At 46.1% G+C, this 53040-nt stretch overlaps 2 protein-coding genes across 6 annotated transcripts; one reads left to right on the top strand and one right to left on the bottom strand.

Moving 5' to 3' along the window:
• The first annotated feature begins 13436 nt into the window (after positions 1 to 13436).
• On the top strand, positions 13437 to 15129 carry LOC119462628 (uncharacterized). The gene is made up of 2 exons (XM_037723955.2): positions 13437 to 13607; positions 14650 to 15129. The coding sequence occupies exons 1-2, from the start codon at positions 13481 to 13483 to the stop codon at positions 15078 to 15080; spliced, it is 558 nt and encodes a 185-aa protein (XP_037579883.1). The 5' UTR covers positions 13437 to 13480; the 3' UTR covers positions 15081 to 15129.
• A 2669-nt stretch (positions 15130 to 17798) lies between these two features.
• Positions 17799 to 52557, bottom strand: LOC119462013 (sodium-dependent nutrient amino acid transporter 1-like). 5 transcript variants are annotated; one of them, XR_007468306.1, is made up of 16 exons: positions 49437 to 49541; positions 40060 to 40201; positions 35863 to 35994; positions 33491 to 33651; positions 32009 to 32067; positions 30318 to 30450; positions 28531 to 28665; positions 26891 to 26994; positions 25877 to 26010; positions 23933 to 24048; positions 22567 to 22695; positions 21273 to 21372; positions 20667 to 20767; positions 20141 to 20299; positions 18264 to 18543; positions 17799 to 18222 (listed from the first exon to the last, which is right to left on the bottom strand). XR_007468306.1 is itself a non-coding variant. In XM_049672209.1 (15 exons), exons 1-15 carry the CDS (start codon positions 52356 to 52358, stop codon positions 18382 to 18384), a joined length of 1770 nt encoding a protein of 589 aa, XP_049528166.1. In that variant the 5' UTR covers positions 52359 to 52557; the 3' UTR covers positions 18253 to 18381. The 5 variants fall into 5 exon arrangements, 4 of the variants coding, with proteins under 4 accessions (XP_049528166.1, XP_049528165.1, XP_049528167.1 ...); XM_049672209.1 differs by lacking the exons at positions 17799 to 18222; positions 49437 to 49541 and adding an exon at positions 52356 to 52557 and having other exon boundaries at positions 18253 to 18543; XM_049672208.1 differs by lacking the exon at positions 17799 to 18222 and having other exon boundaries at positions 18253 to 18543.
• Between the last annotated feature and the right edge of the window lie 483 nt (positions 52558 to 53040).

The raw sequence follows: 53040 nt of genomic DNA, 5'->3' as shown, positions 1-53040 counted from the left end.
TACTTTCCTTTCTCGTGATGTAGTGACAAAGAGAAATGCGTAACTTGTTCCTCGAGTGCGTTAGTTCTAGAGAAAGTGGGCGTATTGTTTGGGTTTCGAAGTGGTGAGCTTCTCGAAGAAAATGCGTTGGAGTTCTTTTAAACCGTATGGTTAGCCGATTATGTTCCAGAAGGCTGGTTATGGTTTATTCAAAATTCTACATGTTACACATAGGTTACATTAGCAGGAATATTCTACTAAATGTCTCCTAGAAAGCTTATACACAAAAAAGAAGTAAATAAAAATAATGCGTACTGTACCGCGCATAAAGAGCGCTCTAGGTCCCGTCCGTAACATCAATTGAAATAGGGCCAACATAGGACCAACGTGGGACTATAGTGGCCTTACGCATACTTAAATTGGATTTCCGTTGGCCTATATAGCTTCCAGTGCTACACGTCACTTTTTGTTACTCCGGAAGGCAAGTTGATCACGGAGACCACGCACGTAGGATATACGTGCTTCCATACATGGTGCTACAATGTTAAAACGCCGTAGGCGCAAATTGCATGCCCTGCATTTTTATTCAGGTCCAACATTGACAAGATCAAGAGTGAAGTAACAAATGGTGGTATACTTCAAGCTAGCTGATTCGCAGAGCAACACATGCAGCAAGTATTCGAAGTTACCACTCTGGCCGCCGGGCGGAGCTCATTTAAAAACACCTTTAAACTAATCAATCTTACGGTCCTGGGTTTATTCTAGAGGCGAGCGTGATAAAGTCAGTGTCCTGGGTCCGGTTGCATCTTAGGTAGCAGCTCTACTGCGTCAACGTCGGCGTCGAAGAAATCTTGTAGCTTCTTTAAGCAACCGCCGTGCCACCGAATGGCGCTGATACCGGGGGAGCACCCCAGAGTGTCTTTTCTTCGGAAGCTTTTCCAAGGATATTGTACACCCATTTTGCCCTGAATTCTTCGTACCTCCCTTACAACCTTATAGTGTTAGTGGAACAGCGCTGGTCATAAGTGCAATGAACCCGTAAAAATGACCGTTTTAATTGTTACCGTCAGTAATGCTTCTCACAGACCTGAAACCTTGGAAGTGAAATAACGATTTCACAGGGATAGTTGTTATTAGGACTTACCCCCTGTATTAGCGGTATCACACTTGCTGTCTCCCCTGTGGGCTCACTGCTCGCTCAACTTTGTCAGCGAATACATTTTCTCGCCGAATATTTGACATGTTGTACCTACGTACTTTGTCTCCTAAGGCGCAACATACCAAGTCATGCGCAAGTGTCAGAGGGAGTGCTGGAATTAAGAGCCTATTACGCAGTTGAGTAGAAAAGTGTAGCAGGAACTTTGCGTAAATATAGAACAGTTCAACAAGGTCGCTTCTTCATAGTTAAAGGAATCCTTGAAAAAGACTAGTGCTCGAAAGAAACAAACGACAGAGGCACACGTGTCGTATTCACGAAGTGGTGGTCAATTCGAATGATTATTTAGACTTACATCATCATGCAGACTTGCATCTTTAATAGGTAAAGCTAAGCACCCGCCATTTACATCTTCAATGGATAAAGGCTAAGCACTTGCCGTGGCTTCGTCGCGGCTTTGGCGTTTCGCTACTAATCACGAGGTCGCGGGATCAAATCCCAACTACGGCGGCCGCATTTTGATGCGGACGAAATGCGGAAAGGCCCGTATCCCGTGCACTGGTGGGCACGTTAAAGAACCCCAGGTGGAAAAAAATTCAAAAGCTTCCCACTACGGCGTGCCTCACGATCAGATCGTGGCTTTGGCACGTGGAACTCCAGAATTTAATTAATTTTGAATAAAGCTAAGCACAGCTGTCTTGAATGCTGGAGAATTGAAACTTGAGTAGAACAGAAGACGCTGCATTTCAGACATAACTGAGAACCTGTACGTACCTGAAACGATTCCAGTCTCTACGTGGATTGTCTCACGCACTTTAACATCCAGTGTCTCTTTTTTGCATTCTGCTCCCAGAACCCTCGCTGGGAGAACAGGGAGGTGTAGTGCTAATGTCTAGGGGGCAGCGAGAGAGCTGGGGTTATTGCATTTACTGTAAGATGAATGCGCCGTACTCTCTGCATTTCTTTATAATCCTGACCCCACTTTCAACCTAAATATTTACGCACGTTAATAAAGCTTCTAACGTTCATATCCAGCAATCTTAGGTATACGTACTTCCAACGCGTTTCTGCATTAAGCGCGAGACACACGGTCCGATTCGGTGTCCGATCCGGCGTCCGACGCGCCCGAACGGCAGCCGAACCGAGGCGTTTTGCCGTGCCGAAGCGCCGGATCGGATGCCCGGCGTGCGACAAACTGGACAGATTTTCACCGTCCGACGCGTCCGACAATCGCACCGTCGTTTGGCCGGAGCCAATGAAAGCGCGCCTGGCATGTGACGTTCTCTGACGCTCCCTCCAGAGAGGCGGGGCCGGCGGGCCGGTTTCTCATCGCTTTTTTTTTTTTTTTTTTTTTTTTTTTTTTCATGCCGGCTGCAACAGCATTGCTACAATTCGTCTCTGACATGAAATAGTTACCAGTTCGGTAAAATTATCTCGACCCTGTTCCTGTTCTGCAAAACAGCGTCTAGTACTAGCACCCAGCTAGTTGCGAGATCGGCCGGGAGCCGCGATGCGACAGCATTTCGCAGGTAGTCAGCACACACCGACTGTCTGAGCGAGGCTACTCGCTTAGCTGCACGCTTGCCCTTCGCATCGACGGCATCAAGTAATCTGAGTGTATTTAATTACGGGTAACCAACGCGTACAGTCTTAATCGTGTTGGCAAAAATAAGCGCACTTCGACGAGCTCGGACTGGATCGCAAGAGCCGTCGGCCGTGGCGTCCGCCGAGCTAGGCCTACCGGCCCTATCGCTGGCTGTCGGCGGAGCCGTCAGTGGAGAACACACCGCTGCGAAGTGTTTTGTCGTTCGCAAAGACGTAATTTTAGTGACAGTGTTCGCGTAAAGCGAAGCCGCATTGCGCAAAGTTGTTTATTTTGTATTTCTCGACGAGGATACGAAGTCTTCCGAGTGTACAAGCTGGGGCGCAAGATCTGGGCGGAGGCGCCGCTTGCTCGTTCGGATGCCCGTCCCGTGTGCCCCAAATCGTCGTATGCCGCATGCCGGAGCATGCGGCGTCGCACATCGGATCGGACGTCGAATCGTACCGTGTGTCTCCTGCTTTACGATGCTCCCTGGCTTTCCGCCGAAAGCAGGGCTCGAATTTCGATACGCGCATTTGTTTGCTCGTTCAGAAATGAACTTTTTGAGGTACGTGCGCTCGCCAAGAGTCAAGGGTTACAGAAAAGAAAAGAGAAACTAAAGGAAGTGCCAAACGGTACTTAATAGAACTGCTGCATGCACTGGATAGAAACGGCGGGTGTTTGTCATTTGTTGAATTTCCGTTTTTCTGTTTTTATATTCTATTTTTATTCATCGGCGAAGGCAGAGAAATGGGAAATCTATAAGATAGGAATTGTCTGGCTTCATGGCAAACGGACATAACAATACTGAAGAGCCGGGGTTTTGAAATAATAGCTCGAAAATGGAGAAGAATGCGGGATAGGAGCACAGCAACATGATAAAAAAGTAATGAATTGCCCCTACGCATGTTGTTTCTTTTTGTTTACGTCCACGATCATGAATTTAATGACAATTTAAAAGAGAAAGAACGTGATCGTGTTTTGATAAATTTCGTGTTACATTTAGAGTCGTTGCCATTAGAGCTTCGATACTAGCCTTCGTATATGAGTGGATATTGAAAGAGAGCATTGAATGCAGTGGGAGAGGTAAGGAGGTTATGTGGAAGAGAGCATCCGGTTTGCTACCCTCGGAGGAGGGGAGACAGAAGCTTTGCGTAATGATGACGGGCAAACATCGAATATTTTTTTTATTTTTTTATTTAATTATATTATTTAATAATATTTATTTATTTATTTATTTATTTATTTATTTATTTATTTATTTATTTATTTATTTATTTGGCTGTGAAGAAATTGATGTCGGACTAAGCCAATGAAATAATTAGAACTAACGGTATAGACTTGCTTCAAAAGAAAGACTTGAACAAAATTTAGGCTGGCATTTCTTTCCATTATTCTAAATAGGTAATTGTCATAAGGCCATTCTTTATACCTACACATATGGGCACGTAGCGTAGACACATACTCTATAAACTGTACAAGAGTAAACGGAATGAATTGAGCGACAATCTGTTTATTGAACCTGCCGTGGTTGCTTAGTGGCTAAAGTGTTGGGCTGCTGAGCACGAGGTCGCGGGATCAAATCCCGGCCACGGCTACCGCATTTCGATGGGGGCGAAATGCAAAAGCACCCGTGTGCTTAGATTTAGGTGCAAGTTAAAGAACCCCAGGTAGTCCAAATTATTCCGGAGCCCCTCACTACGGTGGGCCTCATAATCAGACCATGGTTCTGCCACGTTAAATTCTATAATTGAATCTGTTTATTGATTGAAAACATGACTGTATCGTTTATTGCGAAATATCACTCTGCGATTATGTATTTTAGCTGTTGTTTTGCCCTTCCTGCTTAGAACTACAGTGTACACAGTTTCCTACAAAATAAAAAGAAGTGCATAAAAACTTATTTTACGGTGTCAAGTCAGATACATGTCGTCACTTACTAGAATATGAGCGTGGAACTTTCGGTTGCATTGGTTAGCAGGAAAGAGAAAGATCGGGTCGAGAAAATCATAGTTTTCACTGTATTCTCAGAAGGGTTAAATGTTTTTCCCAAAGACCTAAACGCTCTAAAGTAGTGTGTTTCAGTGCCCACTATGTTGGGTTCGACTACGCAAACTTCCTTTTTTTGTTTTTTTTTTTTTTTTTTTTTTTGTTTTTTTTTTGTTACCTAAATCTTGTAGTGCCCAGTGTGGAGGAATGGCAACAGAGTGTGGGAAAGGCAACTTCTGATTTCTGACTCCAGCAGCCGCCCTAACCTGACCGCATTATGTAACACGTGGGAATGGGTCAGTCCATATGCCACCCTTCCGCGTGCAGGTGGGTAGACTCAACGTACCCGATTCGACGAGGCTCACCTCGACCCTCTAGTGTCAGACAAGAAAGCACAGTTTGCTGTCGACGAAGCCCTTAGATTCAATCGTCCGAAGCCCCCTTCTACGTAATGCATAATACTGGCTCTTCGTGTCACTGTTTCAATACATCGCACGAAGTAATGCCTTAACATCTGAATGGCTGAAAAGAACCACAAGGTCGGAGCACTTTCATCCGGACGCATAGTTTAACTACTCCACCGAATCAGGATTATAAGAATTGTAACGAGGTTCTGTTTGGAAAAAAAGGCCAGTTTCGCTCGAAGGGCGACGCATTGACAGCGATAGTAATGTTTAACGATGCGTTCGAGCTCGTTGGCCAATGTAGCGATACGCGGTGTGACATGTGTGCGCGACGTGTCACCCGAGATAACAGCTGTTTCGCAGAAGTAACAAGCTGCTTCTACCCGGCGTCTCACAATGCTTTGGTGATTAGAGCCATATACAATAACTCTATATAGTGTTGATGAGGCGTGACGTCAACGGCGCTGGAGGCAATCATGGTGCAAGAGATGCACTCGACGGACGAACACCGTCGGCGTTCGTAGCATCAACTTCCGTGTCCATTCGAACCAATGCAAGCATCAGGGCATGGTACGCACTTAACTCCAAAGCAGGAACGCTATACAGGGTGTTCATTTTTAAGTTTTACGGAATTTTCAAAAAATCGCCTGTGGCAGTAGCATAATTCTTTTCGTTGAGATGGGTTATTCGATGAGGCGGAAATTAGTAGCACGAGAAATCGAAACACATATTCAACTAATTAACAAAAATTCATTAATTAACTTCTTAGTTAATTACTTTACGACACCATGCAATTTACGAATTGTAGCCGGTGAGTTTGCAAGACGCATCCACTTGAAATGAATTACCAGGATGACACCACTTTCGAAATATTATTTCCCCAAAGTGTGGGACGAAGTACATGGGCGTTCCAGTTAGTTTTGTGCTTCAATATAGAAAACAGTATTTTGGTAAAAAAAAGTAAGTGGAACAACAGTGCATTGTTACGGCGAGTTTGACGGCGCATATCTCCAAACTGGGGTCATTCTGGAAATTCATTCCAAGTGGATACGCCTGACGAGCTCACCGGCTACAATTCGTAAATTGCAATATGTGTCGTAAAGTAATTAACTAAGAAGTTAATTAGTAATTTTTTGTTAATTAGTTGAATATGCGTTTCGATTTCTCGTGCTACTAATTTCCGCCTCATCGAATAACCCAGCTCAATGATAGGAATCATGCTACCTGTCACAGGAGATTTCTAAATATTCCGTAAAACTTAAAAAATGGAGGACGCTTAAGCATTCGTCTTTAAGGTGGATTAAAGTGGATTAATGTGGATTAAGGTTGGTGCAAATTAATCCAAGGTGGATTAAAGTGGATTAAGGTGGAGTTTTAATTTAAGATGATGTGCTGACGCGCGTTCCGAGGGACCGTAATAAAGTTTTATCATACCGTACCATACCAACTTAGACAAGTCCTAATGCTTTCGCATTCAAATCACGCAAGGATACCTAAGTGACGGTCAATATTTTACAGTGAAACGTATTGCGCCTCTCTTGCGTCGCTGAAGATTTTTTGAATTGCTTTGACGACTCCACGACCACCGACCCCAGCAGCACGACGGCGGTGGCGCCGACGGCGCGAACGCACCTCAAGTATTCACAAAATCGCGGTGCATTTGGTACGGCCATAAAAATTGATTACTTCACAGGCGATTAAAATACAGTAACAATTAAACTTTCTGCGGAAAATGCGGAGTTGATAAAAGAGTTCGTATTCGCCGCTTTCAAATGCCGTCAGGTATCTCGTCAGGTATCCCGTATGATCGTTACTCAGTTTCCTTCTGAAACTTCTGTACAAACATTTCTTTCAACAAATATGAGGATCCCGGAAGGGTTTGTGGCAGTAGAAAGTATTTCTGTGTCAGCAAGCGCATAGTAACCAATTTTTCAAATTCGGGTTCCCGAGGGCTACGTAATCAGCATTCGAAACGAGAATTACCAAAGTTGGCATGCTGGTTATGACAAGCGGGTGTTAATCGATGCACCTTTACCAAGGAATGCTTCACATTTGAAAATCCTTCTATTTCTTTCATTGGCTGTACGAGACGAAAATTATGTTCTAATGTTCTTCCTTTTTTCGTATGCCCTTGTTAAAGTGAAGCTTTCTAGCTGAGCCCTCACGTACTTAGCTGACCCTGAAGGTGGCGGCGGCTGCACATTTATTTTCTACAACGTATCGTAAAATGCGCTGTTACTGGTGCAATAGCGATTGCTCAACCTACATGTGAATATCTAGTCGCGCAAGAAATCAAACGAAACGCACTGGATTGTCCTGGCCTTCATGGGCATTATCAATGAAGGCGTCTTGCCGATTAGCACACACACGTCAGAACTCGTATAACGAATCGGCTCATAAATAATTCCATCTGTACTGCCCCTACATATGTGCCGGCTGCCGGCTCTACAGGAACACGCTGTCAAATAACAAACGGCACCTAAATATTCTCAGTGGAACAAATGTAAGCTTTCTAGCACACATTTTCTTCATTAAAGCAAATGTTTCTATGCTTTCTTTCTCGGGGTTTGGTGCGTTCGTTCGGTCGGCATCTTGTCGAGTAAGGTGGGCTCGGTCTGGAAATAGTGCACTAGTAAACTGGGAAGATCCCCGAGATGGCGGGATGGAAAGTGGACAGATCCTGGAGGCAATGTATTCCGCGGTTGCGTGGATCACGTGGGTCGTGTACGTGGCGGGTGCTTCCGCGTCTTCCTGATTGGCCAGGCAGGCAGGCAGGCAGGCAATCGCTATGTTCCAAAACTAGTTGCAGAAGACGAATTCCAAAGCGTTCATAACATCTTGATATCTATTTTTTTTCTTTACTGTGATATTTCGTCTATATACACAGCATATAAGCATCAGTTTAAGTTCACGATTTCTATTGATATTGTTTAAATTTATTTTCCTCAACTCTCTCTCTCTCTTTTGCTTGAAACCTCCGCCGCTGGACTACGGCCCATCCCCCAGAGTGGGTTGCATCATTTCACTAAGCAAGAACCAGCCAACCAAATTGAAACGATGAATGAAAATTGTTAAAGTGGGACCCCCTCCATGCTCCCCCCAGTGCACTAAAAGGAAAGCCAAATCAAACCAAACCAAAGCAAACTACGACCCATTTCTCGAGGGAACAGCGGGTTCCCGCGCAGATCGTTTATTCCAATCAACAGCGTGATGGATGTGACGATGCCTGTGTGTTTGGCGGCTGTGGGACGCTGTTTGCACAACCCGCTGCATCACGTTACAGCGAAGCCAAGCGTAAACGCAAACGGCAGCGCCTTGACACCCTGGCAGTGCTCCCGGGCTACGACACAGATGCGAGGATCGACGAGGCGGAATGGCGCAAAATCGGAAGGAAAAAAGAAACAGAAAGACCGGTGCGCTTGACTGGCCTCACCGCGGGAAACTGCCGCGCGTGGCGTCCCATAAATTGCAGCCGAGGACGATGACGTTGCGTCACAGCGTGCATAAAGATGTGCGCGCGGGGTCCTTGTCAAGTGCCCGTTGCCGTTGTGGAGGTGAATGGCCGTAGGGGAGATCCTTGACATATGAACCTAGAGTTACTGTATATATGCTCCCTACGGGAGCTACCTTTGGTAGCATATACAGTAACTCTAGGGATGGCCAACAGTGCGGCGTGCAATTTGTGCGGGTGCGACGAGACTCTCGAGCACCTTCTGTGTCACTGTCCATCTTTTGACACTCAACGACGTATTCTCCAAGATAAACTCAACCTGTTAGATGACAGAACGCTCTCGGAAGAAAAGATTCTTGGGCCATGGCCTATGCATTCTTGCATGCAAAAGGCCACAAAAGCCCTTCTGCAGTTCGTGAAGAGTACTGGATTGTACGAACGCTTGTGACAGCGGAGATTCTTCTTTGACTGTCTCTGCGAATGACTGACTCCGATTCCACCCCCCCCCCTTTTTCTCTCCTTATCTATTCTTCCCCTTTCCCCTTCCCCAAGTGTAGGGTAGCCAACCGGGCACGTCCTTGGTTAACCTCGCTACCTTTCCCTCTTCGTTTATCTCTCTCTCTCTCTCTCTCTCTATGAACCTATAGATAGCTGCCCTCTGGTGACGATCAGTGACTTAGCTTGGTCAATGGAACGTCGTCACTTAATTATCCGCCATCCGCTATATCCGAAAAATGTATCTTTTACGCAGACGATGCGAACATATTTGTAACAGCTATATAGACCCGAACATGAATTGTGCGACAAAGCCACAACAAAGCTAGAGAAACGGGTGGGAAAGGCAGGGCGGTTAACCCGAAAAGATTCTGGTTTGCTACCTTGCACTGGGGGAAGGGGAAATGAAAGGCGGAAATAATAGCGGAGAGAAAAATCAAAGTCACGAAAGAAAGAGAGGAGGTTGGAAACGTCCGTGAGAACTTATAGTCTGTCAGATAGTCCACACGAACGCAAAAGCTTCAAGAGTGCCTTGACTGACTTATTGTTTGACGATTGTATAGGCCGGCGTTCCAGGACTGTCTGCTCCGAAAGCGGTCGGTCGTCAAGACGCGCCAGCGCAGTCGCGAGTGCGCTGTATCGGGGACAACGGCAAAGAACGCGTTCGATAGTTTCCGCGCTGCCGCAGTGGTCACACGCAGCACTATCTTCCATTTTGATGCGAAAAGCAATGTTACGAGAAAGCTACAAAAAAAGCCATTAACGATCTGGCTACACGCAAATAAACCTTTTGCTACCGCAGCTAGAAGTAACTGCGTTATCTTCCCCCTGAGAACACTTATTTATCGTCTACTAACTCTCTTGTAATGAATAGCATACCATTAGAAGGAGTTCGCCATGCAAAATTTCTCGGTATGTATTTCGATGCACAGCTTTCGTGGCGTCACACATGTGCATAAAACAACACTTAAGATTCACTGTAAAATATCTTTTTCTTCTGCAGGTCATGCTACTTTTTCCCATTAAAGGAACAGTTAACGTTATGCTACAATTTCATACATTCTCGCATTACATATGCCCTAGCAATTTACGGTTTCACCTACCAAACAACGTTGAAACCTACGCTGCCTGTCCTCCCCTTCGGCCGACTTGCCGTCAAGCCCGTCTGGAGAGAAAGCACTGACGAATCAGGCACTGGAGCCTACCAATGAAACTCTTCCCACGACACGAACAAGGCAGGTAGATTGACACCACCATCCCGAGACACGATTCACGTTGGTCTCTCGCACATCTACCACCTTATCCTGTCCTTCGTGCGGTGAAGCAGCAGAATCGGCTCCCACCGCTCCGAGCACGTGCCATTACCGAGCGCCGTCCGACGACGCCTTTCTCGCCGCCTCAAGCGCCACTCGCGCCCAACGCCGTTAACCGTAGTACGACTACGACCGAAGCTCCGGCCGGCCCCCAACAACAGATCCGTGCACTTGTGCTTACTCGGGATTCGTGCTTACTTGGGAGCATCCCCATTCGTTTCTATGGCTGTTAAGGTAGCACGACGTCATGAACGGAAGTGCACAGGTCTGGTTCTTTCTAGGAGGCGTTGGCAGAGCGGGAGAAAGGGTACACCTGCTGCGGTGACAGCGCGCCAGGTGTTGCGTGAGGGGAGAGGGAATCGCCGCGTCGGTGGCATGCGGCGTTGGCACCGCAGGCTGCTGCTGCTGCTTGCTGGCTCGGGCAGTACCTACCACTATGGTACATTGCTCCCAGCGCAAAACTCAAAGGACCGCTCAGCGCCGTTCAATTGGACATTGATGCGTTCGCATTCACAACTCGTAAGAGGTGCTTAGGTGTCGTCGAATTTTCTTAAACCTCCTTGGCACGCATCGACAGACTGAGGAAGACGAAGTTGCGCTCCGCATGTTTCCCGCGCTCGAGCCAGGTGGCATGCGAGGAGAACATTCGCGGAAAGGAGATTCGGGCACCTGGCCATCAACGTACCTGCTCGTGGTCGCCTACATTCGAGCGACGACTCAAAGTTGTGGGAAACAGATCATCTCACGCCTTCCCACAATGATTACGATGATGATGATATATCAGTTTTTTTTTAATGGCTCAATGGGCATTACGATGACAACCGGTGACAAAAAGTTGAAAGACTATTCAACCTGTTAATGACGTAGAGGAAACATCGTTCCAGCGGGGCTGTCACAAAAGTTGACAGTCGTTTAAGTATTCTTACGTGATTTTAATGTCAAAGCATTATGGCTTCTCTATAATTAATTGTTTACGTACATGATACGTGACGTCATACATTGTCACGTGTCCTTCACAACTCTACCTTCATCATCATCATCATCATCATCATGGGTCTACACTTATGTCCACTGCAGGACGAAGACCTCTCCCTGCGATATCCTACCTTAATCTCTACCTACCTCTAACTCTCCCTTAATCCACTTTAATCCACCTTGATCCACCTTGGTCCACCTCGATCCACCTTATTATAATTTTCACCAACCTTTATCCACCATGCTTTAATTTGTACCAACCTTAATCAATGCTGATGATTTTTGGTAGCACTCGTTCAGGACAACGCCGGCTTTTCTCCGTCATGGGACATATAATGCTTTCGCATTAGTAAATTATGTGGTTCATACATCCCGTTCTCACCCGCAACTCACCAAGGAAGACTCTTATCGACTTCAACAAGACGTTGAATCGCCTTCCAATTTGTTCGTTGAATTTCGTGCCCAGGCCACGATGATTGCGGCGTAAGTGAGGAGTCATGAATTGCACAATATTTTCGCATATTAAGGCATTTGCTCAGTAATATAGTCTTCAGAAATTCACATTTGAGTCATTGCTTGCTTTCTAAGACAGCGTAATTATCTTTTATTATTATTATTATTAGTGATAAACTGGTTTACTATCTGCATGGAGGCACTACCAGATGCTATAACGTCGCATGCGTCATAGCTAGGGAGCGGGTGCGAGCACGTAAGGTTGGCGCGGGTGCCAGCCTTATACAGCGAGGCTGGTAGCCTCTAGTAGGTCGGGATTTTTCGTGGCGTGCTCACGTAACAGCTTCTGCGCAACAGAATTATGTTTTCTCCTACATTCGAATTACAATCCGATGCTGTCATGACTGCAGGTTGTGTGTAAGTCATACTTTACCAATTTTTTTACGTATAATACTTTGAGGAATTCAATTAGTGCAATAACGCGCTTGCGCCAGGTGGAAGGCCTACAAGAATGAGCATGTATACTGCTGTGCTAACGTTACCGCCACCTGTAGTGGCCACGGCTACTCAGATAGACCTCGAACGGCAACTGAGAAAGAGCTTTGTCTTTTAGTTTCCGCGTAACAGATTTATGTTTTCTCGTATATTCAAATTACAATCCGAAGCTATAATAGCTGCAGCTTGTGTATAAGTCGTACTTAACGCATTTTCCGACGCAATTTACTTTTAAACATTAATCTAGTTCGATAAGGCACTTACGCTTGGCGGGCGGCCTAGAAGAATGAGGATGCATGCGCGCGACGTGCAGGGCCCGCCACTTTTAGGGTGAACACATCAGTATTCAAGAGCCTATAGCAGTTGATGTTGAGCCCAAAATAAAGAAAACGATTATTACCTTTATCGGTATCATTAAGGGATGTATTCCGCACATTTCCCCCGTGAAGAAGGAGGCATGTTGAAGTTATACCAGCTTAAGTACTAATGAGGCGTTTACTCTTACACTGCACGACCCTGTACGTCGCTTGTGTAACGTCGTCTAAAGTCAGTTGGAGTGGTGTGTACAGGTGGTACTTGTCTAACGTCCGCACCAGCTTCGTTGTATATCCACTTTCACAGGGTGGAATGGAGGCGATTTTTTTTTTTTTTTTGCTTCTTTTGCATCTTTTCAGCTTTACCAAGCCTCATGGTCAGCCTCAAGACAGTCCTGTTTGCAATTTCAGAAGTGTAGTGTAGCAGTCTAAACTACGTTACTGCTTCTCTTAAGCACCATTTATATTACAGATATGTTCGTTTAATTTTTAAATCAGGTAGTCCGCAATTTCTTCTGTTGTCTTATTTTTGGCCGATTCCCCACAATGACTCCACCAATAATTATCATCTGATGAGAACAGAACAAGAAGTACAAATTCAATTTGCAACTTCGAAGTTACCGTTGTTGTTGTCGTTGCGGCTCTACATGTTTTTAACACTTTTCTTCACGTTATGGTGCTAGTTGGTTTTATGTTCCCTCCTGCCGACCAATACTCAGCGGTCAGCGTATAGCAGATACGTGTTATTGGCGAGTATCATCATCCTAAAAGAGGAGACAGAAGAAGAAGTAGGAAGTGCGTGGCTCGGCCGTTGGTTCAGCTGTGTGCTCAGCATCAACATTGTCCCGAGCGTCCCACCAGGCAGACACGGTCCATGGCCGAACCGGTTACATCGCGCTATCAGGCGACACGCACACAGCCACCAGGTTCTCGGCTATGGCGAAGGGTCCTTGGTACCGTCGTGGGCCTTGTCATCGGCTCCTTCCTGCTGGTACTCATAGGTGCGTAGGCCACACGAACAGCGTGTCACTTCGATTAGCCTCGGGCGAATGAATGACGGCGCGACATAGGAGCACGTTTTCATACGCTGCTCATGGCGGGATTAAACATCATGACCGCGATATTACGGGTTACTCATTTCAGTTAAACATCGAAACATGTGTAATAGGGGAGTTGATATTTTTCCGGCAGCCAGCAAAGTAGGCATTGAAAACTGTTTTTGAACAGATTAAAATATTATCGCAGTTGCTGTGATGGCATGACGTCTTTCTTTTCTTTTTTTTTTTTAATAAAATGCCGTGGGTAGCACGGTATGACACAGGAACAAATACAGAATAATGTGCGCGATTACTTGCGTAAAATTGTAAAAGCATGCGCGGAATCAAGCCACTGTCCTACCTTCGTGACGCAGGCCGATACCACACTGTACGGCAAATGCCGAACAGCTGACTTTTCATTATCTTGTTGCGTATGAGTGTGCAGGACGAAGTGGCTTGCACAATGTCATCAGGGCTACTTTGACAGCTGTCCGCAAAATGTCCCTAAGAGTCCTTTAAAAGATATTAAACCATCCTTAATTCCACGATTATATTTACATACTTCCGCATCAAATATGTGGTGTGTCAAAGAAAACGATAAAGACGAGGTCCACGGCTGTCCGCTTCAAGTTTGTTTTAAAGTGACGTATCCTGTGTTCGCAGTTCTTGACCTTGGTTCTTGCTTCGTGACAACACGTTCCGTTTGTTTATTGCTCTTCTTCTGCCTGCTCCATCACGTCCGTGGCTTTATTGAGGAAACTGAAAGGAAGCTGTGCGCCTCTGGAAGTTGAGGATGAGTTAGCGACGTTTTGATCTTGTCATGTCTTCACACTACGAGTGTGTGAAGACGCGACCCGGTTACAAATGTAATTTTCCTCATCGATGCTGTACTCTCCAGAGCATTCGTGACCATTGTTTTATTGTGCGATAAGCTATCACAGAGATCAAAACGCCACCGTCCTCTACGTGCTTCACTTTCTGCCAGCTCTCTGTATCTCGCCCGCAGGCATGATCGCCAGCATGGACGTCTTCATGCCTAGCAACGGCGTCTACCGCAACGTCAGCCACACCAACATGGGCGTCCTCGAGACCGTGATCTCGGTCGCGGTGAAGAACATCGCCGATCGCTACTGGAGTTCCGACAAACGTGGCGGAGCCCTCGCTACCCACACCACCGACAGCAAGGACTCCTCCCCGTTGCTCACCCAGAACCGGTCGCTGGCATTCCACGAGGAACTGCGCGGACAGCTGTCCATGGGCGCGCACCCTGCCGACGTTGGCAACGGCACGGCTTACGGCTCGACAGAGTTAACTGTTCGGGCCGCTGACGTGCCTGGCGTCAGACTGGCGGCTAGTGAGGGCTTCGGGAGGCGCGATCCTTCGTTAACAGTGGCACGAAATTTCCGGAGGAAACGTCGGAACCGATTACGTCGGTAGATCGCCGACTTGTTGAGAATGGCGCGGTGCTGCATATGGTACGAGTAAATACGTCAAAAAAAAAGACTGGAAAAGCGGAAGTTTCTTTTTTTTTTTTTTCGTTTCTCGCCTGTGTGTCACAACGTGTGTCCCAACGTAGGTGGTCACGTGAGAGCAGAACATTGTGACGCTTCGGCACTCGCTTCGGGCTCGTTTGGTCCTCTGCAGTGCTGCTACACCGCGTTCCGAAACAAGCAAGCGGGACTGCGCAAGTGCCAAAATATCCTGCTCCGACGTGACCATTTTTCTATGTCACATTGTGATTACACGCACACACACACCTTCTGAGAAACGAAACCAAAACTGGTTCGTATATAGAAGCCATATATGGAGAACTCGATTTCAACGATCATTTGTTCCAACGGTTGGTGAAAGTAGGTATGTAGCAGACACATGATTAAGGGTGAATCCGGAGAGGACAGGACGGACCGGGACATATATGCCCCGAAACTATTTTTAATAGATGATGCTATAAATAAAATCTGTATATTGAATCAGTCTGAGCACGTTGAATTTAATTCTGGGGTTTTACGTGCCAAAATCACGATTTCATTATGAGGCACGCTGTACTGGGGGACTCCGGATTAATTTTGACCTCCTGGGAATCTTTAACGTGCCCTCAATGCACGGGACACGGGCGTTTTTTGCATTTCCCTCCTATCGAAATGGGGCCGCCGCGGCAGGGATTTGATCCCGCGACCTCGTCTTTAGCAGCGTAATACCATAGCCGCTAAGCCACCACGGCGGGTTCTCAGCATTTAATAGGTAGCTTGGGATACTGTTGCACCGGTGTGGACTATACCTACAATGAATTCCATGCAGATCTGATAAATCGGAGCTGGCAGCCATAACCGATCACACAGTTGAGCGCGGAATTAGTGTTGACGCCAACGTCACACCCTTGCCTCACAGTCAAATGTGTCTTTCACAAGCGTGCTTTACAACCACTTTGCCGATTTCTACATTCCTTCGCAGCCCACTCAAGGTTCATCAGGAAAACAGAAATGTATTTGACTCTAAGCCGGGCCTTTTCGGGCTCCCAATAATTCTGTCTTTCGCCACATTTCTTGCACCTTCATAATCATGAAACGCGTAAAGCTGCATAACGCGTTGAAACTTTTCAATTCCTAGGCGAGTTTTGTCAGATTTACAGGTTGCAGAACCCATGGGATGACCCTCCAGCAGAGCTATAACTATTTTAAGTCTAGCATACTTGGAAAGCATCCATCCAGCGACTTGAAAAATACGCCTGGTGAAAAACATTCGGAAAAACAAAGAAGAGAACCCGCGACATGACGACATACCTACTGAAACCGAGTGCAAATACCCAGCTTTTTATCTTCCAACTCATTTTGCTAAAATCCTTCACATGTCTTATTTAAAGTTTCAGCAGGTACAACAATCAGAAGTAGTTTAAGATGCATGCGACAAGTTTTAAATGTTGTTAAGGTGAAAGCCTTAGATGGCTCATGGGTCGAAAATTTGACCACCCGGAAAAATTCAATGGCACCTAAATTCAATGGTACCAATATTGGGGGTCGAACTCTCGACCCTTGGTGTTAATTACGGCAAAGTTAGTTAAAACACAGTTAATTAAGATAGAGTTAAGGCACTCGAACCCATGACCTTTCGTGGGAACCGAACCGACGACCTTTGGTGTTAAGACAGAATTAACATAGCGTAAAATGGACACTAAAGGCAAACATTAAGTCGATGTGGACTGTTTAAATACCATTCCAGAAACCTCGTAACGCTCGTTTCGTGCCAAAAAAAAAAAAAAACTACTTATTTTACGACAAAATTGCATCTGAAGGGTCCAAATACCTTTATGGCAATTCAAAGCTCCCGCCACCCAACCGGGGAGTGGTGACGTTGCATACGCCATCACCGCCACTTGCTGCCGTCGGTGAGTAAAACGGCGCCCGACAGGCGGCGGTACGGTTTTCTTTTCTTTTCTTTCTTCTTTTTTTTTTTTTTTTTTTGCAGAAAACGCATACGCGCGGTCATGGAGAAAGTGGCGTGGACCGTTCGGGTATCCTGCGACATCATATGGAAGTGGAATTCTCTGCTACTTGCAGTTTGTGAGAGTTTCGCGAGCCAGCAAAACCAGCGCAGCATAACAAAACTACTGAAACGTGAAAGCGCAGGCGGCGCAGAGTCGAGTGAAAACAAAACCTTTCGACCGCCCGCATGGTTGCCAAGCGCACGCTGGCCAATGGTAATGTCAATGAGTGCGTTTTTTTCTTTTTTTTATGAAATATAACTGGACAAGTGGCACTTTCTTTCGTCTTACAATGCAATACAATGATGCTTTTATAACAAGTGGTTGAGTACTAGTGACAAAATTTAAATGAGGAGTGCCTTCGTCATCTGGCAAATACCTAACGTCCCGGGGGAGTCTCTAATCGTGTCCTGCATTTACCTCAATTTCTCGATTACTAAGGCTCTCATTGCGATAATATTGACACCTTAGCGATTCTCGAGCACTAATCCCTTAACCTTGACTTAATATTTGCCGTTAGTGTCCCTTTAATTCACGCACTCGAACCGACGACCTTTTGTGTTAATTAAGGCGAAGTGAATAAAGGCACAGTTAATTAAGTGGAGTTAACTAAATCACTCGAGCCCACGACCTTTGGTGGGAGAAAACAAGTATTAGGAAGTAACAACGCATTCGAATGAGAATGTTAAGTAATTTAATGAATGTCTCGTGAGCGCGCATGCTTTCGCCTTCATCCTCATTAGCTAAACTGACTGTCCACTTTTTTTCATAATTGCTATTGTTTTTTATGCGCAATATTGGCCCTGCGCAATGCTGCACACAGCGCCTGAAGGGGCTAAACAAAACAGAGATCATGGTGAGTAATGATCCGCTTTCATGAAATTAAACAAATACTAACAATTTTAATAAACTACCCCTCCCTCCCACATTCTCAGGTTAAATTGTAGTCCGACCACGTTCGTATATAGGTGCGGTAATATTGACGATGACATCACTTGGAGCAAACTTCCGTCGTTGAAACCGTAATCTTCCAAAGTATACAAAGTCGAATCCATCCCTGTGACAAGGCGGGTGGCACGTGGTAGCTGCCTGTGGCAACACCTCCTAGAAAGCTGTCTAGGAGGTGCTGCCTGTGGGCGAACCTAAGTTATACGGCGGCGATCCCGTGCGCAATTTGTTTCTCTATACACCACCTATAGTCCGTCAGTTCAGCTAAAGGTGCTGTCGCAGCGTTGACTGATGCTTCACAACCAGTGCGCCTTAGTCGAGTGTAAACGCATGGTTCACGTGCTCGCTAGCAGTCTTAGCAGTGGGATAGAGCGAGGACTTTTGCGTGCTCGCCTTCCAGGACAACCACTCTCCTTTCACGTCAGGATCCCTGGGTCCAAACTTTTCTGACGCTGTGAACGTGGTCTTGAATTTCTGAAAGGAAGAGCAAGAAAAAAAAAAAAAAAAACAAGAAAAACAGGCAGACTGAACTCCAATTGACATCTACCTAAATTGAAGCATTCTTGGTATGATTGGACAAGAACCATGTGTGTGTGTATAAAGGAAGTGTGGTTTTCGAGATATAAATATCAGTAGTTAAAGAGTAGCATGCTTGTTTATTACGCTTCATCTGCCTTAATGGGCCTAAATTTCAAAGGCCATTTATAGTTTCCTAAATGCAGACGGCAATACGACTCGGCGAGCACACATAATCGCTACTGTTTGCAGTAGTAATGTCCTGTCGAGGTGGTCAAATCGAAACGCGCCAAGCGTCTCAACGCGCTGGCTTGCCCGCGAAGAAGGGCTTGTGATAAGGCATGCGTCCGTGGCATAATGGTCTCAATATCAGGCTTGTGTGCTATAGAGGTACAGTGCCTAGAATATATTTGCACTGTAATAGAGGCCCTGTGTGCAAGCCCTGCCGTCGGACAATTTTATTAATGTTTATTTAAATATTCTTAACGCCGTAATGATGAGTTTGCAAAGTCACAAAGCCGTTTGAAGCCAAAAGAACAAAGTTTAGGCAAGTCCATGTACTAACCATCATTTCCCATGCTAGCTGAATCGCCCCGCTTGCAGCTACCGTAGACGCTAGTGCCACAGTTCCTTCTAGTAATTATTATTTTTTCAAAGCTCTCTCTTGGAACGGTCAGCGCAGCACCTAAAAAGTTGCCCACGGCGCGACATGAGATTCTGCCGCCACCTGTTGAGCGCATACGAAAACTAACTGAAACTCTTGTAGCATTTAAGCGCCAGATGGCGGCAGTTGTCATCGCTCGAGAGCAGTACAAAAGAAAAGGAGTAGCGACGGATTTACATTGTTGTGCGAATAAATGTTATCTTGCGCGCGTAAAGAAATCTCAATTTTATCAAAGGTCAATGTTTTTTTTGTTTTTTTAAATCTAGACCTAGCTAAAATATGCTATCATCCCCAGTGAAAATCCGTCCCCTGCATCCCCAGTGGAACTCCGTCCCATGCCGCCAGCGTAAGGTGCCGTGGCGCCATCTGTTGAGTAAAACTTAAAACACTTTCTCGGCTCTCGGTGGCGTCTCAGGCCTAACAGCGTCAAAACAAAACAACCGATCTCAATAATAACGACAAGAGAGCGCCGATACTTAGTCTTCAGCTAGCGATGAGGTGAAGCGATGACTGATTGTACTATTTATTTTTTGCTGTCACAGCAGAGAGCAAGTTGCAAGAGCTAATTCAGATCGAAGCGGGCAGACTGATTGCTGCCATGCTGTTGTGCAATCGCTGTCCCCAGCGGATGTCGTCGCGCTGACTTCCGGGCGACAAGCGATATTTTCTGGCTGGCCAGAAACCGGCGACACGACCAGCGACAGCGACGGATAGCCCTCCGCGACGGCAAAACCTGTCGCTCGTCGCCGTCGCTTGTCGCTGTCGCTCGAAAATCGCGTGCATGCGGTTGGGCCTTAAATTCTGACCCAAGCGGCGGTCTTAAATGATCAACTCTCAAAATTGTGTTCAGTTTATGTCACCCGGCAGGACAATGTCCCGTCTGTATATTACCTCGAACACGTCCGAGCCTGGCGCCTTCACGAAAGCCACGACCATCCATAGTACGATCTGACCAACCGCCAAGGAGGCCAGGATCCAGCCTATGGCCTGGCCAATCGGAGGCAGTGTGGACGAAGACTTCTCTGTTACGGTTCCATATATGAAGATGGCCTTGAAAGATGAGAGAGAATCAGTAATAGTTTCTTCTCTTGCGCAGATGTTATGACATATGGCAAAAGAAAACAAGTGTCAAACTATTATTATTATTTTACGATGTTCCATGGGTGCTTTTATAAAAGGTTGCAGATAACGTACCAGCGGAGGAGAAAGACATGATATGTGAGTCACCAGCACTCAGCATTATCATCATACAGTCTCCTGCGGCTTTCCTTGTCCTAGTATCTCTTTAGTCATTACGAGTTAGCTGCTTTGAAATGACTCTTGCCTTGTATGTGTATTTTTCGAGTGTCTTTTACAAAACCTGAAGCAACTACTAATTCTAATAAAACATTAGCAGTTACTCACAGAATATACTCACAATTAGCGAGACCGGCGTAAGGATGCCCCATGTTATCTTCCAGTACCAAGATACTGGTTTGCCGAGCATGTAGCCGATGTCGCCGCAGATGTTCTTCCAGCCTGAGTGACAGAAGAAGGAAAGGAATGAACGACTTAAAACTAGGCACATATAAATGATCCGATGCTTCGGCCGGTATACTCCGGTAGACATGGCACCATGCACGAAAGCAAAGCAAACTACTCTCAGCGATTGATCAGCAAGGTAGCATGAACACCGCATTCCTTAGGCACAAAGCGGGGGGAGGCTAATCGACGATTTCCGCTCACCGAGAGTCATTACCCCTGGAAGACCGGCACCATAGGTCTACCGACTAAGCTAACAGAGGCTAGCATACGGCAGTACGTGGCTGCATAATACTGCAACTGGTGACATTTGAAGCATCTGTCGATGGTATCGTAATGATATAAAGGTTATAGGAGTCTGCTGGGGCTTCGAAAGAAATTTAGCACCCTCATATAGTATGCATTTCGGTTCACGATAATGCCCTCGTGCCGTGAAACCCCGAAAATGCATATTTTTTTCACTCGCCACTTTCGAAACGCAACTCAACTGCATAGGACTCACCGTACACCCAAACAAGGCCGACCACTTCGAAGATGGCGTACAGGAACAGAGCTCTCCCAATGCCGTAATTGTCGAACAATAGCCGCATCTTGTTTCCGTTCTGCAAACAATTGTAAAGATTGACAAATAGAACAGTGAGCGTTGAGCGTCGCGATGAAGCGCAGACGAGCTGCATACGCAGGAAGTTTTCAACAAGTGACGTGACAATAAAAAATGACGTGGCATTACAGAAATGCATTGGACGTCTAAAATTCGAACACCCAACCTTTGATTCCAGTCCGGCCCGTAGCCAGGAGAGGGGGGGGGGCAAAACTGCCGAAACCAGTTCTGGAGGGCTCGGGTTTAATTTTAACAACCTGGGGTTCACACTCGGGCTTTTTTGCGTTTCGCCTCCATCGAAATGCGGCAGCCGCGGCCGGGATTCAATCCCGCGACCTCGTGCTCAACAGCACAACGCCTTAGCTGACTGAGCCACCGCGGCGGGTAGTGCAAGACTGAGCAGATCTTACCGTGACCATGTCCTACTGCACTGATGTCCTACGGGGCGAGCCCGGGAGACAGCAAGAGCCGCAGGAGCCCTGGACTGAGGGCGCCTCCCAGCACCTGCTTGTTCTTTTTTTTTTTCAATAAATTTTTTTCCTCGTCCTCCTACGCCAGACGCCGGGTTAAGCTCTTCTTGAGTGTGCCTCAATAAAACGAATATTTCCACTTTTCGTCTCTTAATTTTTGGCTCTGAGTAACGCTGTTTTATTTGTATTAATGAAATCTAATGAGACGAATCGTCCGTATAAAAATATTATACTATTAGGAAGATTCATCTGAAAACTAAAAACATAAAACTATTAATAAAGTAGTATTTAAAAAGTCACGTAATTTACATACTGCGATTTTCACCGAAAATAATTACTGAAAAATAGGTGCTTTCCTCAAATAGTCAAGGCCTTCAGCAAGTGCCCCCCCCCTGAAAAAATTCCTGGCTACGGGTATGATTCCAGTAACATGAGCAAGGGCACTGTAGCGAACTCAAAACGTCCAAACGCTCTTTTACTTTATTTAGTCAGTCCCCCCCCCAATTTTCTGCTCAGCATTGCAAGCAATAACGTTCTAAAAAAAAAAAACGTATTCTTGAGGTGGCCATATCACGCAAAACCCCATAAAGAAGAACAAACTCTTTAATGGCTAAATCAGTTAAAATGAACGTGTTAAGCACATTTTGTAACAAGTATTTTAACGTTTGGAACACACAATTATATTTCGTGGGTGTTATCTTAATTTCAAAACACGGTCCACTTACATCAGTGCACAAGAGGAGACCCGTACCGAAGCACAAGAGGCATATTGCAAAAACTGTGCAGCCTTTCAGGTCCTGCAGCCTTGGGTATTGATCTTCTAGAACCGCCACCATGAGCTGAATGTTTGAAACCTGTAGAATAAAACAGTGGAAATTGTAGGCGAGCTGATAATTACCTTTAATTAATTCATTAATAATTAACTATTACAAATACGAAAAGAAAAGTAGACTAGAGTTTATATCAAACTTAATTAATTATAGGCTACCCTTAGACACCGCAACATACGTATCCCCCTTGATAAGCAGACCCACTCGACACCACTACTCTCATTCGCTAACACCAGTTTTCGCAAGGACTGACACTTTTCGGTACTCTTTTTTTTTTCACAAACAATAGCTGACTGGAATAAACTAACCGAAGCATTCCCCCAGCACCCGTGATCTGTATACCATTTGTGCAATTAATGGTGTTATTTCGTGTTAGAGTTTTATTGTAACCAAGTTGATTAAATTTTCTTAATCGTCCACCTTATCACGACACACATTGTGTGAAAAGCTTGCTACAAACTTGTTTCATCCTGTACCTTTGTGTAAATAATCTTGTGTATCCTGCCCACCCTGCTTGGACTTCTTGTCCGCAGTATTTTTTAAATAAATTAAAGATAATACAGGATCGAATACCTTATACTAAGACAACAGTCTTGGTTATCGCCGGACTCGGTTCCAACAAACCTGCTAAACGTGAACGATTATTTTTCATTTATTCCAGGCGCTCCCTACAGTCGGCAAGTACGACTGACGTACGGTTAAAGTATAAAGCATAAGACTTCAGTAGGCCTAACTTGTTTGCCTAATTGCACGATAACCACGTGACCTTAACAAATAATGGCTTTTTATTTACCTCAGTGAATGATCTTACAGTGCCTGCTCCAACGCCCAAACGCTGCTTTCAGCTTTTCGCCTGATTTCCTCGTGCAATGTACATCCACGCATTATGCGAAGTAACATTTAAAATTAGCTAAGATAACCCGATAAGTACTAAAATGACAAACTATAAGGAGTCCTTTAATGGCGGCGGTAAATCGCAATTCACCAACAAAATTTAACATGAATTTGCACGCGTCATGGTGATCAGCTTAATGAGAAATTACTCATACTATAGCACCTTTCTGTTTATGAAGTCAAACGAGTGCATCAAAACCAAACCGTAGGCATTCTGATAAGTAATTTGCAAGTAAAGCGTAACACAATCTTTTTCGCAGCATGGCATGGGCCTGCATTTTTGCTCCCAAGACGGGCGTATTCTCGAGTGTTTCACAAAACTCTTAAGCGTGAAAAGCAAATGATCTTCCAAGTTAATTTCACTTACGCCGCTTCCAAGTCCAAGAAGAAACAGCATGAAGAAGAATAACACCGACCACAATTGAGGCAGGAATGAGATTCTACTCAGGGCTTCCGGGTAAGTGACGAAGGCCAATCCCAAATCTGAAGAAAAGGACTAAGTGATGTTATAAGATACAGTGCGCCTAAAATATATTGTAGGCGCAGTTCAAGGAAGCTAGCCATTCCATGCCATCTGTTTTTTTCCCGGCACTATAACCTCCAGCTGGAACACGTAAAATGATGAATAGAGAAGAAGCTTGCAGTTCCTTCTTGTTTTGTATGCCTGCCTTTATGCCGCTGCGAATGCAGCATCAAGAATTGGGTGTGACAGTAAGTGTTACCCTTCTGAGTAAACCGCGCAGTGCTTCGAAACACACTTATAGGTATATGGCCTCCGTGGCAATGAACCAAAGACACAGCGCTAGATGGCTTGAAGCACTTCGCGTGGATTGGCTTAGTGTGTCAACGAAAATACAGGAAAATAAAATGCAGAAAGGTTGAGTACATTGACTAGAGATGCTCCCATTATGTTATCCTGCACGCGACAAGGTAATGGGTTGGCATAAAGGTGATCAGTTTGATAGATGTACGAAGGTTGAAGAACGCATGTAAGGGAAGGCTACCGCCTGGCACAGTCGCACGGCATATCACGCCTGCCCAAGAACCACAACGTGAAACGGTATGTTCGTACTACTGCCACGCATCTGATCATCGTCATAGAGCCTTCTGCTTCGGTGCTGCGCGTTTAAGAAACCTTTTCTTTTCATTTTTTTTTAAGTATGCATTTACTAGCCCAATTCCTATTTCTATTATAACTATGGGCGTTCAAACGACGCTACAACAACATTCGCAATACTATAACTTGTAGAGATAATAAGGCGATTTACGATCTAGCTGCACTCGCACATGTCACAACCAAATTTGTCTGCCATTATTCGTTATAAAGAAATGGCGGCGCATTCATCTTTACGAGAAGAACGGTGATGTTAATGTAATGGGGACTGGTCTTCGTTATTGGATTTTGAGTTTGCGTTATTCACGCTACCAGATATTGTATAAAATCGTTTCTTTTTTCTCTGTTTCTGTTTAACGTTTGGATCATTTTTGATTATGTCCAATGTATCCCTTCATCATTTGTATTGTACACATTGCACTTACGCTAGACCTTTTCTATCCTACTCTATGTAATGACCTAACGGGTCCTTAGGGTACTCAAATAAATAAATACATTAGTTAATTAATTAGTCTGTAATGTGATGGGTGCGTATTCGGTGACGATAAGCTTTATACGTTATTATGTTTATTATGAAGACTGGCACATACCCAGCGGCACAAACAATAACCCAAGCTGGCGCGAAAGGAAAATGGATAGATACGGACATAGATACCAGAACTCTGCGTAAGGTATCCCAAGAATACTAATCCCATTGAAACTCTTACGCCCCGAACACCTTACATACAATAATCTGTTTTATTGATATATAAGCTAGATCCTGTATAAATACCCGCATGTTTCCATATTTCGTATGACATTATTGAATATGGTAGGTTATGAAGCCTATGATTTTAATATGATTAGCGTTCTACGGCTCGCGCACTTTCCTGTATCTGTCTATATATCTATGTTCGTATCTAACTGCTCTCCTTTCACGCCAACCTGTGTCACTGGGCATGAATACCGCTGGGTATGTGCCGCGCTTAATAACAATCATCATAACATAATACAACATGTCATCACGAATTACACACCCATCATAATATGGATTCCTAATCTCCATCTCCAAAAGATCGATGCGTCACCAAATTTTTGTACATACAATCGTAAAGAAATATGAAGTTTTAAACATAGCACGTTTTCTTCATTTTGCGATAGTCCCTGGAGCTGCTGCACCGACCACGTCCTTGCGAAGTGCGCTATACACTTACTTACCCGAAGTTCCTTTCAAGACCTGGGAGATATCTTGCACTCCGAGTTGGTGCGCTAGTGAGCCCAGTGTGGAGAAAACAACCGATCCAGCTAAGAGGCTTGTAGCTGTATCTGCCATTGAAATGAAGAAGGCGTCCCTAGAATGCAGACATTCAGAGACGTCCTGCATTAAAAATGAATGTTGAGAATATCTTAGCTCCGCAAATCATGCGGTGTAACGGGCGGCCATTAATAGCCATAAGTTCCATAACCACAAGCCATTAAGCAAGGTCTTAAGCAACGCCATAAGCAAGGCCATAACCATAAGCAAGTTATTAAAGCTTAAGAAAAACATGATGGTACATAGTTCACATTAAGTTTGTTCGTAAGACAAAATTACTGCCAGAGACCTCATTCGCTAATAAAAAAAATGCTACTTGAGCAACCAGTTCAGCGTTGCAAGGTCAGTATATGGCTGCCGCATATTTTACATTGGACGTAATTTTTGGAGAACACAGAGAATAACGAAGCGCATATGTGCCAGGTTGCAATTTCTTATCCTGTGGTAATCAACAAGCATGTATAAAAATGTTCCGAAGACGTCACAAAACATACGCTAGCTCAATATGCAAGCACAATGTATTTGCCCCAAGAAACTACCAAGAGTCGCTATTCGAAAGCTAAAATAGAGGAATACGTCTGAACGGGATGTAACTCTCCGAGCTTGCGGTTATCTTATAATAGATAAGACGGTGTGCGTTTCTCTTTCTCTCTCTCTCTCTCTCAAAGAAATCAGCCTAATTGTTTACAGGCATCCTCTTGGTAGAGCTCTATGAGAACAAATGCTTTTTACGCTGTTCGGCCAATATTATGGCATCCACTGGGGTTTTTTCTGCCGTCAAGATACACTGAACAATGAGACCCTAATTCTCCCTTATTCAATAACGGTGTAAATCTACATTTGTACAAAAGTATTTATTATCCTTACTGCACAAGTCGCAGGTTGCTCTTTTAAAGAGGATCTAAATGTCACAGTACCTTGAAATGTTATGCTTGAAGTCATTGTAACTGGAGTACATCGTCAATACTCCCATGCCGATGCCAAGAGAAAAGAAGGACTGCTCGCACGCGTTGAACCATACCTGAGGAAAGAGCGGCGATTATGAAGGAAGGCTGCCAGCTCAACGTTTTCATTCTCCGAGCCAGTGGCGTGTAGCATTCGTCGTATAATATGCCGCGAAACTGCATTAGAAAACTTAGCTATTCGATTGATGTGGCGTCCGTACAAATTAGTTATTTCGCATGCATGACCACGCTTGTCTTTTTTTTTGTCTCTATCTCTCTCTCTTAGCTATTCGATTGATGTGGCGTCCGTAAATTAGTTATTTCGCATGCATGACCACGCTTGTCTTTTTTTTTTGTCTCTATCTCTCTCTCTTTTAATTAAGAAGCTTTACAAAAGAGTTTCTTTGATTTAAGAGCTCCATGATGTATATGTGCAGAATCTTTGCTTGCAGTAGTTAAATTTATTTCCAGAGCGTATAAACTGCTATGTAAAGTTAGGCCTTATAACATATTTATTATTATTATTATTATTCGCTTGAGTTGCAACGCGGCATAATGTGGGAATTAAATTACGCGGAGGACCGTTTCATACAGATAATGCAACAGCGACTTATTAGATGTGTTGTCCGTCAGCCGTCGCTCATAGTCTTCCGGTGGGTCAGTGCTTGACTTCACATCCTTAAATACGTTTCGCGGAGTGTCCTTGACCCAAAGCGCGTCTAACGTTGGTGACGGACATCCGCTACAGACGCAGGGACGGAGCACTTTGAATACTGGACACTGTCTTCATATGGTTGAAGCTATATGTGCAAGTGATGGCTGGTGTATAAACACCGCTCCGGCCCAACATCTCCGGAGAGAGACTTCCTCCACACTGGAAAAAAATTTACTCCCTTAAAAGTGAATAAGGGTGTAAATGTGTCTGTAACTGACTCGTACACCCAGAAGGGTGTAAGAGAGGAGCTATACACATATTTACACCCTTATTCACTAATTACACTCTAATCCACCTTTATACAATAAGTGTGTAATTCTAATTCCCACTCCTGGGTGTAAGAGTGGGAGCTGTAGACACATTTACACCCTTATTCACCAATGACACCCTAATTCACCCTTATTCAATAACGGTGTAAATCTGTGTATAACTCACTTTCTTGGGTGTAAGAGCGGGAGCTTTTCACTTTTAAGGGTGTACATTATCTTACAGCGCACTCGAGACCGATTATGGGGAAGGGAGCCTAAGGATAACTTTTCGGGCAATGAGAACAGGGTGGGGGTCAGGGGGAGTGGAAATCAAACGAGTTTCAGGCGGTGAGAAAGATTGAGCATTAACAGTTAGCGAGGTCATTCTTGTGTCAACTTGCTTGACGCCCACCAAGCCCACACCTATACTGACAGCCTGAACGCAGTTAGGCATCTCAAAAAGAAGTGACAAACACATTGCGTATTTATGAACAGATTGATCGAATTCGCAATTCTTAACGGGTAAAACAACATCTCCGTCCACTGGGTGCAGGCGCGTGGCCACGACCACAACAATGTCAATTTTTAGCATCCATGTCATTGAAATTTTCCTGGTCGTATGTGGCGTTATTTTATCGTGGCTTGCTTACTTGTATTTCGAGTATCTTGCTCCACTGGGGTACAAAAAGGGCGGCGAGGCCGTTTGCAGCTCCTTCCTGGAGCAGCGTGACAACCAGAAGCGTGAGAAGCACCACGTACGGGAACGTCGATGTCACGTACGCAACCTGGGAGATGAGACAAGGTCACTCTTAACGGTGGAGATACAGCGTGTAGTTGTATACGCAGATAATGGAGCCACGTCTCACTGCACAGAGACGGCCAAATATTATACAATCCGGCTGAACGGAACGATACAGGCGTGCGCGCACATTGTCCGCGAGGAATCAAATCAAATAATACGTTCCAGTAAATCTCGAACATCTGCGACAAGATCCTTTCGCGTGTTAAAGCCAACCAAAGGCCGTAGATTTACAGCATATGTCAGTGTGCAATGCGCATGACTGGCTGCGCCACTCGCGTATTTCTCGCTTTGCGTATTCGACTGCTTGATTTTTAAGAATGTGAACTACTTCGTACATGCACATGCACGCCTTAAGATTTGCAACCGGGATTCAACAGCCACAGAGCTTCCGTAGAAGCTACCGTGCTTTCTATTTCAGCGATAGTACGTAGAGCGAATTCTGATCCAAATTGGCACGTAGGAACACCGGATATTCTCATACAACATACAAAGCCTTAAAATCAATGCAAGGAACAAGCACTGTTGCGTAAAACTACTGAACCAATGGTCTCAACGACCAACGGTACGTGGCAGACTTCATTGAAGAAGCGCTGAAGAACTCCGCCAATGAGGCCCTGAACTGAGAGCTTTTACACTACTGCAACCTTACTTTCCAATTAAGTGCTTTTTTTTCTCTCTCTCCTCCCCCCTTCAGCAGCAAAAAAAAACGAAAAAAAGTTGAGATATTCTCCTTGAGAGATACAGTTACGTTGACACCACTACGAGATATTCCCCTCCACACCATGAGCAAGCACCTAAATGTTTAGTTTCAAGATATGCACATTTCGCCGGTCAGTTGGCGGCATTACATCTTCACGGGCTTTTTCTGTGGGGTTTTTGAAGGCTTGCATACACAAGAAGCATAAGTACAATATTAGACTTCACTTTATTGCTGCTGCTACACCTAACCTTTACTAATACCCACATTATTTAAGACACATATAGAGCTCAGGCCGCACATTTAAATACAAGATATTTAAAATGACCGGAACGTGTACGGTCAACCACAAACGTTTACGGGCGACGGGATCTCAGAAAACGTTCAATTCCCGAGCAGCCTGCGGCGGCAGCCAATAAGACTCTATACGACAGTGTTGTTAACATATTCTATACTCGCGACCCGAAATGCAAATACCAGGCTGCGTTGTGAGGGTGCGGAGACATTCAGCTTTTTCTCAGATTTCATGGTCCGTAATATTTTGTGGTTCACTGTACATTCAGCACATTTTCTGGCACTTTGATTAACACGTTCGGTGCCACACGCTTCATTCCGTAGTCATTCGTCCACATGTTTACGCACAAGAGCCCACGTATGCAGGCTCTTTCTTCTAAGACTGACGAAATATCGGAACTTGCATGCCTATAGCTCAGTAAATTCAATATTTGCAGCCTAAGAACCACCAGATCGTTTGATGCACCACAGCTTCTATTTTATTTTATTTCTATCTATTTTATATTATTATTTATTTTATTTTATTTTATCAGTGTCCTACACGTGGATGATTCGTTCAAAAAACCAGCTGCATAAGCGCCTTGGTGATGCAAGGCAAGACAAGCCAATGTTTTGTAGCGTTGTTCCGTGAGGCATACACGTACCTTGCCAATTGAGTGAACACCCTTGATAGTGGACACTGCTTGCACAAGCCACGAGAGCAACAGACACAGTGCCATTCTCCAGTCGAAGGCCGTGGGAAGCTTGAATTCTCCGGAGTCTTTCAACGCGTATTTCCTTCGTGAACAAGAAAGGAGGGAATAGAAAATTTTCTGTAAAAAATGAAACTCGTCAGTTTTTTTTTTTTCCAAATGCGATTGCTTTGACCAGACGCGGGCGCTCTCGTCTTAAACTTCAAGATTTAAGACGAAGCTTATGCTCGGGGCGAACTTCAAGTTCCCTATTCAAAATACATGTAAAACACACAAGGGTTTTTTGTGAGACACCCACTCGACCGATTTGGATAAAGTTTGTCGGACTTAAGAAAGTTATATTCTCGAAACTATAGAAAGCAGAATTTTGGTCTAAACATCAACACTGAAAGTGAACAGTTACCCCAGCCTCGGCAGCGTTGGCTGCTATGCATGAAACATGAAACAGAGTATAGAGGCTTACCCTAACGCGTCAACCTTAACACTTGAACTTGTCGCCCTTGCTTCCACAGCACATAACGGCGCATGCACGGCCTGCGCATGCGTCGTCGGTACAGAGGCAGAACGGCGGAGGCGCGGACTCGCATTGAGTGTCCGTACCAAATTGGGCAGCCCTGGTTGTTTCATTGCTTAATCCCGCAGCGAACATAACAACAGCACCAACAGCGGTAATATAGGTGACTATAAAAAACTTGGAGAGACGCTTAAGCTTCGCCTTTAAGAGTGGAACGCGATAGCATTCAAAGGTCCCTGACTGCTTCTCACGCTTCCCGGTAACTGCAGCTTACGCAACCGTAGTCTTTACCGGGAAACACTTGCGGTGAACGATATGCACGAAAGCGAGCTTACTGTTTTTTTATTTCCCCCGCACGGACGGCGCCGCCGCTGCCGCAGATGCGCGGAGGCGAGCGCCATCTGGTGGTGTTGCAAGGAACCGAGCGATGCGCGCCGCTCTGTGACTGGTGGAAAATTTTCGCTCACGGTCAATGCCGGATTTTCTGCGAACGGGGACCTTAAAGCTATCGCATTAATATAATTTGATTCGTCTTGTGTGCGCTGCCTCCAGCAACGCAAGTACCCACGTGGAAGGCGACAGCCATCCTCCTCCGCTGCAGCCGGAGGCCTCTCCCGCAGCCGCCACTGGGAAAAAGGGCGCCGGGAGGAGAGGAGGGCTGTCCTTCTGAAGTGCTCCACCACAGCATCTAAGCCTTCAGACGTCCCAAAGCTTTCGAGCGACAGCAAGTGCCTCTCGAAGGTTGGCATTCGGCGATGACCGCCCTCCACAACTTCGTTACTCGAAACCACGTGCCAATTGAACTAGCGCCTTTATATCAGCCGATGAGAGTCCCACCACCATCAACCACCGATCATCCCAAAAAGGGACGAAAGAGCTGAAAAACGCTACTCGTTTTAAAACAAACGGTCTGTGTTATCGGCCGAGATAATGATCACGGTGTACGGCGAGGGCCAGACAGAATCATCTGCTGTGATTTTCTCTGCCGCAGGGAAACTTGAATCAAGCTTGTTTTGAACATTAACAAGGACACTTTCTTGCCTTCGGTGGTTATCTTCTACTCGCATTTAATAAGACGAAAAACTCATGTTGTCAATGTTTGATTTGCTATTATCTTCGTTTATCTTACCTGAAGAACTGTTCTGACGAGGAGGTGGCGTTCTCCGTGATGTTGGCGGTTGTGTTCAACTGTTTTGTTAAGACAAATGGACACAAAAGTAAAGCACTTAAGGATATTGACGAGGGTAGCTAGCTACGTCTAAATAAAACAGGAAAAAATAGCTAGCTGCGTCAAAATAAATCAGGGAAAAATATATTGCTAGCGAAACAGCAAAGTAGACGTCATTTATCATTGCTCGAAGATTCGTGCGACTTGTCCTTTTCAAAGAGCACGGCACCAAGCAGCGCCAGAACTTGATGCAACGTTGGAAAATCGGCAGGTCAAGCTATTTGGATCCAACCACAAGAAACACGTTTCCATTGGATTTTCGGCGTCAGGCGGCGTCGGCCGGCGTGGCCAAGATCAATGCTACGCTGGCGGTCGGGGGGGGGGGGGGGGGGGGAGGGCGACGTTCGCTCGGCGCCAAAGTCTGCCTATGCAGACCACGACCCACAGCGAAGACGCCCGAAGTGGCTCGCAAAACCATGAAACCGACAGACGTCGACCACCGCCGCGTGACGCCGGCCCGCGCCGACGGCGAAAATCTGTCGGCAAATTGGTCCTTGTGGTTGGACCTTAAGAGAACCTTTGTTCATGCCTCCGGTTATTTCTCCTACTGTGAAAGAAAGAGAAAAAAGTGCAAGGCTATTACATACTGAAACTCGTCAGCTGAGGTCACCTTGAATAACGTGAAGGACGCAACATCAATAAGAAAGAAATGGCCGACGATTACGATACTCTTTAATGCGAAATTTGAGCGCCGCTGAATGCGTGTTTTCATTTGGCGATATATTGAGGCAAAGAATTTGAGACCGAAATCACTGCACCGACTGGCAGTGAGCCAGTGGCGTCAGCGGCTTCGCGGTATCGGAGGCGGCATCGGAGCCAGCTGTAAGACGACGACGAACGCGCGAGCAGTGGCACGCGCGCGAGGGGCAGTATGGGAAAGCTGGCATGATGAGCGGCATTGTAACCAGCTGTGGAAGAAGACGACGACGACGATGAACGCGCGAGCAGTGGCACGAGCGCGTTCGTGCGGTTACGCCGAGGTACATCGACGCTCAACCCAGGAAAGGGCGCCTAGGAGCTGCGCACAAAAGAAAAGAAAATGGAACTTCGTTCTTTCTGAGATCGCCGAGACTGGGCGTTTAAAGTCCGACCTCAGCCTTTTAAACTTAGTGGATTGCCTTGCAGCGCTTACGCACCATGCGCACCCTTAGGGAAAGAAAACTTTGCAAATAATCATTAAAACTTCAAAGCCCTGCGGCTGTGCGCTGAAAGAGGAATAGCCAAATAACAAGGCATGGTGGCAGAAACTTGTCAAAACCTGAAACCTTATCTACAGAAACGAGACACAGCTCACAAAAGAAGCTATCTTGCCAGACTGATTGCCGACCATAGTTTCTTTTTTTTTTTGCGAGTTTTTTTTTTTTTTTGCGAGTAAATACTTACCAAGTTGTGGAAGCAGTTTTCGTCGCTCCATTGAGGGTCGCAGTGGGTCCAAGGAAGAGGGCTTTGCATGGACGCGAACAAGTAGAACAGGCAGAGGGCCATGATGTAGTTGTAAGCGACCAGGATGTAGAAGCTGGTCACGAACTGAGCGACGCTTATACCTGCGAGAGTGGACCCGCCAACAATCACTGACATTATTGTTAACTTAAATGTGCACAGTGGGCTCTTCCCGAAAGGCTCGATATATACGCTTTGTCAACTTTTAAAAAAAATGTTAAAAACTTTGTCACTGTGTCATACTTTGTCATACTTTGTCATACCATCTGCTGGTATGAATTTTATACATTACTCAGCTTCATAAAAGCGAGTAACTTTTGTACATTATGGCGAAACAACGAAGACGATGGGACGTGTGAAAAGCGGACAGGACAATGCGCTGGCTATCAACTGATTCTTTATTGGAAGCAACACAGTAATATAAAGCAGAGGATCGACACAAAGGGCACAACGCTACCTGTAAGTGATTAGCCCGGCCGCCACGCAAAAGTTTAGCATCAAGGCATACTTGATGCTAAACACGGCTTGACAGGCTTGACAGCACTAAAAGTCATCGATGAATTGAAACCAACAATCCGAGCTAGGAACCCTCGTACAGCTGTGGTTTTACCGGGACTATATAAATGCAACTGCGATGAGCTGAGTCAATGCTATACGAACTATCTTTTCTGGCACACGCCTCTCTCCCTCAGTAAGAGCAAGAAATGTCGCGAAATACATTATACTGATGTAAAACCGTCTTATTTCACGACCCCTATCTTTCGCGAATTGGGGACTTTGGGGATATTCGCGCCTACTACACGATTTTGGGCTTGCGCCGCACGGCTCACTTGGGCCCCAAAGGCTTATTCGCGTTTTTGTTTTCGTTTTTCCCATTTCTAATTTTTAGAAATGCTGCAGTCCATTCAGGGGTCTACGTGGCACTTCAATGGCCCGTATTCTCGATGCATGACTTCTCCTGCATCACTTTACGACCGAGGGATGCATAGGCTTGCTGCCTCATCGAACCGGGGCACCACCTCTGGGCGAAGGTGGAGATTATCCGGGCCTGAGCATTTGAGAGGACTGGCATAGCGCTAGCTGGAGCCGCAAAGTAAATCGAATGCGCCACGTTCCAGGGGGTAGAGCCAGTAGAAAATGCCAAGGAAAATATATTTTCAGTTTTCGGCACAGTGTCTATATTTGTTTCCTGGAAATGTAGCTCGTCCTTATATTTCACGACATGCACCAATAGCGAAATTCACGTAAAATAAGAGCGCACAAAAAAAGTGTTTTACGGCATATAACGAAATGCTGCTGACAGGCGTTCCAGCTCGAAGATTACACTGGTGCGCGTGGATGGGCTCTAAAGTAAATAAACACGACTATTGTAAGGATAGGAGAAAGTGGCTTACATTGTGGCGCTATAAAGAAGTAACAAGACAAAGAAATCGGGGTAGCTTGCACTAGTGGCGCAAGGCTAAAGACACAGCGGACCTGATCGGTTCCTAGCTGGTCCTGGCTATACGAAGTGATGCTAAGTTATACAAAGTGTAGAAGCATTTCCTCGTGGTCCGTGGCGGCATCGGGGAACGCCTCGCGAAGCACTTGCAGTCCGAGCACACGTAGGGGAAGTGGGACGAAAGCAATGCACAGTGTACGGGCGGCGCGCAGCAGACGACACGCCGAGATGACGTCACCGCGCATGCGCAGTAGCGCGCAGCTCGGCCGGCCAAGCCGCCGCCAGAGGCGCCTGCTTTAGTCACGGACACTGCGAGCGTTCGGCGCTAATGCGGGGAAACAGAGAGAGAGAGAGAGAAAACATTTATTGAGCTCAAATGACGGCGTCTTCTCAGACGTCGGACGGGGTGGTTCCCTGGTTTCGGGACCCATATACGGCCAGGAATTCCTGGCCCCTAGCCGCCAGAGCGAGCTGGATCGACAGGGCGGGGCTCGACCGCAAGGTCTCCCATCGCTCCTGGGGTGGGGTAGTGGGGGACGGAGGTAGGATTGAGGAAACGGAGGAGCGCGGATGGCGCCGGCAGCTCCTCTGCGCTTTGCCTCGTTGGTGCTGCTACAATTTGTTTCTCTCTCTCTCTCTCTCTTGCTCTCATTTTCTTTCTCTCTCCCGAGCATAGTGCACGAAGCGCGCACTCTCGCTCTCATTTTCTCTTTCTCTCTCCCGAGCATAGCGCGCGACGCTCCGCGAGGTGGTTGCTAGGCAACGCAGTGGCAGGCGGCACACATTACAGCCGGCTTAAACAGCTCCGCTGTTTAAAGGCGAATCCCTTATTGGGTTTTCTATGGCGGCGTTTCTGGAGTGGGGAAGTGCATACCTTTAAAACCTGGCACGCACTCCCACGTTTGGACCACGCCTCTTCCGGAAAACTGACCAATGGCGAGCTCCAGAAAGTACACCGGCTTGCCAACAATGAACAGAAGAATGAAGTACGGTATGAGAAACGCCCCTGGAATGACAGAGAAATTTTCTAGATATAAAACATACATGGGAAAGGCACACTCCAATAACAACGAGTACTTATTTATTTATTTATTTATTTATTTATTTATTTATTTATTTATTTATTTATTTATTTATTTATTTATTTATTTATTTATTTATTTATTTATTTATTTATTTATTTATTTATTTATTTATTTATTTTCAAGGCCGAAGCATTAAAGAGAGGAGTAGGTAGATTACGCTAAACAACATTAGTAAAAATGAAATAATGTTACAATGGAGCATTGTTACAAAGAAGGCTCTTGCTATCGATGCGGTATGCCACTACAGGAAAAATTCACGCCGAAACTCCCCTGGAGTTGTCTAAGTATGCGTAAGCATTGTGCCAATCGCTCATGTCGGCGCAGCCCAGTGGCATTATCAAGCTTATCAAATTTGATCCGACCAGTATAAACACTTATCAACCCTCATCGGTCGTTATCGACCTTATCGAACTGCATACGACCCTTATCAAACATATCCCAATCGATACGATCCTTATGAATCTTGATCTGTTCTTATCAACCTTATTTGTCATGATCCCACCCTTATCAACTCTTATCGGTCCTTATCAATTTTATCAGAATTTATCCGACCATTTTAAACCCTTATCGCTCTTTCGCACCTTATCCATCCGCGCCGAACCATTATTAACCGTGAAGAGACCCATATAACCCTTCATCACTCCTTGTCATCTTTATTAACTCATTGACTGCTTATCTGTATTGCGCGACGCGAAGCGCATGAGCTCTCAAAGATCGGTTGCATTTCGGTCGTTGAACGCCCCAATGGAAGGCGCATCACGCGACCACCGAAATGCATCGGGGATGTGGCGTGTTTGGCATTCAATTTTCGCAAATCGGAATTTTCCTGATGTCTACAATGCTCCAAGGCGGCTCTACATGTGGTCTTAGAGATGGCTTTTACTCCACCATCACCAAATCTATCTTTCATAGAAACTGCTCTTTTTTGACAAAACACCCCCGGTACAACACATTCATGTGGTTCAGATATATTCACATTCTGCAAGCATGGGTGTTTAGCCATTTTTCACTTTGCTCTTAGCCCAAAAAGCCGAGAAGCTCCGCCTGACTGGACGCACTCTTTGGACGCATGTGCGTGTTTGCCCAAGTTTTGTATGTGTATAGCGACGTTCGCTCTGTAATATATTTTCAGTTTTGTTTTTCATGTAATAAAGAACAAAAAAGTGCAGGTTTACCACAGTGGGTAAGACACTGGGCTATCTGAGCGCGGGTTCGTAGGTTCAAAATTCACCACCGTCAACGTTATTCCTTTCGAATTTATTTTTTACACATTAATTACTTTCTAGCGATTCGTCCTACGCGACGGGCGGGGAGGCTTCCTCGTTGTGCAGGCGTAATAATGCTTACGCATTTAATATTCATGGGCAACGGCTGTCTTGAAAGCATTGAGGCGACGGAGGCGGGTAGGTGGTTCCATTCTGAACTTGTTCTAGGGACAAACGATTCAGCATGCAAAGTAGGGAGGCAACTGGTAGCACTAACAAATATTACTGCGGGTGAACTGCGTGTCCCACGTAGAACTCCATTTTTTTTTTTTAGAATTCGCATATTCTTCCATGAGGTACGTTCACCCCATGTAGCGGCATCATCATCAGCCGCACCGCCGAAGAAGAGGAAGACAAACACGCAAACGGCCATCGCGAGTGGTCGTTCGACCATCACCTGGCTGGCCGCAGCCGTTGCCCCTCCACGCATCCTCACATCTGCGCTCTTAATAAGTGTCGCCGCGGTCGCATTCACGACGACCTCCACATTTGTGGTGTCCCGGACGTGATTGACTTCCTCTTCGTCCACGGTGCGGCTGATGACAATGCCGCTGCAGAGGCTACAGTGGCATGATGCAGATGCTGACTGAACGTACGTTATCTGGGAGTATGATAACTCTCGAAAATGAGAGTCAAATACTGGGAAAATAGTCACTTATCTATTTCTGACGAAATCATTGCCGTAGTGCATGAGAGAGCGCGAGAACCCAAGGAAATGAATTTAGGTATTAGATAGGCACTTAGCAACGCGAAAGCAGTATACTAGATCTTCGTTTCGTGTTATATTGCTACATCAGTGAGCAAACTCTGCACATCATAGCTTATTGGAATAACGAATGCGAAAAAAAGAAAAGAATACATTATCCGTGCCTCCAGATTCTCACGTGTGCTTCGTACGTTGTCCGTCGCAAATGATAAATGATCCGCTGAAAACATATTATGATGAACGTTTTCTTCCCTGCAGAGTATAGTGAACTCTCCCTTGAGTGAACTTTAAGGGACCCAAGGAAATAGTTCCCTTAACTGAAAGTTCAATAAACTGATTATTCACTAGAATATGTAGCAGCATAAGGGCATAGCAGGCATCGAGTCAAAAGTGCGAAATGCAATTTATGGAGTTATCGTTTATGGAGCGTAATATCATAAGAAGCCAACAAACAATGACACCAAGGACAACATAGGGGCAACTACTTGTACCACGGCCGCTGGATAAAAAAAAGCACCTTTTTTTTATCCAGCGGCCGTGCTTGTACTTACTAATTGAAATAAAGAAATGATAAATTAATGGAAATGAAAACGGATGAAAAAACAACTGTCCGCAGGTGGGGAACGAACCCACGTCTTCGCATTATGCGTGCAATGCTCTTACCATTGAGCTACCGCGGAGCCGTTTTCCCATCCACTTTCTGGGGTATTTATGTTTTACAACTAGAGCTAACCCTGGGAGTGTTAGCCAGCGCCACCACTCACAAACCTAGGGGCGGATGTGGAACATCCTTTCTGTCGCAGCCGTCAGGAGCAGGTGATCTTTTTGGGTGATGGCAATTGATCAATAAACCCACATATGCTACCTGAAGGCATCAATGTTGCCCGATTCGAGCCCTCGTTATGTAATGAACGAGAAGAAAGGGAACCGAGGGGCCCGAGTTTTATTATCACATCACAAGAAGCCAACAATCATAAGAAGTGGATGGGAAAATGGCACCAGTGCAAATGAAAATTTTATATATATATATATATATATATATATATATATATATATATATATATATATATATATAATTTTCATTTGCACTGGTGCTTTTAAAGCGCAAGTAAAACAACTGTGCAGAGAATCTATGTTTTTATGCCCAGCTTGTTGCTGAGACACGAAGTCTCGCAACATTGCAAGGCATCCTAGAGCCTCCGCTAGAGTTACAGGATTTTAATGTTCGTCGGCCATTGCATCTTACTCGTGGCACTCATCTTCTTCGGGACGAACACTGGAAACTATTTCCAGATCTGACAGTTCAGCACAGGTAACGAGCTCACTGTCACACTGCACATAGTCTGCACACTGCACATAGCTGGTGACACACCTCTGCCACCAGCTGGATGTTGTTCGTTCAACTGAAATATTCGCTATTTAGAAATTAGTTTAACTGAAAGATTTTTGCATAAAATGCATAGGAAAATCGCCGGAGATATTCAAAAATTTGTGATTCTGAAATATTCGTTAAACCGACTTTCGTACAACTGAGAGTTTACTGTAGCATGTAGGCGCGAATACGCTGGCTAATCACTGAGCCCCTTTCATAAAGAGCTTTCTCTCTCTCTCTCTCTCAACGTTCTATGCTAAAAGTAGAAGAAACTGGCAAAGTTACGACCAATGACAGGTCTGTTTCGAAGAAAAGCAACAGGCCGGTAGACGTATGGGGCCGTTCGTGCATCGTTAAAATGTTAAAATAGCGCGAATCACACACGCCTGAAGGAATAGAACCGTACAAATGAGCGCAAACTTACGGCTGACCATAGCGCGTGGTATTTTATTCTATGTACGTGGACAGCGTTGGGAGAGATTCTGGCGAGCTTTGCGCATACGCCACGGTCCACGGGAATTGAAGTTTCTGTTGTATTTGTGTATTTGGTTCTATTCTTTCAATTCATTGTGTTGCGCGCAAGTCTCGCTTTTTCACCACCGTCAACTCATTTTAGCCGCCTAAACTCGTCTCGCGTACGTACCTCCTCCATTCTGGTAGGCTAGTGTGGGGAATCGCCACACATTTCCCAGTCCAATGGAGATGGACAGGCAGGATAGAAAGAACTGCAACCCCTTGTTCCACTGGGGCCGATCTCGAGGTCTTTTGTCGTTAGGCGCAGCATCCTGTCAATGTAATGTGCGAAGTGCCTTTTTCAGCTTCGTTCACAATATGAGGAAAAACAATGCGCATTTGAACTCGAATTTGATGTTGTGCGACACCTTGATTCACCATAAGGCCTTATAACAACACCTCGAAGATAAGCCGAGCCTCGTTATAGCGAAGTCACATCAAACTCGACCCGTGGCGCACCGACGGGGGTCGGTGCGCCTTTCCTTGCGCCTTTGAGTACTGCAACTAAGATGTAAGACGCGCAATCGTCTGCACACTCGCAAACTTGCGCAAAAAGCGCATTTCTTTGCCAATTTCCAGTGAAGAAATTGAAATTAGTGCTGTTTAGATGGTGTTGGCAAACTAAGGCAGACGCGTGGTGGGGGCGAGATAAAGGGCAGAGGATTTACACTTACAGGTTTGAAGCTACTTGGCGATACGTTTTATCAGAAAAGCGCCGATAAGGCTAAGTGCAGATTTTTTTTATTTCCCTGTTACTTTTCATGTCGGAAATCGGCAAGTTTAGAGTTTCGTCAGAATGAACTGAGTCGCATACTTTCCTGAAAATGTAAATTTAATGCATTTACTGTTATTTTTAATATTTTCGATTCACTCCAGTATAATGGCCATTCTACAATTAACGCCGTGCAATAATAACGTATCTTTCCCCAGTAAGACAGTTTTTAATCTTCTAAGCTACTTTTACTGTAGTCGTATTTGTGCAAACCGCCCGATTCCTGCGCGACGCCACACGGTGAGTCTGCGCCACTGGTGCGGATGGATCATTAACAGCAGCAATAACCAAGGAAGAAGACAAATGACGAAGAGGAAGAAGAAGACGGTAGTCCAGCGGCTGGTCCACTAGTCCTCGACGCCCGTCCATGGCTGAAGCACAGTCCATCCCCACACCAGCGGTGCGCACGCGATCACCAAAAAGGAAGCTCTGGCAAGACATTCTCAGTGCCAGCATAGGCTTCTGCATTGGCACCGCTTTCTTGGTGTTCGTAGGTACGGTTCCCCTAGTCGCCTCAGGGTAAGCGAACGCATGCAAGCGAACGGGTCGGAGGCTGTCTGCCAAGTGAAAAAAAAAAAACTAATATTAGTTTGATCCCAAGCACTGCGCATGGGAATCGGCGGACGCTAAGCTTCTTTTGATGTAGATGTTTGATGTGTTCCGGTTATGTAATGTTACAGTAAGTTAGGTATTACGTTAGGTTATGTATACATGTCATGTATACACGCATTCCTTCTTTCTTTTCTCACTCTTTTTGTCCCCATTCCACCTTTCCCTGCGTAGAGTAGCCGACCAGGGCCGCTATCTTGTACGCGTTCGAAAAGCTGACGTTCGGTTTCGCCTCACGCGATTGGCCTAGATTGGCCTAGACCGCGATATCGGCGCGGCCTGGGCAATCGAGTGAGACGAAACCGAACGTCAGCTTTTCGAACGCGTACAAGATAGCGGCCCAGATCATACTATAGCTCAGGCCGATCTCCCATACTTTTCCCATAATAAACCTCTCCTTCTGTCTGAGTGTCACGTTTACGTTATGATGTAGATATGCCTGGTATTTCAAGCATGCGATGACATCGCTTGTGTCGAAGCAATGCGCGAATGGATTAAGTTGACACTTTTTTATACCTTGAACGAAGGGAATCTTCACATTCGAACATATCCGTACCCCCGACAACTTCAATCACACCCTCAAAACCGAGACGCTGTTGGTGTCGCGGTGCAGGTGCAAGCATAGGTGTGCACATCGAGAAGTACTAAAAAGTAGCACTTAACGTTTAACGCGTATATGTGCCCCTTGTACGTACATATATGGTCAGTTGCACCTCCCGATTAAGACGTTGGGCAATGTCTTTTGCGGTCGCACTGAACTACACGAACGCCACTTCTAACGCACCAACCAGTGCCACTATACGCAAGTGATTCCTCCCCATTGTACAGAAGGGCAGGCGTACGAACAGTTACACAAGCAGAACAAGGACAACAAAAACGCCGACAATTATGACGAATCTTTACCAACTTTCAACTTTCAGTCGTCCTAAGCTTTCTCTTCAAGCTCCTCCGCGCTATTCAGGCGAGAACAGCGCTGAAAACACGGGCAAACGGGAAGGCACATAGAAAACGATGCATTTTATATATGTACCTTCACTTTTGTCCATGTACTAGCGCTGTTCCCGCCTGAACATGAATGGCCGATGTTTTCACATTAATACGCTCCACGCTACAGTCATGGCTGTTCGTGTTTTTCCTGTATGCGCCTCAGCTGCATTAGAGAACCCCGCTACGCCTACTCGGCGAAACACCGACGCCAAGCTGGGACAAAGATGCAAATCAGCTCTAGGTCCACATGCACGCTACAGCTCAGGGAATGTAATGAGATAGCATCATCTGGATCGGTCAAACGGCGCCTTTGATTTCACTGCATCCAGGGTCGGCCTTCCGTTACAAACCACTGCGAAGACTCATTTCGCGCACTGGTGACAGGATCAGCTAGCCCACCACGTCGCCACCTTTGATTACACAATATCCGAGATGGGCCCAGTTTCGATTACGTCGTCACCGGGATCGGTCGACTTTACTTGGTGAGAGACACGACGACCCGCGAAACTACGGGTTAAATCAGCAAATACAACTTCTATTTGAAATAACTAAAACTGTATTACTCCAATTGTCTCCCTCTTGCGCAGGCACTATCGCCAGCATGGACGTTCTTATGCCGGGCCGCGCAATCAACCGCAACGTCAATCGGACGAAGATGACCGTCCTTGATGCTATGATCTCGGGCCTGTTCAGCAAGATCGCCGCGGTCTTCGGGGGCGCCGACGCGCGAGGCGGAGGAGCCGGTGCCGTTACCGAAAACCTCCGCCAGGTTCGCAACGGCACCCGAGGCGCGTCGCTGCTGCTAACCTACAACTTGTCCGAGGCCCTGCACGCGGATCTGCTGGGGCAATTCCACCTTCCCGTGATCGATTACCTGTCTTACGCGATCAGCAACGACACGGCGATGGCCTCTAACATCACCGACGGTGCAAGGGCTTCGGGATCGGAGGTCGCCGACACGGCTCTCCAAGAGCCTAACCTGACCGCGTGGGCGCTGGCCAATGCCAGCGACGTCAGGACAGTGTTGAGTTCCACCTTCGTCAACCAGAACTCTCTTAAAGAAAGCGGACAAATCATTCTCTCTCGATCTCAAGGACGATTCTAACCGGGCGGATCGATGACTTGTGAGCACTGCAAAGTGCAGCGACAAAGCAATATATATCCGGCTGACCGCTGTTCAGACAGTGTGGGTTTATTGCTTTTTTTACCGGCAACAGCAGTTAATAGCTAGGTCTCCCGTCATTAGGTCTTCCGGTACCGGGACAGAATAAAAATACGTCACGATCTGACATGACGGCACCCACGTAGCCTGCATGTCAGCTTATCTAATCCGTCTTCCCACTTCACCGGAACTGAATGGCGATGTAGACTGAACGGTGGTCTTCGTGAAATTTATTCTCGATATCAGAGCACCAAGGCGTGGATTCTATAGTCTTCAGTAATGATACAGGCGGCTCGCCATATCACTGGCTTGAACTGGCGTGACTTCAGGCAAGATAAACCAGCGCACTATTTTCTTCGTTCGTGTAGCTCGCGCATTGAAACAATTTAAACACGTATGGACGAGCACAAGCATACGAACGCGTCAAATTGCTTAATTTTATGCAGTGGTGTGATATAAACGAGGACATATACACGTCCCTCGCTCAACGTGCCTTCTTCAAAATAGATAATTCACTAGAAGCACCAGAGGAGCTTGTAGTGTATATTCTGCGCGTCTTAATTTCCTCGTTTATTATGCACCATTGTATATATTTATAGATAAGGATTCATATATTATTGATTATGAACATGTTATAGATGCGGACAACTTCATGTGTCTACGGAGGAAGTCTATGGAGGCAAAGCGCGCACAAGAAAGAATGCTGCTGAAAAAAAAAACGTTCCATTTTCTCAATTCACGCTGGTTTCAGCTGAGATATACAAAACGAACGTTTTATTCATAACAGCAAACAGAAGCACCCCTGAGTGTTATCGTATTGCGATAGCTAGTTATATGAACACTTAAGTCACGTTCACGCTGTCGGCGCTGCGTCCACCCGTCCAGCTGCCGCCGCCGTGCTGTATCAACGGTGCACGTGCAGCCCGAGCGTGAACAGTTAGAAGGTCTTCAGAGAGGCGCGGAGCGTTTGACTGCGAAAACGACGAGGCCAAACGGGCGCACTCTCTCACTTTTGAAGTATCTCGTTTGAAATACCTGGTTGTATGTTGAAATGACAACAACAACAGATACGTGGTTCTTGGCCAACAAGATCAACAAGTCCTGGAAGAGCGGCGTGGTTGCTGTAGAATGGAAGACGGCCTGCACGGTGCTCATTCCCAAGCCCAACAAGGCCCCGAACATCGAGAATCTTAGGCCGATTTCTCTAACGTCCTGCGTCTGCAAGGTCATGGAGTGCGTCGTCCTCAACAGGTTCAACGGGTACCTTGAAGACAACGAGTTTTACACGTACAGCATGATCGGCTTCCATGCCGCGGACTCTCGACGCAGGATGCCATGAAACTAATGAAGCATCAGACCGTAGACGACCGTTCACGGCCGCAGTGATGCTCCCGCTACTCACAACAAGGTTACTATATTCTTCTACATTGCTAGAAGGGTCTTTCCACCCCCTCACCCCAAGTTGAATAGGGCGCAAGCCGTTTCTCTTAGACATCTACAGACCGGCACATATCCGTGTCTGGCGGTTCTACACGAAGTTTACCCAGACGTATATCGCGACGACGCCTGCCCGTCGTGCGGGCAGACACTATAGCACACATGCTCTGGGAGTGCGGCTCGAGGTACCCCAAGTTCAGCAAGGAGGAGTGGGACTCGCTTCTGCGTAGCCCCGCTCTAGACAAGCAAATCCTGGCTGTCCGGCGTGCCCGCGACCGGGCTGGTGGGCTAGACCTGCCGGTCCCGACGTGGGACTAGCCGGGTGCGCCACGAGTTCGCGTCCTCGCCGGACCTCCAATAAAGTCATTTCACTCACTCACTGGTTCTTGGCGAATCCCCTGGTGGGTATGAGCCACTGACTCCAAGGCTCTACATCTATAGCTGCCCTCACTCGGCCCTGCAGTGGAACCAGGGCAGCTTTCTGCTTTAGCGGTGTTTCACAACTCGCCATGGATCCGCCGTGAGAAAACGCTGCGTCATCGGCGAAAAAGTTCAATGGACCAAGTTAGGTAGCGCCGCCAGAGAAAATGTCAGGCGCAGGGTCTTCGAAACGAAGAAACGCCGTCAGCAGACGGGGGACATCGCCAACCACGTGACACTTGCGCCGCTCTTAAGATTACTTCCATTCATCCTGTGGAGCCCATCCGCCTCAACTTTAGTGGCCACCTAGTTTGGTTCAGAAATCAAATAACTAACTTTTGTGTGCATGCGTGCGTATTATCTTAAATATCGGTGCGCGCGCGTGTGTGTATGTGTGTGCGTGCGTGCGTGCGTGCGAACACGCAGAACAAGAGAATTGAAAGGACACGGACAACCCTAAACGATACATTAAGACCAATTTTTAAAGCGACGCTTCCACTGGCTCTTCCCCCAACATTGCGTGGACGGCCGTCTGGCCGAGTAAACTGAGCCGATTCGAGAGGCAGTGTAATCAAAGCTGGTGACGTGGTGGGCTCGTCCTGGTACCTGCAGTGCACGACATGTGTCCTCGGAAGGGTTTCAATGTGGTTCCCAACGTGGGTGGTCCTAGGCGTAATGCGACGTTGCAGCGACTACACACGTCATAGTATTAACCAATAGAGAGAGAGAGACTGATTGTGAGGAGGAAGAGGCGCCGTTTTCTGCAACCTTTTAGGGAGCACGACTCAGCGCCTTGAGCTAACAAATAAGCGTACCCAGCAGCCTAACTCAGTAGGTATACCGGGAAGCTATTGCTTTACATTGAAAATTCTCACAATTTATTATTATTATTATTATTAGAAGCATCTACACAGAGCGACCTTCTACACCGAACATCAAAGGGAGAGTCAGGTCAGCAGCACGAAAGGGAGAAGAAAGATAAAATAGCGACAAAAGCATATTGTGTGGCGGCTTTGAGCCGCAAGTAAAGACGAGAAACAGCGGGCATGCGCAAAGCGAGATATCATTCAAGCTTCAGATTCGCTGCATCTGGGGGCGCAGTAATGGCTGTCATTTCTTTGTGATAGCAAATTCCACGTCAATGAAAAGCGATTCGCGTTCGTATTGCCCACTTTATAGGCACTGCGTTCATTGACTCGTGGAGTTTACAGTCCCAAAGCAACGCTGATGATATATGAGACGCGTCGTAGTGGAGGGCTACGGATTATATTTAAAACCACGTGGGGTTCCTTAATAAGCATATAAATCTAAGTGCACGGGACGGGATTATAACCCGTGACCTTTACACAGCAGCAGAACGTCGTATTCATTAAGTCACCGCGCCGCGCACTGCGCGTATACGCCATTGTAGTTTCGCCTAAGTTTCGCCACTAGTTTCGCCACTTTCCATTCATTTTTGCAAGCGCGCTGCGAACAGCCGCGGATGCGGAATGCTGCTGCTGTTCCGCCGTGTGTCAAATTCCAGTCACACGTCGTTTCGCATGGTGGAAGGCGCAGTGGGAGACGGCGCATCGAAGGGTTGGCTCATGCATTCACAAAACAGCATTTCGATAAATTAAAAAGCGATCATCAATTGACAAACGTTGGTGCACGTGTTTCTCGAATAGCGTAATTGAAAAGCCCGTTGCTCTTTAAGTAAAAACAACGAACTGCACTGAATCTCGACACTCTTGAATGTGGACTTTTTTTTTTTCTTTCGCAAACGCAGCACTGCAGCACCTGTTCTAGTTTTTTTTTTTTTTTTTTTTTTTTCGTTCTAACAAACTCAGGTGTTATAATCGCTTATGACAGGTACAGCTGTTCCGCCTTTTCGGGCGCATTTAAGGAAGGGGCGGAATTTACCTTCACGAGAAATCTAAATGACCGGGTAGCTAATTAAAGATGTTTACAAAATGTTTTTAATTATTCACTTGAGGGTACATATTGCAATGGCAAAATCGAAGCCGAGCAGTATATAGAAAAGCCACGTTTCCGCGGCCAGAAATCGTAAAACGAGGACTACTTTCGACATATCCGGCCTTCATGTCTGCATGTTACAAAATGCATTGACTTTCCAGCTAAATGTTTCCCAAAGCAATGCGTTCGTCATACAGTTCGAGATGGTTCGACCTTTACGTTAATGCAATTTTTAGCATATTTTGGGAAGAAATATGTCGAAAGTGGCGTTTTAGTTTATGATTTCTGCTAAGCGGGCATGACTTCATTGCTGCTCGGATTCAATTTTACAATTGAAACATACACCCTAAAGTGAATAAATTTAAAGTCAATTAGCAATATTAACTTGCATTGTCATGTGGACATTGTAATTTGTCACTCAGTAACGTCCTACTCTTCGGATAACCCACCCGAACATGCCCGATTAAGCTATATGCTCTATGCCATTTCTTAAGATATTGTCCGAATCAAAAAAAGAAAACTTGCACTCGGCCGTGCAACGCTTGAAACAGCGAAGCTGGCCGATCGTAGCCCAGCATTTTCCTGAAGTACGCGCGAACTTCTCATCTCATTACTCATGATGATGAAAATTTCTTTTCGCGCGCCTCGGACTTAGGGCCGTCACTGCGCGTTGCATAGCGCAGCTTGCAACACCGACACCGCGTTCCAATGCCGACATCACGTTCTAGGAGACCCCCTCGGTGAATACGTCTCTCTCTCGCTCTCATAGCGCGCAAAACCTCTTCACCTCGCAGAGCACGAGCGTACGAACGCGCCAGCTGTGGACGAAGACGACCACGCTCGAACTCAATCATGAGCATGCATAAAAGGGGTTACGACGCTCACTTTGGGACCGGGGATACGTGGGCTCGAATACCGTCTCGGCAAGAAAGTTATTTTTCTTGGTAGTTTCTTGCTACGCACCACAAATTACAGCTGGCTTAAACAGCTTCGCTGTTAAACAGAGAGAAAGAAAAAAACCACGGTTTTAAGGGGCTGTATTGAAGATTGTCCTGCTGTCCTTGTTCTTCCTACTTCGCGCCTTACAAACCACATTAAAGGGACACTTAAAACAGAAACAATTTGAGCCGTAGCCACTCTTACCGCGAGAAGAGCCTTGTTACGCCAAAAAGGACTAGTGGCGACGCCGCCGTGAAGTTCGCGCACCAGCTCGACGCGACGTCATGGATTTTGATGTCGCCTAGCTTCTCGGGCCTAGTGAAGGTTTTTGTCGATAAGCATTGACTATCATTGCGTTTTAAATTAGTCAAACACTAAATTTATCAAGTTTCGAGAAGTTTCAGGCAGCAGCAACGGGCCCCATATCGAAAGAAATATTCACTCACAGGGCCGTGCCAGTGGTGACCATGGCAACATGACGAACAGCGAGGGCGGTGAGGTCGACGTCATAAACGCTGTTTTTTCCACGTCAGTGTAATGCGAAGTATTCTTTAGCCTAGCTCTTACAGGAGCTTATTAGTGGAAATTTGTTCCCTCCGCTAGGTAATACTGAGAACAGGCTTCAAGTTGCTCATTTGCTCAACCAATTATTAAAAAGTTTATATAACTTCCAGAGTTATCTTAGTTATCGAGAGGCTACCAATCTGGACACTCGAATGATGAAAATAACACCATCCTGATTTCTATTTCTCTAGTCTTAAAATTTTGGGGCAGTTCAAAAAAGAGATGCACCCTGTGTAGGAGCCACATGAAAAAGCACACCGAGCTTATGCAAATGTTTGAAGGAGCGGCGGTTTGAAGTGATCCACTCACGTGGTCTTCAATTAACCTGTATTACAGTTCTCGGTATAGCTTCCACCGGTCAGGGATGCCTAATTATGCGAACGAGTCGGACGATCGACGCAAGGGTACCAAGCTTGAAATGCTCCTTTAACAAACACCGTATAGTTTGAGTTGGTGGGATTGATATAGCGAAAGCGAAGAGCACATGCGCGCCTGTTTGTGACACAATCCGCGACATTTCATGATTCGTGACATTTCAAATAGAGCGCCCGAGGGCTTTTGCAAAAACCTGATTTAAAAAAAGTGATATGTGGAACCAACGACTTTCTTTTCATCCTATACTTTCCCTCTATGTAATTATTTAATCCAGAAGCCTACTCACAGTATCTTCTCCCATGTTGCTTCTCGCTGTCCCCGTATAGCATGAGGAATTACGATGTCGCGCTAGTATCGTTACCGCGGGTACTATTCTCCCCAGCTTCACAGAGCGCGCATTTGAGCGTGTGTCATGACGCAGAGATTGCCAGCTGTCTTATCCTCCATATGTGGCCTTACTTTTTTTTTTTTTTCATTGCGTGTTTCGCTTAGATTGTCTCACGACCGCCGCCGTCAAGATCGATTGCACTATCAGCGTTGTCACAAAGTGCGACTGACGCGATGAGTCTCGTAGGCTCTCATCAACACTGAACGCCAAGCACGTGACGATAAAGGGATTCCTTGCGTGGCGCCAATCGCCCTGCAGTGCCTCGTTCCACGGTGCACTCACAGCCAAGAGACACGTGGTGTTCCAATAACGAGTCACAGAAGCCGAGAATGTGAGATCAGGGAAGTGCTGGCGTCTAAAGTCCCTAGATTTTCTGCTCTTTTTTTATAAAGTCCCACAGCCACAGCGATGCCACAGCCGACGCCACAGCCGACGCCACAGCCACACCACAGCCAACACCACAGTTGAAGCCACAGCCGACGCCACAGCCGAGGCACAACCGAGGCCACAGGCGGAGCCACAACCGATGCCACAGCCGGCACCAGTCAGATCAAATCATACAGTGCACCGCGGTAGAGTCCAGAATGCCGACTCCCGATAAATTGCCCGAAGTAGACCGGCAAGTGGTTGTGATGCTTCGGTCCCTTGTAAATACCCTTCGTATACTGTTAAGCAAGCTGCATACTCCGTCAGCACGAAGTGCAGTGCAAGTACTGGATACTCTTAATCCAGTGCTTGCAAGTCTCGAGTAAGCCCCGTGGCTCACCCACCGCCTCCTATTCACGCAACGACCACTGGCCCTTGGTTCATGTCAGATGTCTTCAACGCACATCACAAGCTGTGGGACTTGACTTCGGTGTCATGGTGCCTCGCTGCACACACAATGCTCACTCTCTTCCTCTTTTCCTCTTTTTATTCCCCCTTTCCCTTACCCCTTGTGTAGGGTAGCAAACCGGACGTTCGTCTGGTTGACCTCCCTGCCTTCCCTCTCTTCGCTTTCTCTCTCTCTTTATGAAGTCCCTAGATTTTCTGCTCTTTAAAGAAAGCAAAAAAATATCTAGGGACATTACTGGCGTCGAACGCCCACCGAGGACGGTGTCAGAGGAAAGAGAGATAAGACAAAGGTTAACACGTGTCAAAGAATCACACGTGGAGAGAGAGCGAGCCGATAATCGGCCGCCGCTAGACTATGTATACTGCTTTCTCTAGCAAATCTGCTCGCGTACGTAAGCTGGTCGCCCTGAATGCAAATTACCGCCGAACCGCCGCGAAGACCAGGCACCACGAAGATGGGACAGCACGGGCGCTATACACTCACAAATGAACTATTTCAGTCAGTGGAAGCCTAGACCAGAGAACACGTGCAAAATGATGCGCATGCATACAATTTATTACGACGAAAGAAAGCAAACATGAGTAAAAAAAATGGATTCTCCTTCCAAGCAGAGATGCAGCATTATCTTTGATGCAATCTGTGCCGTGCGTTTTTTTATAGGGCTGGGCGATTGATCGATTAATCAATTAAAGCTTTAATCGCGACTACTGTCTTTTTTTTATTGGCGATTAATCGGGTAAGCTCCGATGAACAAAATCAGGCAAGCGCCGGCATTGACGCGCCGCGCCCGCTTATCCTGCGGGAGCAAGCTTCGGCTGAGCCCACGCATGCGCAATGCACTTGCGGAAAAATCGGTCGACATGTTTAGTTCTCCCACTCCCCTTTGTGATTGTCCAGCACACGCGCATGCAGCATTTCTTCTTAGCAAAAAAAAAGAAAGAAAATTAAAAGAATGGGAGATAACCAGAGGCATCTGACTGAACGTTGGTACCTGAACGAATCAGGAGCCGTGGAGAAAAACGAAAATAGACGCCGCCCACTTTGACTTTTTTTTTTTTTGACAGAGTTGCAACGACTTGACGCACTAAAGGCGCCGCCAAAAGAAAGCGAGCCTGAACGTATCGCGATGCTTGTAAAATACTTGTGTTCCTGTGTTTTAATTTTCCAGCAAGGCGCAGGCATGAATTAGATAGAGGAGTATGAAGAGAAATCTCGCAGTAATAATAAAAGCAACTGTCGATTCAAATAGCACGGTTTCTTAGCTTTCTTCTAAGTTTCTTTCTTTCTTCAGAGTGCGTGTATCGTGCCTAGTCACCGGTTCTTATTTTTTTTTTCGCCTATGAACGTTAATCTACAAATGCGATTAATCGATTAATAAATCGGTTAAAAGGTACCCATTGCTCGGGTTAAAATTTCCCAGCCCGAGTTTTGTGACATGAAATGCCTCCGAAAGCTCGCTTGCAGCGCTTCCGTTGCTTCCGCCGAGAATCGTGTAATCTAGTGAAACCTATACGCTCACACTTGAATTGAAGTCTGGGGTTTCACGTGCCAGAAACACTATCCGAATATGAGGCACGCCGTATAGTAGGGGACTCCGGATCGATTTTGAACACAAGGGGATCTTTAACGGGCCCCCAATGCACTGGGACACGAGCGTTATTGCATTTCGCCCCCCGTCGAAATTCGGCCGCCGCGGCCGAGGCTCCCACTCACACGAAGTGCAATTCGCAGACGATTGTGCGTTTCCATCATTCTCAGCAGAAAGCTCGCGCGCCCGTCCTCGATCGTTCACGCCGCCTCCTGCAGTTACAGACCTTCCCAGAAAACAGCCGGTATCAGGCAAATAACACCACTTGCGGATTTCGCATATAATACCTGACATTCTTCTTCGGGCATCCACGCTTTCTGTCAGCGCATAAAAATGCCGGAGCACATACCAGCGATCTTTCGCGGTCACTAAAGAAACCACCAGAATACCATACCATGTCTGCCACCTTCTTGCCGTTGTGAGGCACCTTATGGACGTAGGGCACTGCTTTGGGTCCGAGTTCCTTTTGAGCTGGAACGGTTGACTGACGGACGCGTGCTTGTCGTTAACGCCATCGAAGCCGAAAGAGTACGTATACTTTTGCTTGGAAAGCCACACACACATTCAAGACAGTTCGCCGTCTAATCTCTGGTCTTAGCTGCACTGCTTGGTCACTTGCACAGCGTCGCAGCCACGTGACAATATTGCCGTGTCGCATATTGCGCCACTGATAAATGTTGTATCAGGCACTTGATATTACTCCAATAAAACGGAATAGTCCTCGTTGCAGGAACGCCTGGCACCTCCCGTTCTCCGTCTTTCTGTGTGTCTCTGTGTCCCCCCTCGGAGTGCTCTTTCTCCGTGTCTTTAATGTTCACGTTGACCATGTGCTATTGTTACCGGCAGTTAATCGCTTGTTTTGACGTGGACAGGGTGGCGCCACCCTTCGTGCCCAGAGCGTTGTCTGAGGAACAGCCGTTGCTAATTGTGACCACCAAGCACATTTTATTTATTTATTTACTTATTTAATTACTGGCGATGATGATGATGATGATGATGATGATGATGATGATGATGATGATGATGATGATGATGATGATGAATAACTTGATTGTTTGGAGCAAGCGAAGTCTTCGACC

The sequence above is a fragment of the Dermacentor silvarum genome, chromosome 8 (genome assembly GCF_013339745.2).
Source record: "Dermacentor silvarum isolate Dsil-2018 chromosome 8, BIME_Dsil_1.4, whole genome shotgun sequence".
Taxonomy (NCBI): Eukaryota; Metazoa; Arthropoda; class Arachnida; order Ixodida; family Ixodidae; genus Dermacentor; species Dermacentor silvarum.
The sequence above is the reverse complement of the archived record's forward strand: the minus strand, read 5'-3'. Positions and strand labels throughout refer to the sequence as shown.

Bases quoted from the DNA above. Each gene is read 5' to 3' on its own strand.
- LOC119462013 (XM_049672208.1), bottom strand. The intron at 28,666-30,317 runs GTACGTGTATGC...CTCATCTCCCAG, and splicing joins GTGTTCACTCAATTGGCAAG to GTTGCGTACGTGACATCGAC. The intron at 26,995-28,530 runs GTAAGCAAGCCA...CTCTTTCCTCAG, and splicing joins GCAAGATACTCGAAATACAA to GTATGGTTCAACGCGTGCGA.
- LOC119462628 (XM_037723955.2), top strand. From the start codon at position 13,481: ATGGCCGAACCGGTTACATCGCGCTATCAGGCGACACGCACACAGCCA. The intron at 13,608-14,649 runs GTGCGTAGGCCA...TCTCGCCCGCAG, and splicing joins CTTCCTGCTGGTACTCATAG to GCATGATCGCCAGCATGGAC.